This window comes from Humulus lupulus, chromosome 1, assembly GCF_963169125.1.
Source record: "Humulus lupulus chromosome 1, drHumLupu1.1, whole genome shotgun sequence".
NCBI classification, from domain to species: domain Eukaryota; kingdom Viridiplantae; phylum Streptophyta; class Magnoliopsida; order Rosales; family Cannabaceae; genus Humulus; species Humulus lupulus.
In genome coordinates, this window is record NC_084793.1 from 53,158,418 (window position 1) to 53,230,506 (window position 72,089).

Genomic DNA, 72,089 nt, shown 5'->3' on the forward strand with positions numbered 1-72,089 from the left:
TCGTGAACGGAGAAGATGAGAGCAATGGAAATTAGGGTTTTTGTTCTTCGGAAGGTCAAAGAGAAAAGAAGGAAATTTGAGAGGTTTTGAATGGTAAGGTGGCCCGTGCGTGGGATGACCACCCCTTTTTATACATGGGAAGGATCACGTGTAAAAGGCCCTTGGGAGACCCTCCACTCGAAATGTGAAACGACGGCTGGACAGTAGGCTAGGCCATTTAATGCGGTTCTCGTAGAGTGTACCGTCGCCACCCACGGCGTTCCACGTATTAGACGCCTGCGAAAAGCATGGAATGCGAAGGGTTGTGGGAGAAGTCTAAAAGCCCCTACTGAGGTCTCCCATATCTGACGTCATGGACCACGAGCAGGAGCTTGGGGGGCAGATGTACGCCCTGGTTTTCCCACGGGCTGTTTAGCAGGACGAGCCTCGGACTAAACATGATTTAGTCCGAGGCTCCCACAGGCCAGAGGCTCTATTTCCAGGACGGGCCCTTTCTAGCTCGAGGGGGTCCTGTTTCCAGCTCGCTCTTGTCGCACCAGGAGCTGGGAATAACATCCGGCGACCACTGACGGATAAGCTCGGGTTATGGATTGCTCCGGTAGCGAGCTTCTCAGGAAGCTCTGACCCTATGGGAAGTCAACACGCAAGATAAACGTGCATATTCCTGCCATCACGTGTCCGATATCCCCCTGACTTCTCGGACACGCAGCAGGAACGTGCGTATTCAGACACCCACGGACGAGTTGGGCCGTGCGGCCCATTATCTCCTTCCATACTGATTAGACCACACTTGTGTGTCAGGTTTAGGAATTAATCATGAATATCACAGACTTGATATGACAAATGGTAAGGTCACGGGATGACCTCCCTACCAACTTCCAGGTGCCTTCTCCTATAAATATGGAGACCCTGGGAGTTGATAGGGGTTGGAAAAATAGTCTTTTAAGAATTATATACTTTGTAAACCAATTACCCAGAGAATATCAATAATATTGACTAGTGGAGTAGAAGGATTTTAACCTTCGAACCACTTAAAAACGTGTCTCAAGTCACCTAGTTCTTCCCCCAAAGATTTCATATCTGTGACGGTTCTACTTTTAGTACTAATCTCTTTCTCTTCTTCTCTTAATTATCTGTTGCCGAAGAACCGCGTCAACAGTAATTAATTACGAAATTCATAATTATAAAAGAGTCTGTGTTCTATAATTAATGTGATCTAAATAATTACCCATTACATTAATCTAACTTTACTAAAACGTTTTTTTTTACATAAAGTTGGTTATCTTAAAGGACTATAAAATCTATTGTCTTTATTATAGTGTGAGTTACCAAGTTTTAACTAATTTAATACTTAGTAGTTTACATGCATTTGGTTTCTCCAAAACAATTCATATAAACAAATAGGACAATCCTAGATAATCATGTTTCTAAAATATGTGATTAATGAGAAAGAGTGAGATTTCATGAACGGCACGTAATTGACTAATGCATGATTATGTTATCAATCAAACATCAATGAACATTCATTTAAATAAATAAATAAACAATAAATGATGAACTGAGTACTAATAGGTATTTCTAAGATTTACAACCTTTTGAAAAAATCAGAAATAAAATTGCAATCTTAGCATATGTAGTTTTCAAGACTCTTCAAGAATGCACTTCCTCTCCTTTAGGCTTTCTTGCTAATCTTTAGAAACTTTTGTTATGCTCAACTTATTAATTAGAAACAAAACTTTATAATTAATTTATTGAATTAAAACTAATTTTTAATTAAATAACTATTTTTGTCATCTTTTCAATTTAGTTGAATTTAAATATTTAAAGAATCAAATTCAAATAATTATTTAAACTTAAGATATTAAAATATCTTAATCAACTAAAATATATTTTATTTTCTAATAAAATAAAATAAGATAATTAAATTTTTAAATTCAAATAATTTAAAATTAATTAAATAAAAGATATTTACAAAAAAAAAAATAGGAATTAGGGTTTGGGCACCAAGATGGTGCCCTAGGGCTGGCGACACAAGGTGCCAAGCTCGGGATGGGCAGCTGGGCATGTAGGCGCATCAAGCGTGGCACACATGGGCGCGCACAGGGGGCCAAGCAGGGGTGCACAGGCAGGCTAGGCGTGGCTTTGCGTAGGTGGCCGAGAGGGCTCGGGCTGCTGCCATGGCTAGTGGCTCGGGTCCTCCACTTGTGTACAAATTTTTACAATACATATTTCATAAATAGAAATTTACAAAAATCTTATGCCCTTAATGGCTTACACAAGATCTAAAAAAACAATAAAATTTCTAACTCAATAGCACCATATAATTAATGATCCATCATTTAACCATACATTCAAAAAACATATTCATCCATTCAATATACATATCAACATACATATAAAAAATGCAAGAAACCCACACAATATTTAATATATATATACACGTGTATAGACTGCTCAGGTACCAATTGTTGATATTAAATGATCAAATCAGAGGTGCGCAACAAAATATATGGACCAATTTTAATAAATATATGCCATTCAGGATCATACACATATAAATATTAAATCACATACAAACAAATCAACCCTTATTTACAGCCTTATCTTGAATGCCTTTGTCTCACCTGAGAAAAAGAGGATTGATTTTTTATTTTTTATTTTTATTCATGAGTTCGAATTTGCCTTGTCGTATTGAGAAGTGTAAATATCTTGACTATATTACTTGATGTGTAGATACACTAATAATTACTTTTCGAGTAATGATATGTGCACCCAAAATATACACTCAGACATTACACACAGTGACGTGGCAGTTTAGCCTAGTCAATCACATTTATTAAAATTGGAACCCACTGTTTTAAAAAAAATAGTAACACGTCACAATGTATAATGTTTGTGTGCATATTTTGAGTGCACATATCATTACTACTCTTACTTTTCAACGAGACTCGGAAGAGCCATTCAAGAGAGGAATGCATGCACAAGCCACACAAAGAGGCGAAAAATATTACCTGCTTTTTATTGGGATGGTCAAAAAACTGACATTGACTTCGAAGAGTTAAGGTGCCGCAATCATTCTACAACTTAAAATATGAATCCATGACAATTTATTATCCTAACTAGTATAATACAAATACTAATAGCTTCAAATACCCTTTCATTAGCTTGATCTGTTAAAAAAACAATCAAGTAGACTGAATTAGGTATTACAATATTGTTTGATTAAGAATGTATTTAGAAGTTACTCCTTTAATAATTACATTTAATCAAAGCTCTTACATTTTTTTAAATAATTATAACGCGTAATTACACCAATTCTCATGTTCCTTAAGAATTGGAGTGTAATTGAACTTCTCAACTACTTCTAATTATATGATGATAATGTAATTGCTTAATTAAACATATACATGTAACCAGTTAGTTCCCACTAATTACATCTAAATCCAATTACCATATGATTTTCCAAATACACAAATAAACATTTTCTTCTTCATGATTATAAATGTAAAAGAAAGAAAAAACATACAGAAGCACCATGAATTATTAATTAAAAATAAAAACAAAAACACATCAAGTTAAAATATACTCAGTTTTGGCACTCCCCTATATGTAAGTTGACGGATTCAAACCGGCAAAAGGCAAATAAAGAGTAGTACTAAGTAACATGTTATGGATGAAAAAGCTGGACTGTATATTTTGGTATATTTTGGTTCTTTCATTCTACAGAATCTGTTCTATGCCTAGTTTCTTATTCTAAACAGAAAAGAAAAGAATTAAAGAAAATCACAACATGGCAACCAGCCCTTAAAACGCCGCCCATTCAGACCCCTATAAAAATCTTGCACCAAATTAAGTTCATTTCACCTAAACTTGGATTCAGAATAAGGAGAACTCACTCTTGATCTTCGGTTTGCATTGTCTTAAGCTTCTTTTTGGTACTAGCACTCGCTGAGCTCTTCTTAGGGACAATATCATCAGGAATTGTGTCTTCCATTATCTTTGGTACTGTAAAGGAAAATTCTTCAGGAGAAACAGTACCTTCATAATCAGGGTTCGCCTTGAGAAAGGCCGCTACTTCGTTTCGAGTTCTCACTTTCTTCCCCAAAGGAGTGATGTAGTAAACATCAATTTTGGAGTAGTCTCTTCTAAGCACTAAACTTCTCTTGAATCCAGTTGGTGTTTTTGGAAGGTTAGGCTTGTCAATGACCCAGGTTCTTGTGGCATCATACTCTATATCAGCAAGGTCATCACAAGTAACTTGGGGTTTTCTGCTGCAAGTAAATGGTTCCTCATTGAGTTTGCTTCTGATTTCTTCAAACTCTTCTTGTGAGCTAACCACCCTCCATTTGCGGCAATTGTCACACTGCGCAGCATATACACTTACTGAGCTTTGAAACGCCGGCCGTGATCTCTGCTATGAGAATTTATCAGATGGAGGAGTGAGTTTCAGAGTCCTCATGTTAAAAAACAAAAGCAAAACAATTTCATGACTAAGTATTAACTCAAATGAGATAACCATCAACGCAACAGCATATGCATCTAACCTTAAAATAATCTATGATCCTCAGCTCGGTTAAATTTTCATCCCGAGCTGAGGTGTTTGCTTTGGATTGTATATTGATCAGACTGAATGATGTACCGATCTGTCAGAGCAACATATAATAAAAATAAACATATGTCCGTGTTGCTACAAGTTATCGCGACGAGGAGCAATGCTCGTTTTTTAGTCCTCATGTACACGAGGGTAGAGATAGGGTGTTAAGTCCCGTGGTTTGTTCCACTCAAATTGGAATTGGATTTGGGGTTTAATTTTTTTTTGCAAGAATATAACAAGATTCCTAATGTTTGGGAGAACATAGCATTGGGAAGAAAAGAAAAGAAAAAAAAACACCAAATCTTTATTTCGTCATCAACCAACCTTATCAAACCTTTGATGTGCTTTCATAGTAATAATTTACAGTAAGATTAGTTTGTCTTATGAATCATATATTAACAATCCACAGAACCAAAGATATCAATTCTTAATAAGGGCCAAAAGGGTTTTAATACAATGTTTCAAAGCAATGTCAGCTCTAATTATCAGCGAACCCAGAGAAAAATAATAAACAAATTTTCAGTAATCAATCTTTCTAGATAACCCAAATGAAAAAAAAAATGACGACAGTTAAACCAAATCGTATGAAGCAGTTGCAAAGAGCTCAAATCTGAAGAAAACTACTATATCAGAAAGAAAATTGAAATTGGAAAGTGGGAAAAGATCTCAGAAATGGAACCAGATCTAACTATGTTTTGTTCGTACCTTTGAGGATGTTTTAGGGGTATCTTGTACATCCATTGCCTTTCTTTGTTTTGTTATGTTCTCTTCTCATACGGCTCAGCCAGAGAGAGAGAGAGCGTCAAAACATATCGTAAGAGAATCATCCCTATAAATAGTCAAAGTTTGGAGCTTCACACGTGTAAAGAAGTATAAGTTTCTATTTTTTTTTATATGTGTATATATAGCTCCTTAAGTAGCAACATTATTTTGCCAAAAACTTAGGTGGGTTTTATAATTTCGGTATTTATAACTAATTTTTTTACGTGATAACCTTCGTAATAGTTATAATAAGTATTCTGTCATAATTTTAGGAAATTTCGAATAATAATTATAGTAGACATAGTTATAGTGGATTCAAAAATAATTTTATTATTTTCAGAACTTAAAAAATAAAAACTCTCAATGAAAACTTAATTGGTACATTTATTTTAAAAAATAAAAAAAATCATTTTTGAAAACTGAACCAAAATTCTTCAATAAAAGAGAAAATGATAATTTGTTGTTTTCTTTCTATTTCAAAACTTTTAAATTTAAAAAACACCAAACCATTCAAGATTTCAAAAACTTATTATTTATTTTTAAATTCAATATTTTCAAATCATTTGATTTGAAAATAATTTTCTAAAATTATATTTTTGAATTAACTACCAATCAGCTACTTACAGTTCTGAAATCAAAATTCAAATAGTGTGTTTTACAACCGTATAAAAAAATCATGCACGCATACAACTGACTATTTGAAAACTGATTTCAATACTATAAATTATTCAAAATTTCTCAAAAATTGGCGGGATGCCTTATATAACTATAATATACGTCAACATGTAAAAAAAATATTATAATTTTTCCAAGTGCCAAAAATAAAAAATGTTCCTCTAATAGAGACAAAAGTGATGTTCATACCTAAAAAAATTCTTATATTTATATATATGCTAGACACAAGCAACATGCAATATGCACGTTTACTTAGTTTTATTTATAGAATTTATTAATTATTTTTATTAAATTTATATTAATGTTATATGAATTTTGAAATAAATATCTTATTTTAATTAAATAATTTATTTATTTTGTTTAAGTTTATGTTTGTTCTAGTTTATGAATTTGAGAGTGACAACAAGAGATTATATATTATATGTTTAATGTAATATTAAATATTATAAGTGGATTTTAAATTTAAGTTTCTTTCTAGTTTTTTTTTTTAAAAAAAAAAAAATTGTTGCTAATTTGCAGTAGATTATATTATATGTTTAATATAATATTATTCTAATAAGTGAGTTTAAGTTTAATTAAATGTTTATTTAAGTTTAAAACTTATGATTTTATTATTTTTAAATAATTATCATTGTAAAACATCTCAAAAATATCATATTTTAATTTGTTTAATTATTTATTATTTAAAAATAATTATCATTATAAAATATCTAAAAAATATCTTTTTTTTTAATTTTTTTTAATTATTAATTATTTTTAAATAATTATCATTGTAAAATATCTCAAAAATATCATATTTTAATTTTTTTAATTATTTATTTTATTTTATTTAAGTTTAAGGGTTTAGAAACTCCTGTTAAATATAAGAATATTCCGTTAAATATAAGAATATTCCGTTAAAGTTAACCTTAAAAAAAATAAAAAACCGTTAAAACCAAAAGTTTCCGTTATCTACACACTTATTATATAGAAGAGATATAATGTGGGTGAGTATTTAATGGTTACCTTAAATATATACACATCGATAGTCATGTTAATTATAGTAATTATTGTTATTGAATGGTTGTGATTAATTTAAAAATTAACTAAAAATATTTCATGAGTGACCTGTAACCTAATGCTATATTATTTATTTAAAATATTTTGTTTTCTTATAAAACACTAATTAAGATTTATTTTATTTTTAAAATAAATTTAATTATAATTAGTTTTAAAAAAAAATAGGTTTTTTAATCATAATTTTTTTTTACTAAAGTTCCTAGTATAAATTTTCTAACACAAATGAGTGATCAAAGTGTTATCTTTTTTATAAATAGAAAGTTAAAAAATCATCAATATTAAGACGGAAGAAGAACATGCTCACTTAATGAGACACTAGGTTGTAAAGCAACTACAAACCAAGTCGATTGGCCAAGCTGCAATACCAATTTTTTTTTTTAAATAAATTTATGAGCACTCTTAAAAAAAAGTAATTACTTTGATCTCAAGCTTCCAAAGTTCACAATTGAAACATATTGTAATAATGCAATCAAACTGATAAAGAAGAAGTGCACCACATGTAGTGATTATGACAACTTTTTTTCTCTTTTCTACTCTGTCCGATTGTACTACAGTTTTAGGTTTGAGTTTTTACATAGAGGCACTATTATGAATAGTTGCTCATATTAGCTAAGGCTGCCTTAGATTGTAAGGCAGATGCTTCTTGGATTGGGGATATCCCATGTTGCACATTCAGCTCTTCGTACTGATATACAACTCAAATTTTTTACAAAATCATAAGAAGAAAAAAATAATCCCAGATTTTTAATGAACACTCACAGCCAAATTAATTTGAAAATATTCATTCATTTTTCTTCAAGTAGCAATAATCCAAGAAAATAGATGCAGGTCAAAGCAAATGAAGGACAAAATAAAATAAACTTTGGGGAACACATAAATTTAACTTGGTTAACTTGGCCCCGTGACCAAGAATACAATTATAATAATATAGATTTTTTTATTTTTAATAGAGAAATTAGTATTTATTTTATAGTGTAAGAGTTAAATATTTAAAATAAAACAATAAGAATTTAAATAGGACTAAAATATAAATATAAAATAATTGACGATTCTTATTTTGTTGACGTCATTTTTCGTCAACTTAATGAATAGCACTAAACAACTTTACAGAAAAAACATAAGAAATTACAAGTTTTTTACGTAATTCAACAGTTAAAATCTGCCTAGTCCACTAGTCAATAATATTGATCTTAATACTCTCTCAAAGTTTTTTCAGAAAGCAATTTGGCAGAGTATTCTCAGTACAATTTGTGTGCGAGTACAAATGAAATTCCTCAGGCTATTTATAGACCTAGTTGACAGAATATCTTCCCATTATTTTGGGAAGTTACAATCAATCATTCTAATTTGAAATAAATGCAAATAAATACATTAATTACATAATATCCTATAATAATTAGGATTTAATATCTGATAACATCAAATCCCTGAGGAATATGGATTTCCTAATAGTTGTCGCGTGCAAAATTTGTCGTTGAGCTCGATTGTAAGGCTGATGCACTTTTCGAGATTGGTCCAAACTTCGAGCTCGTCACTCTAGTCAACCTCCTTCTCATCTAGCAACTTTGTTGGCCTCACTCTTCGGAGAAGACTCGTGCCTTCGAGCCTGTAACGCCCTGGTTAGCCAAGACTGTCACACTGTGTATTTAAAATAGTGCTTAACCAGCTAAACGGGTCTTTAGGCCATAAACGTGCATCTAAATGTAATTAATGGGCCAGGGTTAAAATCTCGGTCAAAAGGAATTAATATTTTATTAAAAACGTTAAATTGTAATCAACTACACCGCCAAATACCATTATTTCCCATAAAATACTTCATTCATCAACTAATCCCGAAATATGTAAAATTACCAAAATACCCTTTGGCTCACCCCGAGCCGGGTATTTGTCCCTGGTGTGACTTTTCTGCTAAATTGCTCGAAATGATCGACTCATGCCGAATATAATGAATACCAACATTATAATGTGGTCCTAGGCACACAACACTTTAAAATTATAATTATACCCTCAACGGGTCAAAATTACAAAAAAATGCTCATTTTTAACAAAAACGAGTCTTTGAGCACATTTAATACACATAAACATGCACAAACTGTCATATCATAATATAACTCATATAATTCACATAATCACATATATTTCATTATAGTTACATGATTTCAAAATAATTCTAATTATGCCCTCCCAGCACACTAATCAACATACTAATCCTTATTAGGAGTTTTGGGACGCTACAACTATCACACCTAATAGAAATTTCGTCCTCAAAATTTACCTGAACAACTCGGGATACTGATCCTGCATTTCTGACTCTAGCTCCCAAGTCGCTGCATTGACCTTGTTGTTCCTCCATAATACATTAACCAACGGAATAATCTTGTTTCACAAGACTTTATTTTTCTTATCCAGAATTTTAACCGGTTTCTAAGACAAATCTGTTTGTAAATTCAGGTCATCATAACTCATCATGTGTGTAGTATCTGATATATATCTCTGAAGCATCGATACATGAAACATGTTATGTGCTCCTAAAAAAGCTGGGGGCAGAGCCAGTCTGTAGGCTACCTGCGCAATCCTTGCAAGGATCTCAAAAGAGCCTACAAACCTGGGGCTCAACTTGCCCTTTTTTGCAAATCGTTTCACTCATTTCAATGATGAAACTCGAAGAAAAATGTGTTCCCCAACTTGAAACTCCACATTCCTACGCTTAGGATCAGTGTAGCTTCTCTGTCTATTTTGTGAGGCGAGCATTCGAGCTCTAGTCTTCTCAATGGCCTCACAAGTCCTCTGCTCCACTTCGGGACCCAAGTATTTCCTCTCACCCATTTCATCCCAATGAATGGGTGATCTACACTTCCTACCATACAACATTTCGACACTGTAAATTATTCAGAATTTTCACAAAATTTGCAGGATACTTTAAATATCTACAACATACACTGCCATAAAAAATTCGCGCTGAAAACTATTCACGGTTCGGGAATACATAAGAGCCCCACCGGCGTGGCTTTTTTTGGAGCCCCTACAACAGATTCTCTCTCTATATATATATACGAAGCTTTTACGGTAGGGGCATTATTTTTGCTGCTACCATAGGGGTGTTTTCTATTCTCAGTACTTGGAGAAATTATAACCCAATTTTTTTGCATGAATGCATATGTGATAGTTATAGTAGGTATCCCGCCAATTTTCGAGAAATTATAAATAATAGTGTCGAAATCAGAGTTCAAATAGTTTGTTTTTTACGCGTATAAAAAAAATTAAGCACGCGTCAGTTTGGACTTTAATTTCGAGACCGTAAGTTATTCAAAATTTCTCAAAAATTGGTGGGATGCCTATTATAACTATAATGTACACCATCATGCAAAAAAAAATTGGGTTATAATATCTCCAGGTGCCAAAAATTAAAAAAATGCTCCTACGATAAGGGAAAAAGTGATGCTTCTACCTAAAAAAATTCATATATATATATATCGAAGAGTTTTCAATGGTTACATAACCATGATGGTTACATTTTTACTTACCTACTATAATAGGTTGTAACAAGTTATCAATTAAACAGTTTCTATTTTGAGAATTAAATTATATATTTATTAATATAATAATTATGTAATTAATATTTAATTAATTTTTTTTTACAAGTTGTTACACCCAAATTTCGAGAATGAATAAACAACCTCGAAATGTTGGCTCGAAAAGAGTAAGCTCAAAAATAACAAGTGTTGGCTATACACTTGTATAAATTGACAGGAATCCAGGCTTGATTAGTTATTAACACTCGAGCATGGGTGACCTTTTTCAAACTTAGGTTGCAGGCTCGAAGGCACTAGTCTTCTCCGAAGAGTAAGGTCGGAAAAGTCGCTAGATGAGAAGGAGGTTGACTAGAGTGACGAGCTCGAAGTCTGGACCGGTCTTAAAAAGTGCATCGGCCTTACAATCGAGCTCAGCGACGCGTTTTGCACCCGACAACTGTTAGGAAATCCCTATTCCTTAGGGATTTGATGTTATGGGATATTATGTAATTAATGTATTTATTTGGATTTATTTCAAATTAGAATGATTGATTTTTACTTCCCAAAATAAGGGGAAGATATTCTGACAACCAGGTTTATAAATAACCTGGGGAATTTCATTTGTACTCACACAAAAATTGTATTGAGAATACTCTGCAAAATTTCTTTCTAAAAAGTTTTGAGAGAGTATTAAGATCAATAATATTGACTCGTGGACTAGGCAAATTTTAACTGCTGAACCACGTAAAAAGCCAATGGTTTCTTATGTTTTTTTCTATAACGTTGTTTAGTGCTCTTCATAATTAAGTTGACAAAAAATGACGTTAACAGTTTGGTGCTTTCATTGAGAGAATTAAGCAAATCTCTTTATTGTTTAATCAGAAACCTTCTGCATTACTTCAATGGCCGCCACGAACAATCCAAGAACTGGTGGACGGCCATTGCCACAGAACCCTGAGGAACGAACTCCTCAGAATAAGAGCTACCTGCGAAGGCCTGGGAAGAAACCTATGGCAAATCAGGGCTGGGATGAAGGAAGCGCATCATCCGACTCTAGAGGGCCACCTGCTCCAACCCCCAGGCCCGATGAGGATCTTCATTATAATCCCGAGAGGTACGTGTCCATTGTGGAATTAGAGAATCGCCAACTACACCAATAGCTGGCCAAAGCCACACGGCGTAATGAGGAATTGGCTAGGCAAGCCGCCGAGGCACAAGCACCTCCTCGGAGGACCAGAGGGTGTCTTCATGGGAGTACGGCCGCTAGAAGGGCCGAATAAAGGGCCCAGCAGGCCCAGCTAAGGCCTGGGGTTAATACCGGCAACGGTCGACCTGAGAGAAATACTCAAAATGTTGTTGCTGGAAATCCTACGGTGAGTGTAACTACTGGAATGGGGAATAACCAAGCTCCCTCTGTAGCTCGGAACAATAACCCCGAGCCTGTTAAGAATAACCTAGAGCCAGTCTGAGACCTTCCAGGCCCAACAACAGAAGGCCCCCGCCATCACCAATAAAGCTTCCTCCATCACCAATAAGACACCCATCTCTAGTTCGGGAGGCACCCCAGCCAGCTTCTAATGGGAACCAGACGGGGGAATGAGCGCCTCAAATATCATCTCGGAGTGGTAGCCGAGACAGGAACCACAGGGCTCGACCTAGACATGGGGGTGAACGAGAAGCTCCCCGAGGATATAGGGCATCTCAGCCAGCAGGAAGTCACATGTCGAGGTCACAAACGACTGGAGCGAGGAGGCCAGTAAAAGATCCACCTCAAAACCATCAAGCCACACAACCAGAGAGAAATGTTAGTTTCATGAATGGAAGTTTGAACCTCAGTAGGTCGGTGAGTGTATATAATATTGAGCCCAAGAATACTGGGAATTACGAGAACAAACCTGATCTTCGAGATCATTTGAATCAAAATTGGGGGCAGGCTAACCCTTCAAACCTGGATTTACGGGCACATTTGAATAGCCGAAAAGAGCCCATATAGCCAGTATATGGGAATCAGTATCACCATATACTGGGGCAGGGAGCTGGATTTTTCACAAACAATAACCAGCTGCCTCAAGTGCAAGCTCAACCTTCGGTGAACTTGGTCCAAGAAGGAATTAACTAGCTTGAAGGAGCATTCAGACTCCTTCAAGATGAAAGGAATAAGGACAAGGCGGATGAATTCGATGAGGAGCTTTAGCCTTTTGCTCTGCACATTTCAAACACTCTGTTTCCTTACAGATTTAAGATACCCCGTATGGCTCCTTTTGACGGGAATTCAGACCCGTACAATAACACAATAATGCATGCTAGCAACGTCGGTTACGATCTCAAGCGCATGATATTCCCAACCACGTTGATGGAACCAGCAAAAAAATGGTTTGACAATTTCCGAAGGCATTTGATCTTGTCTCGGGAACAGTTAGCTAAAGAGTTCAAGAAACAATTCAAATTCATGGTAGGCGTCTGACCCGAAGTCTCGACCTTGACTAATGTTAGACAGCAACCGGGAGAGTCATTAAAGAGTTACCTGGCAAGGTTTAACATAGAGGTGGCACGGGCCCGTAATGTCGATGACAATGGTCATGTTATGGTAGTTCGAGTTGGGATATTGCCAGGAAGTCCCCTTTGTGATGATATGCAAAGGAAACCTATAAGGACAATGACTGAGTTCAATAAAAGAGCAAAGAGGTTCTTCAATGTAGAAGAAGCGAGGTCAGCATTAAAACTGACCCCTCAGCCTGTTATAACTACAACGACGAATGTCAAGTTAGCCTCGACCTCGGCTACCCCCTCAACATCGCAGTCCTCAGGAGACAACCCTTCAAAAAGAAAGAAAAATGAAGCGAACAACTCAGAGGTGGACGGGGGGAAGAAGAAAAAAGGGGATAAATATTTCTCCATTTACACGGTTTATACTGAGCTTGCGAAAACTCAGGAAAATATCTTTATCGTAAACGAAAATCAGGTACCGTTTAAACGACTTGACCCAATGCGAAATCATAAATAACAAAGAGACACCAATAAGTACTGCAGATTCCATGGAGACATCGGGCATGCCACCGATGAGTGCAGAAAAATGAAGAACGAGATCGAAAGTCTGATCTCAAGAGGATATTTTGGGCAATACATAAGAAACAGAAATCCGACCCAAGTGTCGGCTAGACAGAGGACAGCTCCTGTACAGCCTGCCCAGCAATATGTAGCCTTGCGAGCGAGGGAAGATGATTTATTCAACTTTACGATTTGGCTTTGAAGCGTCAAATAACGATGTTGAGTATGAAGCACTATTAACAGTTCTCTGGATAGCTTCCGAGCTCAAGTGTAATGCCCCAAAATCCCTAATAAGGTTTAGGACCTTGATTAGGAGGCCGGGAGGGCCATAATTGATTTATTATGCCATTAAATGATTATATGCATGTTTATGTGAATTATATTATTATATGATGATAAATGCATGCATATGGGTCCACATTTTATTATAAGAGCATTTTGGTAATTTGGCCTGTTAAGAGCGTAATTGTATATTTTCATGCATGTTGGTGAATTATGAATAATACCGCATTATAATGTGGATTTGTTCGTGCCATTCGGCATGAGACAATCTTTGAATGCAAGTTATCGGTCTGGTCATAACGGGGTTAATTTCGGGGCTTGGGGTGATTCTCGGGGTAATTTGAGGATTAGAACATTACGGGAATTAAAGGGTAATGGGATATGATTTATTAGCATGTGAGAATATTGGAAATAACTGGAATAGGAGGGTGTTAATTATGATTAACGAGATAGGCAGGAAAGGATGATTTTGCCCTTGGTGGCCTTAAGAGGATTTTAAATTACCTAGGGGAATTTTAGTCTTTTGACCCTAAAGGATATATATCAGCCATGAAAGTTGTAGAAGGCTGTAGAAAATAGAGCATCTCCTTCACCTTCTCCCGATCATCATTTCCCTTCATTTCTCTTTGAATTTTGAAGCACCTTTTGAGGAGCCAAGCTAGGGAATCAAGTCTTGATAAGCTAGGTTACATTCTACCATTGAAGAGGGTGTGATTCTGAGATTGAGGTGAGTTTTTAGCCATTAAAACTCAAGTTCTTGCCCTGTTTTTCATTTGAGTTTCAATTGGGTTTTCAAGCTTGATAATGAGAATTGATGGGAGTTTTTGACAAGGGTTGCTTTGGCTATGATGCCTAGGACTTGTGTATATGGTTTTTGGGTTCATTTAGGAGTTTAATTGAGGTTTGGAAGCTTATTTTGAAGGTTGGAAATGGAGGAATCGAATGAGGGAAAAACCATGGCTGATCAGCCTGGTCCTAGCGCTACAGCGCTAGCCAGGGGGCCTTCAACTCTGCCAATAGCACTGGGGTGCTAGGGGGTAGCGCTGTAGCGCTACCTTGATTTTCCAAATTCCTGTTTTAGGCACTTTTGAGGGTTTTTGGCTTGGGGTTTCAATTCCTAAGGCTCGAGATCGAATCTACTCACTGTTTGGGTACGATTCGGGTTTCCGAAAGTGAGGTTTAGGTCAAGAACCTTTCATTGCTCATTTTCATTAATTGGAAGTTATATTTGGTTATGACTAGGTGACCGCTAAGGGATTAAAGGAACGATCGTTCTCAAGGGTCGTTCAATTGTTAGTTCTCGCTCGAGCCAGAGGTAAGAAAACTGTACCCCATTTGTGACATGCAAGGTTATTATTGAGGCATGTTGAGCGTCTAAGTGTGGACATTGATTGCATATCAAATTCTTAGGAAATCTTGCTCACTTGTGAATGGCACTAACTTATTAGTTAGAATCGGCAATGGTGTCAGTATTAACTGTGAAGCTATGACTTACTAGTCAAGTTCGGCAGTAGTATCGAGCACTGGTCGTATGGTATTGGCTTATGAGTCAAGAACGGTCTTAGCGTGTTTAACGCAAGCTGATAAAGATTAGATCTAATCGACATAAGCATTGAATGACTCATCATGAGCATTAGTGCCTGATCGACCTTAAGTTCGATGAAAACCAAAAACACTTGTCTAATCTAAAGGCTAGTTACTTAGAGCCAGAGCCGGAAAGGCTAAGGTGACCTACACGTCACATGGCTAGGAGGGTATAGGACCTCGGAGATAGACTTATCAGTTATCTACACAGAGATGGACTTATCAGTCACCTAATCGAGATAGGCTTATCAGTCATCTGACTGAGATAGACTAATCAGTCATCTAATCGAGATAGACTTATCAGTTATCAGACCGAGATAGACTTATCAGTCATCTGACCGAGATAGATTTATCAGTCATCTGACCGAGATAGACTTATCAGTCATCTGACCGAGATAGACTTATCAGTCATCTGACTGAGATAGACTTATTAATCATCTGACCGAGAAAGACTTATCAGTCATTTGACCAAGACAGAATTATTAGTCATCTGACCGAGATAGACTTATCAGTCATCTATTTAGAGAGTGACTTATTAGTCAATTGTTCAAAGAATGACTTATTAGTCATCTACTTCAGAGAGACTTATTAGTCATCTACCTCAAAGCAAGAGACTTATTAGTCATCTACTCAGAGCGCAGGACTCCACAAACATTTATTTGTACCTGCTTGCATGCATGAGTAGGGTTATTACTACTAGGCATGCCTATTATGACTTAGTAACACATTGTTACTTGTTCATGAGCATATTAAGTTTTCTTGCTGGGCTTCGGCTCACGAGTGCTATGTGGTGCAGGTAAAGGCAAAAGAAAGCTGGGCCATCCTTGAGTTAGAGAACTTAGGTGACGATGTGTACATATGCAGCTGCTCGACTGCTACGGCCGAGGGTTAAAAGAGGAACTAGGGTTAAACCCTATTTTGCAGCTTAGGTCGGCTGGTTGTAAATATTTTTGTTGTAATTAACCTTTAAATTATATTTTTGGGATCCCAGTGTATATGGTAAACGTTTTAGTGAAATGTTATATCTTAACCAAAAAATTTAACCCTAAACCGCTAATCATACTTAGTTACACGATTATGGCCAAATGACTCGATTAGCGGGTTTAGCACTGTTTAAAATGCTCACCGTAACAGTCCCTGGAGTTTAGGGCGTTACATCAAGGAAAAGGCCATTCACTGCTATAGTGATTCCCAATTGGTCGTTAACCATGTCCCAGGAAAATATCAGGCTCGTGGCATTAAAATGGCAGCCTATTTGGAGAAAGCTAAAGCGACGTTTGGGAAATTTGAATTCTATGCCATAGAACAAGTTCCGCGAAAGCAAAACTCAAATGCAGACACATTGACTAGGCTCGCCACGACAAAAGAGGCTGACACACTCAACGTGGTGCCAATTGAGTTCTTACCGATCCCAAGTATAACCGAGCCAGAGGAAGAAGATGTCAACATGATTGACTCACAACCTACCTGAATGACCCACATAATTGACTACCTTGAAACCGGAAGTCTCCCAGCAAACCAGAACGAGGCTAGAAAACTTATGTACAAAATACCAAGATACACCATCTTAGAATGAAGGTTGTACAGAAGAGGGTATTCCATGCCACTATTAAGGTGTGTAACTCTGCCCGAGGCAAGGTAGATTTTAGAAGAAATCCATGAAGGATTTTGTGGAGACCACATTGAGGGGCATAGTCTGTCGAAAAGAGTGATTAGGCAAGGATACTTCTGGCCTATAGTTAAAGCAAGCTCGTTCGAATATGTTAAGCGTTGTGACAAATTTCAACGGTTCACTTCGATACCGCAAGCTCTACCCACCAAGCTTACCATGATGAGCTCTCCATGGCCATTCGCGGTATGGGGAATTGGCCTCATAGGCTCCTTGCCAGCTAGAAAATGAGGAGTAAAATATGGTGTAGACATAGTTGATTATTTCACAAAGTGGACCGAAGCTGAACCTCTAGCTACTATCACCTCAAAAAAAAGTTCTGGATTTCGTAGTGAAGAATATAATCTGTAGGTACGGGATGCCCAAGAAGATCGTATCAGATAACGGGACCCAATTTGACAGCGAACTGTTCACACATTTCTGTGAAAAGAATAGGATAATTAAAAAAATTTCCTCTGCGGCCCTTCCATAGGAAAATGGCCAAGTCAAAGCAGTGAATAAAACTCTAAAGAGTTTTATTAAGAAAAGGCTAGAAGAAGCTAAAGGAAGATAGCCAGAGGAACTACCATAAGTCCTATGGGTGTACAAAACAATAGCACGGACCTCAATGGGACATACCCCATTCTCTCTGGCTTATGGTTGCGAGGATATGTTACCTATTGAGGTCACAATCCCAACAATAAGACGCGAGGCATACGACTAGACCTCAAACCAATACCAACTCAAAGAAATTTTAAACCTAATTGAAGAAAGAAGAGATAAAGCCCAGCTAAGAAATGCTGCATACCAGCAGAGGGCTACAAGATATTTAAACAAGAGGATTTAAGACAAGAAATTTTGATTGGGAGAGCTGGTGCTCAGACGCGTGTTTTTGGCCACACGAGACCCATCTGCAGGGGTGCTCGGGCCTAATTTAGAAGGGCCTTACCAAATCGAGTCCATCATTCGACCAAGTGTTTATAAACTAGCGAGGTTGAATGGAGATTTGGTCCAGCGAGCTTGGAATGGTGAACATCTATGACCTTATTATCAGTAATGTAGGAACAATGTCTATTCTTTAACCCAATAAAGCACTGGATTTTATTCAAATTTTGTATTTTTATTGTTATACTTTTTGCAAGCTCCCAAAATTCAATAACCTTAGATTACAATCATAGGATATTAAGGGGGCATAAGTGGTATACAATCGTACCATGAGCTCGAAAACATACCATCAGAAAAAATAAACTCAAATATCAGTGTATGGATTATTAATCCAACACGGATTAAACAAGTCTGGAACAAACCAGCAAACCCTAATCGACACAATCAAAAGTTGGAATTCTAGATAAACCAACAAAAATCATAAGTCGAGACAGGGCTGAAATTTTTTTGCAAATAAGTTTCAATCTCGCAACCTTGAGACCATACTTGAGGATGAGGAAAAGTTACTATGGAAGAACAAAATATAACTAAACTAACGAGGTCACACACCACTAAGTATTTTTTAATTAAAATATGTGGTACAAGTAATATTCAACCTTGACAATAACGAAGTCGGAAAAAGGGCAATTGAATGAACTATGCATGAATACATCGAAATTCGAGCTTAAACCCAACAAGTATTTGTATAGATAAACAAATTCAAACTTTATGCACAATATGCGTAAATGTTTCGAGCAAGAAATGTAAGCATGTGATAAGGTAAAACGCATCCATGGTAGACAATATGTGTAAATACTTCGAGCAAGGAATGTAAGCACAAAAATAAAAACTACCATTGATATATAAGCAAGAACTATAAGTAAATGTTTCAATTGTCTTTGCCCAAAGGGCATAAAAATAATTACAAAAAATAGTAAGGGACACAACCCTATTCAAAACAGTTCATTGTTGGTCAACTGATGGAGATTTGGCCTCCTCGCCTTTCTCATCCTTGCCTCCGCCATCCATGATTGTAGACGTGACGTCCTCCTCGGCCAATCGAGCCTTCCACTTGGAGAAGAACTCTTCTTCCTTATCATGGAGGAACGAGGTGTCCATCTTGGGGTTCAGAGGCCACATTGTAATGCCCCGAATTCTTCGATGTGGTTTAATGGCGAGATTTGTAGGCGGGGAAGGCCATACTTGTTTAATTATGCCATTAAATGATATTATGCATGTGTGCGTGAATTATATTATTATATGATGTTAAATGTATGCATGTGGATCCACATTTTTAATTACAGGGGTGTGATGGTAATTTGGCCCGTTGAGGGTAAAATTGTATATTTGTATGCATGTTGGTGATATATGTTGAGACCACATTATAAAGTGCGTTTGTTCGAGCCATTCGACATGAGACGATCTTGGAATGTTGATTAGCAGTTTAGTCACAACAGGTTTAAGATCGGGGCTCGGGTTGAGTCTCGGGGTGATTTTAATGATTAGAGCGTTACCGGGTATTAGAGGGTAACGGGATGTGAATTATTGGTGTTTGAGATTATCGAGAGTAGCGGGAATTGGAGAGCATTAATTATGATTAACGAGATAGGTGGAAAATGCCAGATATGCCCTTGGGAGCCTTTATAAACTTTAAATTGACCTAGGGGTAAAATGGTCATTTCACCCCTAGGATAGATATAAGCCATTTTTGGCTGAGGTTGAGGTAGAAAAACAGAGCACGTTTGAGAGCTTTCCCGTACTATCCTCCTCTTAGTTTTCTTTGTGATTTTTGAATCAATCTTGAGGATTCAAGCTAGGGAAGCAAGCCTTGGGAGTTTGGGAGTGTGTTCCTCCATTGAAGGGCTTCATAAGCTGAGCTTTGGGTAAGGTTCTAACCATAGAATTCCCTGGTTTGCTCTATTCTAGCTTTGTGTTTGCAGCTGTGATTTCTAGGTTGAGACTTTGGTTTTGATGGGAGTTTTGGCTAGGGTTCCTATGGTTGGGATGTTTGGGATATGTTAGGATGGTTTTTGGGTTCGTTTGGCATCAAAAATGGGTTTTGGAAGCTTTGGAATCAGGTGGGAATCGAAGGAGATGAAGAAGGGCGTTTCAGGGCATTTCAGGGCTGGAGGTAGCGCTATAGCGCCCACCTTAGGGCACTACAGTGCTACTCAAGAGGCAGATGGGCATGTTGGGGGTTCTAAGTATAGCGCTGGGGTGCTAGGGGTTGAGCGCTGTAGCGCTACTTTGTTCCTTCAAAGTCTCGTTTTGAGTGTTTTTAAGGGTTTTTGACTTGGGGTTTCAATCCTTAAGGCCCGGGATCAAATCTACTCACCGTGTGGGCATGTTTCGAGGTCCCGAGAGTGGTGCTTAGGTTAAGACCCTATCATTATTGATTCTCATTAATTGAGGTTATAATTGGTTGTGATTAGGTGACTGCTAAGGAAGCAAAGGTCGATCGTTCTCAGGAGTCGTTCTTATTATTATTTCTCGCTCGAACCAGAGGTAAGAGAACTGCACCCCATATGTGACATGCATGATGATTATTGAGGCATGTTGATTGTGTAAATGTGGACATGGATTGATTATCGAATGCTTAGGAAATCTTGCTCACTTGTGTATGGTACTGACTCATTAGTCAGATTTGGCAAAGGTGATAGTATCAACTGTGAAGCTGCGACTTATTAGTCAGGTTCGGCAATGGTACTGGGCACTGGTCACATAGTGCTGACTCATTAGTCAGGGCGGCCTTAGCGTGTTCCACGCAAGCCAACAAAGATTAGATCTAATCGACTTTCTTCATTGAATGACTCAAAGAGCATTAATGCCGGACCGACCTCAAGTTTGATGAATATAATAAACGCTTGTGTGGCTTACCCATCAGTCACTCATCTGTTAAGTTAGAGACTTACCCATCAGTCTCTCATCTGTTCAAGGCTAGTGGCTTACCTAGCAGTCACTCTTCTGATTAAATTGGTGACTTGCTTGTCAGTCACTCAGTATGGTTTTCTAGAACCTCAAGTGATATTCACTCATCTGTTTAAGAGTTGTAAACTCTGTGTGATTATAATGATAATCATTTGATATTGTGTTATATACAACACTGTGTTTTCTTGCTGGGCTTTGGCTCATGGGTGCTATGTGGTGCAGGTAAAGGGAAAGAAAAGCTCACCCAGCCTTGAGTGGAGAGCTTAGGTGGTGATGTGTACATATGCGGCCGCTTGACCACCACGGTCAAGGAGTTCTCAGAGGAACTAGGGGGTTTACCCTATTTTTTCCGCTTAGGTTGGCGGGTTTGTAATTTTGGAACAGTAATGACCTTTTTGAGTTGTAAATAACTTGTAAATGTTCTTGTGGGCCCATGAACAGTTTTATGTATCAAATAAAACATATCCTTTCCTTTTTGTTGGTTTTCACCTTAACTTGTTAATGACACTTAGAACATGTTTTTGACCAAAGGACTCAGGTAGCCAGTCAAATTCCCGGTTCACCGTTCACCGTAACGGTTCTGGGGTAACCAGGGCGTTACAACATCATATACATGGCCCGGTCGGTAGCCCAATCCTTCTTGGCCTTGAACTCCTCGAGCATGCATTTCTTTTTTTATCCTCGAGAATCTCGAAGGCAGAGTTCTTTTCCTCTTTTAGGCGCTCAGTCTCTGCTTTGGCAGCACTAGACTCTGCCTTCAAGCGATCGATCTTGGCCTTAGCGGTGTCAAAATTGGTCGTCTTATTGTCAATCTTCACCTTTAAGTGGTTGACATTAGCCTCGAAAGAGGTGAGTTTGGCCTGGATAACTTTGAGGGCATTCTCGGACTTGGCTTGGGCCTCTCGAACCACTTGAAGTGAAGCCTCAGCTCGGGCTCGAGCCTCCTTGGTTTTGGCCTGGGCTCCCTTGGCCTCCTTCAAATCATCCTCAACATGGATTCGAGCCTGGTTTGTGTCATAAACTAGTGTCTCGGCCACCGCCATTTTTGAGGAGAAAAAAGAGCTTTGGCGTAGGATACCAAGAAGGGTCTGAAACACAAGGTTTTACAATAGTTATAAAATTAACAGGAAACCAAGAAAGTAAAAGTCCAATGAAACTGACTTACTGAAACCCTGAGCTCCATAGTTTGGTCAATGAGGCATGTGGGGTTTTCCCCCCTCAAAAATCGCCACACATTGGCGTCAAGGTTGCTACAAGATTGGCCTGCCTGAGACAACAAGTCCAAGAACATATAGCCCCAAGGGTCCCCGCCACATTTGCCAAAGGATATTCCTACACATGTGATGAGGCCACAAACTGTCAGATCACGGTTGAGGTAGGAGCACCCACAAGTTTGGGAGCCAAAGGAGCCACATCCTCTTTTCCTTTGTCTTCAGCAGGGACTAGGTGAGGGGGAGAAGGAGGATACTTATTCACTTGATGAGGTGGCAAGGTAGCTAGAGGATCGATGGTGATTGCCTTGGAGGTCACGAGAGTAGTGCCATCGGCCACATCCGTAGAGTCCAGAGCCTGGGGCTTGGTCTCGTCGTGGCAGCCATGTAGGTCAAACATGTACCCATCGCTCCACGCTCTCTGTAGTCATGGTTGGTCAACCTTTCCTTTTCCCTTACCTACACCATAGAGTACCCGTGAGCCGAAGCCCAACAAGAAAACTCAACATATAACATAACAATCCACAACACATAGAAAAACATCCAACGGACTAAACACATAGCGGCCTACGCGCTTTACCAGGCCCTGGGTTCACGATCTTCACCGAGCGGGTCGATTCAGCACCCTAGGATGGTCTCACCCTAGCGGCCTGCACTCAACATGCTCAACGCTGATCCCGAACCCTTGCCGTATTCGGCTTCTTGCCGTTCTCGGCCTTCGTCGTCCCCAACATTCGTCGTTCATTCACAAACATGCATAACATAGCATAATATTCACAGATATCCACAATTACATTAAGCATAAAAAATAGGTTCATGCCCTACTCTACGAGTACAACAGTTTTCTTACATGTGTCGGAAGCTGATAAGCCAATGCGATCCCGAGCACAGTCCCCTAATCTGAGCTTCGTTGAAAACCTAGTCACAACACATTCATAATAACCATCCATCATGCCTTAAACCAATTAATAACTAAGGAATATTAATCTAGCCTCCAGGACCTTGGATTCCACTAAACCGGGTAGTAGAATCCTTCCCAAGCCTAAACATTTGGATTCCCGAGCTTAAAATCCTTAAATAGCCAACATCTCACATTTGAGTCGCGGTCTAGCACCTTAAGGGTCACGGCGCACCCAAGCCAGAGGCAAAACCCACCTCTATTGAAGGACACGAGCCGCGGCACCCCAAACCCTGCACCGTGGTGCCTAGGCGATTTTCCGAGGCCCCCTGGCCTAAATGTTCAAGCGGGCCGCGGCGCCTGATAAACATGGTCACGACTCGAGCCTCAAAACCTAGAAATACAACCATTTTTAGACTTCTAAATCTCCTGCATATCAATCCAAACCTTTGATAATGCCAGAATTAAACCCCAAATCGCTTATACCATGCATAGAGCAGCACATAGCCTCAAAGAAATTGAACATAACCCCATTAAAACCCAAATCCAATCACCCAAGTTCCCAACCCCCAAAACTCTAACAAAAACAGAAAAATTTACAAGAAAGCTTATTCTAATCCTTCAGTTGCCACAAGCATTAAATTTCTCCAAGCTTCAGCCTTAAATTCAAAGCCTCAACCTCTAGAATTTCCAAAAATTGCTAAGTCCCCAAGAGAAGGAGAGGAAGAACCGAGAGAGAGAGAGAGAGCTAGAGGGATTAACTATTTTGCTTCCTTTTGGTTTCCAGAATGGTATAGTGGCTAAGTGTAACCCCAGCTGCCTAAGTCCCAAAATGCCTAAAATTCCCTTAAGCCTATCCCCAATCCTTTAATGCCACCAAGGGCAATCCCATCATTTGCCACATCCCGCTAAGTCCTCGAGTGTTCCTATAAATCCCCACTTAGCCCTGACATGCCCAAATAATTGCTAAATTACTACCAGTTACCTGATAATTCTCGAACACATATTATATTCCCAAAATACCCCTAGGCTCCTCCCGAGCCGGGTATTTGACCCCGTTGTGACTATTTAGCTAAACTGCTCCCTAGGACCATCTCGGATCGTGCATCACAAATATATCGCCACTCACTCGTGGTATCAATCACAATATACACATATATCACATTTATGCCCTCAACGGGCTAAAATTACAAATATGTCCCTAATAGCCAGATGGGGCCCACATGCATATTTAATTCACCTAACACGTGCATTTCTAATCACATAATCATTAAATTCGCATATTAGCATAATTAAATAAATTATTGCCCTCTTGGCACGCTAATCAAGGCCAAGATCGCCTTATTAGTAAATTTGGGACGCTACAAAAGTGGTCGCCAATCACTTCTTAAAGGCAGTCACCAATAAGATTGCCTCTTAAGGTAGTTGCCAATAGTCGGGACCAATGTGAAGACAAGCTGATTATAAAATATCATTTTTCTAAGATAGCCTATGAGGAATAATCGCCAATGTATATGTTCAAAGACTTCCCAAGTCGTTCATCAACGCTTAAAGCAATCGTCATTAGGGAGGATCCACTAAATCCCATTTCATAAAATCGTTGAAGGCGAGATTGTCATAAACGAGGAAAAATAGGTGAAGTCACCATAAACGGAGAAAAATAGGCGAGGTCGTTGTTAGGATTGGTAAGATACATCATGAGAATGGTTTTGCACAAAGTGGTACAAAACCCTAACGATTTCACATAATGAAGATGTGAAATTTGAAATTTTGTTGCAGTCGTTTAAAAATTATAATTTTGGGTCCAAAGGGATAGTTTGGGGTGTATAAGAGTGCCCAAAAAAAATTGAGAGCATTTAGAGGTGTTTAAGATCACTTTTGAGAAGTTTGACCTGTTTATCTAGCGTTGCATCGCCCCCTTGTAGGTGATGCATCATCTAGGACGTCCATGTGACATCCATACATGTGCGTTTTTTTTTTTTGGGAATTGATCACACTTTTCTTTTTAGCTGTAACCTCTCCCTCTCTCTAACTCTCTAAGATTACTAATTTTCTTGAAGAAATTCATCAAGATTTTCTTGACTTGTTGAATTTCTAGACTTGTAAATCTCATTCTCATTCTACCATTGTTGTAGCCTCAAGCAATTCATAAGGGAAGGCTAGGAATAGACTATTTGGATAACAATCTCAATTGTGCCAACCCTTTGGTTCTCAAATTTGATTTTATTAATTAAATTCATATTCTAAGGTTACATTTACTTCTCCACAAATTCTTCTTTAAGTTTTCTTCTTTGTTTGTTTATATTGTAATTAATTATTGCAATTACAATAATTTGTGAATTGTTTTAATCCTTCTCGACAATAAAAATCTCTAGTTCTCTTCTCCTAAGGTTTTCTATTTCTAATTTCCAAATCTTTGGGGTGTAAGTTTCAAAATCCTCACTATAATGGAAGAAAGCTCTTTAATTTTGGCACTCAAGCACATGTCTCAAGATTTCGTGAGGCTTGATAGATTTGATGACTTTAACTATGTTCGTTGGCAAGACAAAATCAAGTTCCTCCCCACCACAATGAAGGTCCCCTACATCTTGGATAAAGACTCGAAGGCTATGGATCCACCAACGGATGGTGACTCTCAAGACATCATCAAACAAATGAAGAAGCATGATGAAGATGAGCACATATGTCGTGGTCACATCCTCAACGCTCTCTTTGTTTGCCTCTACAGTGTCTACACCAACACCAAGTTGGCAAACGAAATTTGGGAAGCGCTTGGAAACAAGTATAAGGCCGAGGAAGAAGGTATAAAGAATTTCTCATAACTTAATACATAGAATTAAAAAAAATTATAAGAAACTCCCACTCCCTCAAGTGCATGAACTCCAAATCATCGTGAACAAGTTATCTACTTTGAAGATAACCTTGTTGGAACCTTTTTTATAGGTGTTATAATAAGCAATTGGCCTCCATCTTGAAGGGGCTATAGAAAGAAGATTTTCCATAAGAATGTGGAGATATATTTGGAGGAAATTTTAAAGCACCGTAGAATTGAGGAGGAGTCTCGTTCTAGAGACAAATGTGTGGAAGAATCCAATGAAAGAACCTCTAAGGCTAATGCCAATGAGAAACCTTCTCAACTGAAGGCGAAGAATCAAAAGAAGCCCCAATGGAAGAAGGACAACCATCTAAGCCCTAAGAAAAATGAAAGGCAATTCAAAAACACTAAGTGTAATGCCCCAAAATCCCTAATGAGGTTTACGGTTGATTAGTAGGCCGGGAGGGCCATAAATGATTTATTATGCCATTAAATAATTATATGCATGTTTATGTGGATTATATTATTATATGATGACAAATACATGCATGTGGGTCCACTTTTCATTATATGGGTATTCTGTTAATTTGGCCCGTTGAGGGCATAATTGTATATTTTCATGCATGTTGGTGAATTATTGATGAGGCCACATTATAATTTGGATTTGTTCAAGCTATTCGGCATGAGACGATCTTTGAGTACTAGTTAGCAGTTTGGTCATAACGGGGTTTATTTCGAGGCTCGGGGTGAGTCTCAGGGTAATTTGGTGATTAGTGCATTACCGAGAATTAAAGGGTAATGGGATATGCCTTATTATCATTTGAGAATATTGGGAATAACGGGAATTGGAGGACGTTAATTATGATTAGCGGGATTAGAGGAGAAAGGATGATTTTGCCCTTGGTGACAGTTTAGGGTTTACTTAAGCCTAGAGGTATTTTTGTCTTTTGACCTAAGGATATATATTAACCATAGAATTTGTAGGAAGCTTAAGCTAAATAGAGCTCTTCTTCTTCTTCTTCTTCTTCTTCTTCTTCTTCTTCTTCTTCTTCTTCTTCTTCTTATTCTTCTTCTTCTTCTTCTCCCGACCATTTTTTCTCCTTCTTTTCTCTTTGAATTTTTTAACTCCATTTAAGGAATCAAGCTAGGGAATCAAGTCTTGAGGGTTCAAACTTGGAAATTGAAGCCTGAGGTCCTAGGCTAGTGTTCAACCAGTGAAGGGGATTCAATTCTGAGTGGAGGTAAGAATCTCAACCATATTTTCTCTGGTTTTGCTCTGTTTTAGTTGGGTTTTTAATTGATATTTTGGGAGTGAATTTGATAAGGTTTTGAATGGTTTAAAGCTTAGGTTTTGCTGGATGTGTGATGGATAAGTTATGGTAATAATTGGGAACTTTGATTTGTGGAATTGGAAGTGTTTTAGTAGGTTTTTTATATGAGTTCGAAGAGGAAAAACAGGGGTTTTTGGCTGGGTTTTAGGTGGGGCTGCGACTCTGTTCTAGAGCGTCGTAGCCCGAGCTTGATGAAGAAGTAGGGGAGGTGTTGAATGGTCGTAGGGCCGCAACTGGGGAGAGGCTGGCCGTGGCGCGTGCTGAAGGCAGGGAGGCTGGCGTCTCTGTTTGGGAGGCGGGCCGCAGCATGGTGGAGTAGGGATGCGACTCTTAAGGGGCTATTTGGCCAGAATTGTGTTTTCATCATGGGAATCCAACCCTTAGGCCTCGGGATCGTTCCTACTACCCAGTTTAGTAGGATTCAACATCCCGGAGGCTAGGTCTTGGTCTGAGAATGTAACGCCCCACGTCACTATGGCTCCTTCCTGGAATGACGACTGTCTACAAACCAACACGAGTCTTTCCAGCGTGCTTTGTCCTCACTCGCACGCTTCCCAGGAAAACTTCCCAAGAGGTCACCCATCTTGAGATTACTCCAGGTCAAACACGCTTAACTTTGGAGTTCTCAAGTGATGAGCTACCGAAAATAAGATGCATCATGTTGATATAGGTAGTACCCATCAATCCATTTAAGCCATCTTCAACTGTGTAGTCCCATACCTACACAGTCTTAGAATCATCACACTTGACCTTCCCTAGACGATGTGGGATTGCACAGCTTTTTACCTGGTCTTTCCCCCTGCGGATCACAGGATTTTGACTGTCACAGAGAACCTTTTATTATTGATTTTATTGATGGAGTTCCATATTTGGTTATGACTAGGTGACCGCTAAGGATCTAAAAGACTGATCGTTCTCAAGGGTCGTTCTTTTATTAATCCACGCTCGAGCCAGAGGTAAGAAAAATGAACCCAGTATGTGACATGCATGGTTATTAATGAGGCATGTTGAGTGCTCTATATGTGGACATTGATTTCATATTAAATTCTTAGCAATCTTGCTTTTTTGTGAATGGTACAGACTCCATAGTTAGAATCGACAATGGTGTTAGTATTGACTGTGAAGTTGTGACTCATTAGTTAAGTTCGGCAATAGTACTGAACGTTGGTCGTATGGTATTGGCTTATGAGTCAAGAACGGTATTAGTGTGTTTAACGCAAGCCGAAAATATTATATCTAATCGACATAAGCATTGTCGTCATAAGCATGAAATGCTTGACCGACCTTAAGTTTGATGAAAACAAAAGCGCTTGTCTAGTCTAATGGCTAGTTACTTAGAGTCAGGGCCAGAAGGCCCAGGTGACTGCATCGTCACATGGCTAAGGGTGCGAAGCCCAAGTTCGTGACTCACTCATCAGTCGCTTATCTGATTTAAGTTTGTGACTCCATAGTCGCTCATCTGGTTTAAGTTTGTGACTTACTCATCAGTCACTCATATGATTAGGGCTACACGCCCCAGCATGATTATTAGAATCTTGATATTATCTGATTAGGGCTACAAGCCCCAACATGGTTACTAGAATCTTGAAGTGATATTCACTTATCTGTTCAGGGCTATAAGCCCAGTATGATTATCATAATCATCAATTGATATTGTATAGATGCAGTAATGAGTTTTCTTGCTGAGCCTTGGCTCACGGGTACTATGTGGTGCAAGTAAAGGGAAAGAAAAGCTCACCAAGCCTTGAGTGGAGAGCTTAGGTGGTGATGTGTACATATGCGGCCGCTTGACCACCGCGGTCAATGTGTTTCTCAGAGGAACTAGGGGTTAACCCTATATTTTGCCGCTTAGGTCGACGGGTTGTAATTTTTACATTGTAATGATCATTTTGGATTGTAAATAACTTGTAAACAATTTTATGGGCCCATGTAAAGTTTTATGTTTTAAATCAAATATATCATTTCCTTTTGATCGAGATTTTTCACCTTAGTCTATTAATAACACCTAGAAGCATGTTTATAACCAAATAACTCAGTTAGCGAGTTAAGCACAGTTTAAAGCTCACAGTAACGGTCTTTGAGTAATCAAGGTGTTACACTAAGGGTCGTTGGAAGGAACTTATCAGCCTATTCTGAACGGGGAGAACAAGCCATTCTGCAAGGAGATTATGAAATTGCAGAGGTTTGGTTCGACCAAGCTTCTGAGAAATTTCACATATTTTGACCAATTCAAGGTAAAAAAATATGGGTTTGTTCCCTCACCAAAACTAGGAGAAAGTTGAGCCAACAGATCACGATTCAAGATGAAATCATAAGGAAGTGGAATCTCTTTAGGATCTATCCCAAAATTTAGAAATTGACTAATAGGTAAAGATACATGTACTTGATGTCCCGCCCAAGAATGAGAATTAAGAAGCCCTTTTAACATCTCTTCATCTGCAAAGAATTCTTGATGTGAAAACACAAAGACAAAGGGCTGATCTTTGAATTGAAAAAAAAAATGGATTTGCAGGGTGGCAATGGTGGTCACTTGGCAAGGGAGGCAAATTCTGAAAATCCACTAGCTATGGACCAAAGGCCAATGCAACCGAAGACGAGTTGGTTGCAACCTTGAGTGAAGTGAATGTCATCCAATGAAAATTACAAGGGTGGTGATATGATATTTGTGTCACCATTCATGTGACTTATGATAGGTCTCCCTTCAACACCTTTGAGAAGTCCAAGAAAGGACATAAGATCCAAATGAGCAATGAGCATGGGTCCAAGGTAGAAGGCAAAGGCAATGTGGATATCTTCTTCAATTCTAGAAGAATAAAGTACTATTCACTAATGTCTTCTATGTGTCGGACATAAGTGGAAACCTTGTAAGTGGTAGCTTATTGAGTAAAGTGGGCATCAAAGTTTGGTAAACTCATTTTGTCCAAAGGGAACAATTTTGTTGGAAGGGATATATTTGTGATGGGATGATAAAATTGTGTATTCTTGATTTCAATGTCAATAATAATAATATTATATCTTCTTGTTATATGCTTGACTCAAATTCTATTACTTTATGTATAGGTTTTAGTACAATTAAAAAAAAAAAAGGAACAAAAGCAATATTTTCTCTTATTATTTTGAAATTTTGTATAAAAAAAAATCTTTCTATTATTATTTTGTAGTTTTGGATGAAAATATATAGAAAATAAAAAAAAATCATAAATATATATAAGAAAATAGTTTATTTTCCTTATTTATCATTTCTAGTTAATTGGATATTTATTCTTTAAAAAGTTTTTTGTAAATCCCAAAAGTTGTTTGTCATTTGAATTCCAATAATTTGATATGTATGTCTTGTGATCAATACTTGTTCAAATTGTTTGTTCTAAAAAGTTTATCTTCTCTCATTTGGGCATTAATTGTTATATTTCCAACTTCAGGAGTGTTGTCATTTTCATAAAAATATTTTCAATACCTGTGAGGAATTTGGAGTTGAAACATTTATACTTTTGATATTTGTTTATACTATATGTGTTATAACTTGTGGTAAAAAAATCAAAATTGATATAGTTCAGTGCACACACAACTTTGGAATTACATCTGAAGTAGTTTAGATGGTAATTTCTAACTTCTTGTTGATACTTTGAAAATACTTAGATGGTTTTTCTTAGTTTGACCTGATTATTCAACTTGATAATTTTCTTCTCTGCTTGATTAGTAGCTTAGATGGTAATTTCTGACTTCTTGTTGATACTTTGAAAATACTTAGATGGTTGTGATTAGTACTCAAAAATATTATTTTATTAATTTTATTAGTTTAAAATAAATTAAGTTTTAATTAATTTTTTTATTATTTATTGTGTATATATTTTATAATTGGTTTCTGTTCCATATTACATCAAGTTGTATTGTTCATCATCCCACATAACAAACGGAAAAACTTATAGAGAGAGAGACATTAATTTTCTATAAAGCTCTAAAATAAATGCTTTTCTTTTTCTTTCCATAAACTTGTCTTTAGTTTCATTAACTCTCATAATAATGATTTTTTGGTAAACCAGCTGCTTGAACACTCCTATTAGATTCTCAAATACAATAAAGGTAATAATTATTATAAATCTTTAGCAAAGATACGAACGTAAAGTCGATATGTCCGAGTGGTTAAGGAGACAGACTTGAAATCTGTTGGGCTTCGCCCGCGCAGGTTCGAACCCTGCTGTCGACGTTTTAATTTTCTTCTCACCTTTTCAAGACGAAAAAGAGAATTGTTGCTTTTCTAACTCCATACGAGAACAGGGCAGTATTATATAAAATATATAGGTAGCTAAGACTACCCTTTTTTTTTTTTTTTTAGCAATTTACACTTTGGCCTAGTTTGAATAATTTTTAACTAAATAACCTCTTTTATTAATGCATATTTTGTATTACCTATTTTACCATTAAAATAAAATAATAATAAATTAAAACAAAAACCCTACAAACTATCATCTTCTTCCTCTCACCCATCCACCCACACCCGTCCACAACCACCAACTCTCATCCCGCCGCCGCCGCCACCACCACCACCACCACCATCGGCAACCACTGCCCCTTGTCACCGCCACCGCCGGCGAACATTGCTCATCACCGGCTGCCACCAGCTCTCCACAAATTCGGCCACCACCCATTCAAAAGGTTGGTGTATATTTTTATGAAAAATGAGATTTTTGATATTGTTTTTGTATATTTAAAATGCAAAATGATTGGTTTAGTATATTGAAAGTATAAGTAAGGATTTAGGTTTATGTTTATCCAAAAAATAGTTGTTGATGACGTGGCAAGAATTTTCGACACATGGCAGAGATGCTGCTCGCCTATCGACCAGAGATATTTCTATATGTGGAGTTAAAGTTTTATATACGACCAGCCTGGTCGTTGTAAATGTGGAAAGTTTTCCTTTGTGAACTTTATTTCACCAGTGAAGCTCTATGCTACGAGGCATCCTACATGCTACTTAGTGCATGTACAAGGGGACGAGGATATCACACGGCGTTGAAGGAGTTGGGCTAAGAGAGCCACCCTCACTATGCGAGGGCCCTTGGCCACCCGCCAAATCAAACGCCACCCTCGCTATGCGAGAGTCCTCGGATGGCCATCAGCGTACTTTGAATCGAACCCCTCAGGCATCGGACCTCACCTCGCCTGCACGCGAGAGAAGAAGACCAGCCTCGCTATGCGAGGCACCCTCGCTATGCGAGGCACCCTCGCTATGCGAGGGTGTGTCCTTGTCGCGACGCCCATACCCCGAGCCATGCCCACACCCGAGGGAAGAAGGCCAGCCTCGCTACGCGAGGAACCCTCGCTATGCGAGGGTGTGGCCTTGTCGCGGCACCCGTACCCCGAGCCATGCCTACACCCGAGGGAAGAGGGCCAGCCTCGATACGCGAGGAACCCTCGCTATGCGAGGGTGTGGCTTTGTTGCGGGGTCCATGTTGCGAGCCTCGTGTCCATGTAACTGGCATAAGCTGGCCCCGACCCCTGGTGCCTTGACTTCTCAGAACACGCGTAGGTTGAAGCCTCCTTGACATAGGCACGGGATCACTTGGAGGAACATTGTTGATATGCCAAACGAACATGGAGCATTGAACGGGGATCGATGAGGACGACCGAGTACGGAACACATGCGCTGACACGGGGCGTACGGTTATGGAAAGAACAGAGGCACGACCCTATGATCTGCGTCTGAGGAGTAGTGGCGGTACGGACCTGTACGAAGAGTAGTGGTACCACTTGGAGACCCCCGACCATACGCCAGAGCCGACAGTACTATGTCCTAGGCCACGACTCTGACACCATCAGGGTAGACACCACTACGCCCTGAGCCACTACACTATCAGAGTACCTGTGTACGTCCCTGTGGTCTGGGACTTGTTTGTATCTGGGGCCAATAGAGCCCCCCCTATAAATAGGCTCCAACCCCTCAGGCTAAGGGGTTGGAAAACTGAATGTATGAAAGAGACTTAAGAAATATATGTTTCTGGTTTTCATTGTGACCTGAGTTTCCTTCTGTTGATTAGAGTTCTTCCTATCTAATTCAAAGCTTTCTATAGTATAGAGATTAAAGTTTTCTAACCATCAATCGTTGACGAGTTCTTACCGTCAACAGTCGTATACTCCGTTTATTTATGAATAAATATGTACAATTGTAATGATATCCGAGAATATCTCCTCATTATAACCTGAAGATCCGTTTATTAAGGAAAGATATGACTAATTGACTCATGTAACCCTCCTTGAGCCTATAAATATACAAGAAATAGCTCAAGGGGGGATCTTTTGATCTTTTTCCGAAGTACATTACTATTATCCATCGTTTGTATTGTTTTCTCCTTCTAAGGTGTGACGCCCCACGTCACTATGGCTGCTTTCTGGAATGACGTCTAGCCCTACAAACCAAGACAAGTCTTTCCAGCGTGCTTTGTCCTCACTCGCACACTTTCTGGGAAAACTTCCCAGGAGGTCACCCATCCCTAGATTACTCCAGGCCAAGCACGCTTAACCATGGAGTTCTCAAGTGATGGGCTACCGAAAAGAAGATGCACCTTCCTGATATAGGTAGTACCCATCAATCCATTTAAGCCCTCTTCAACTGTGTAGTCTCATACCTACACAGTCTTAGAATCATTACACTTGACCTTCCCCAGGCGGTGTGGGATTGCACAGCTTACCCGGTCTTTCCCCTTACGGATCACGGGATTTTGACTGTCACATAAGGTCTGTGAAACTCAGGAACCCTAGTTTTTTTATCACACCTTTGAAGCTCAATATCAAGTGGACGTAGGTCATTACCAATCACTGGGGCCAAACCACTATAATTCTTTGTGTCCCTTACTTTCCATTAGATTGTTTTCTCAAGCTTTGTACTATTTTTCTGTCATTTTCTTGACTCCGTGTTGTTGACCAAAACGAGGGTCAACATTCTGGTGCTATCATTGAGAGCCTGACAAAATGGCAAAAACTACCAAGAAGACTGGACAGGCTGCCGCTGCACCATCCCAGCCTCCTCCCCCAAATGTGGCTGAAGACAAACCTCATTTGGAGTTTGATGAGGAGGAGATGGATTCTGAGACCCTGAAGACAACACTTGGGGGTGTTGCAAGATGAGTTGGCTAATCTGAGAGCCAATCAAGAGAATGCTGCCGAGATAATGGCGTCGCAGCAAAGGGAGATAGAGCGTCAGCGCCAGGAGCTGAGCGAGCGGTAGGCGGAGATGGACCATCGGCAGAGGGATGCCATGGCAGCCCTTGAAGCAGCCATCCAGCTGACTAGGAACCAGGCTGTGCCAGCCTCCCAGCCAGATCAGCCACCAAACGGGCCACCTCAAAGGGGCCCCAATCCTAGTCCTCCGCTCCAACCAATAAGCCCTCAGAGGCCGGAGCAGCCACCTATGCCTCAGGATGATGTCCCACCTAGGGATCCTAAGACGCAGCCTCTGTCTCAGGCTGGTCGAGGCAATCCCCCGCGCCCGAGGCAGAATAGGGCCAGGCAACAGCCCCGCAGCCCTAGATGCCCAGGGGATGAAGAGTCGTATCCACCGAGCAGGGGGCAGCGTCCTTCTACCAACAAAAGGAACTCAGAGACAGGCTTTGCGGTCAGGGGCCCCCCACGGTATGACAATGCACGGGGACCCATCGACCAGCGCAGGCCTCCCCCTAACGCTTGGGAAATGCCAGCCCAAGGAGGCAATAGAGGGAATAGTCGGTCGCACCATAGCCAGCCACGGTTCAGAGATGGCCACGACTACAATGAAGCCGGCTCAGGCAGAGGAAGTGCTGGTCGGAGGAATGAAGAGAGAGGTGGAGGCAGGAGCCCCCCACCTAGAGAAGACCGACCAGCAGGTCATAACGCTGAGGGGCAGCCCAGTCAAAATAACATCTTTAGTCGGCTCAGAGCCAGCGAGCAGCGGCGAAGAGACGATGATTTGAGGGATGTACTCAACGACCGCCGAGAAAGGCACAATGAGTACATTCCCCCGACACTAGCAATCCCAGAAGTCGTTCAGGCTCAAATCGATGCCCTGAACCAGGCTGTGCAGCAACTGGTCGGGGGGCGGACATCACACATTGAGTACGATCGGAGGAGATGCACCCCTTTCGTACAGAGGATTGCTGTGGCAGAAACCCCCAGTAAGTTCAAGATGCTGACACTGCCAAATTTCGACGGGTATGGAGACCCAGTATCTCATGTCAACAAGTTTGAGATACAAATGGACATTCAGAAAGTCTCTGAAGATGCTCGCTGCAGGATCTTCCCAGCGACACTTTCTGATGCCGCTCAAGAGTGGTTCTTTAAGTTCCCTCCTGCAAGTATAGTATTCTGGGAGATGTTCGTGAAGGAGTTTTACGGACAGTTCTATGCGGGTCGAGTGCACCCCACTGAGGCGAACCAACTAGTCGAGATATGCCAGAAAGAGGGAGAGCCCTTGAAGGAATACGTTCAGCGCTTCATGCGAGCTGGAGCTAGAGCTGGAGCCAAGACTGTGGGTGATGAAGGCAAGATGATGGCCCTAACTGCTAGGGTTTGGCGTCATTCTCCCCTCTGGAGTTGCCTCAGAAAGCATGGGGTTAAAAGTACCCAGGAGTTTTTAGATCGAGCTGATCGTTACATCAAGCTCGAGGACGTGATTACCAATGAAGGGAAATCGCCAGCAAAATACAAGGGGACCAAGGAAGAACCCGCCAAAGCCGCCAACGGGTCGAAGCCCAATGGCAACGACAAAGGCAATGGGAATGGCAAGGGTAAGAATGGTGGAAAGCGGGCGAGCAACGAACCCTCGTCCTCCGAGAGTAAGTGCCCCAAAGGTAATCGGTATGAACCGAGATTCACCAATTACATTGCCCTTGTTGAAAGCCGAGCCGAGGTCTACCAGGCGACCAACTCGAGTGTGCCATACAAACAACCCGCACCCATAAGAAAAGATATCTCCAAGAGAGATTCAATAAAGTTCTGTCATTTTCATAACGACTACGGGCACGACACTAATGAGTGTAACCAGTTGAAGGACGAAATTGAGTTCCTGATAAGACAGGGCCATTTAAGAAGATATGTACGAACCGCGGGAGGTTCTCAGCGAGAGGCTCAAGGTGGCAACGAGTCGGCACCTGCACGCCAACACTCGCCACCTTTACAGCCAGCTCTCGTGGCAGGTACCCTACTCACCATCTGCGGAGGCCCACATCTTGCAGGAGATAGTGGGAAAGCGAGGGAACAATATGCTCGAACCCTACGCCACGACCAGGACATCGAGATGATGAGTGCCGAGGATCGAGCACCAAAAAAGGCTCAAACAGAGGAGGAACTGATCACCTTCTCTGACGACGACGCCCAGCACGTGTGATTCCCACACTCCGATCCGCTGGTCGTGGACGTACAGATCGCGAACATGATGGTGAAAAGGGTGTTGGTCGATACAGGAAGTTTGGTCAACATCCTATATAAGTCCTCGCTGGAAAGGATGAAGTTTTCCGTGAAAGACCTGGAGCCATGCAACCAAACCATTTATGGTTTTTTCGGAGAGGGCTCACCCCAGTAAGGTCGATTAGACTCCCAGTCACAACAGGCACTGCACCTGCTAACAGGACATTACTCACTACTTTTATAGTAGTTGATTATCCTTCAGCGTACAACGCTGTGATAGGGAGACCAATTCTGGTCGACCTGCGAGCCGTCACTTCTATATGGCACCTCGCAATGAAATTCCCAATGGACGCAGGGGTAGGATGCGTGTTGGGAAACCAGAGGGAAGCGAGGGAGTGCTAAAACGCATCGATCACCAAGGCAAAGAAGGGTGTATCGAGAAATGCCACTGGAAATGAGTTGCAAATGGAAATTGATGTTCAAGCCTGCTCAAATGATAATCTCACCAAATAGGGTGTTGCCCAAAGTGAGGATAGAGACTTAAATCCTCACTTTGGGGATTTTGAAGAAGAAGTGGGACCCATCGAGGACCTTGAAGATGTCCAACTCGATGTGGAAAATTCGACCAGAGTTGTGAAAGTCGGTAAACACTTTGAGACAACAACAAAACAAGCACTGGTGGAGTTCTTAAGGAGGAACCAGGATGTCTTTGCCTGGTCGCACAAAGACATGGTCGGGATAGATCCTGCAGTCATCAGCCATGTCCTGAACATCGACAAAAGCTTTCCACCAGTGCAACAAAAAAGAAGGTTGCTCGACAAAGATAGATCAAAGGCCTTGAAGGAGGAAATTGAGAAGCTGAAGGAGAATGGGTTCATCAGGGTGGCGTTTCATCCATCGTGGGTCTCTAATCCCGTACTAGTGCCCAAGACGAATGGCAAGTGGTGTACGTGTGTAGATTTTACAGACCTAAATAAAGCCTGCCCCAAAGACTGTTTACCACTCCCGAGGATCAACCAGCTGGTCGATGCCACTGCAGGGCATGAGATCCTCTCATTCATGGATGCATACTCCAGGTATAATCAAATCAGTATACATTCCCCTGATGAGGATCACACTAGCTTTCGAACTGATACAGGGCTCTACTGTTACAAGGTGATACCCTTTGGTTTGAAAAACGCTGGTGCGACTTACCAGAGACTCGTCAACCACATGTTTAAGGAGCTGATCGGCACAAACATGGAGGTTTACGTCGACGACATGCTGGTTAAGTCGAAGAAAGCAGAAGGGCATGTAAGGGATTTGTAGGAATGCTTCAACATCCTGAATAAATATAGGATGAAGTTAAATCCCCTTAAATGCTCCTTCGGAGTAGGATCAGGGAATTTCTTGGGATTTATAGTTAACTCAAGAGGAATTGAAGCTAATCCCGAGAAAATAAAAGTCCTGATCAAGATGAAGTCACCAGTAAAGATTAAGGATGTCCAAAGCCTGACCGGGAGAATTGCTGCTCTCAGTAGATTCATTTTGAAATCGACGGACAAGTGCGTCCCATTTTTCAATCTACTCAAAGGCAATAAGAAATTTGAATGGAAAGATGAGTGCGAATAGGCCTTTCAAGCACTAAAAACGCATATGGTGCAACCACCCTGTTGGTTTTTATTGATCAAATCAGAGATTATGCGCAGCGGAACAACAATCAAATAGTTAGATTAATCCCATAAGATTTCTAGATCTACTTCTTCACACTCATATATATATTGAATTAAGGACAAGAATAGAAAAATTACCTCAGGTCCTTCCTTGCTGCTATCTTTTCGTATGGCTGAATCCTTGAGATCTCACACCAAGATCTTCCAAAATGTTCTCAGGCACACAAAGAACGAGTGTGGGCTCGCTATACAAATAATAAGCAATAACTATTTATCAGATGTTCTCAACACATGAGATCTGATAAAGTTTGGACCTAGGTTTTGTGAAGAACAATGACATTTGTTTTTGTCACTGTTCTCTTTTCTCTGAGAGAATCCTAGATATTTTTCTATCCCTGAAAAATTTTCGTTCTGTGAAAACTGATATCCCATATTTAATAATATCCAATATATTAAAATATTTGTTATTTTAAACAAATTCAAAATAATTGATCAGTTATCAGATTTTTGTTTAAATAATAATATTTTAATCATATTAAAATATCTCATTATTTATTTAATATTTAAATAACTAAAATTTTTGAATCAAGAGACTAAGTCCATCTCTTATGCGTGTAGCACAATGCCTGTGCACTGTGCCACACGTGTACCACATGCCTGTGATGGCATGTGATTTTTTCCAATTTTTATTATTATTTAAATACCAAAAATCTCAAAAATAAATTAATTCAAAATTAATTATATTTTTGTTAAATCAAATAATTAATTAATTCTTAATTAATTAATTACACATAATTAAACAATAATTATGTTTGATATATAGAAAAATATTTTTACTTATCACATAAGTCATTTTTGCCCATTTTTTGTATTTGCCTTTGACAGTGATTGTTTGAGCCATTTTTTGGACCATGGACCTATAACATTAAGCTCCAATAAATTGAAACTAAATAATTAAACTCTTTAATTATAATAGTTAATTTATTAATTCTGATATTACTCGACTATAAATTCAGAATTGCACTCTTTATGTCATAGATATACTTTTACAGAAATCTTTTTCTTAAGTCGTCCATTGATATAACCATCTTACAATAGTTCAACCCTCTAATTAATTAGTTCATAAATTAGAATGGGAGAATTACCATTTAACCTTTCTAATTTACTTCTTATTCCTTAAGTACCATTAATTCACTAGTGAATAATTAATCTATAATCTAATTATAGATTTGAGCTCAAAATTATTCAGTTCCAGAATTAACCCTTAAGGGAACTAATATATGATCCGTTAAGAAAGATTAGATTCAGTATTGTTGATACATGTTCCCAGCCATCCATGATATTAAATCTCCAAAACAAAAGTCATTAGCCTCATTCTTTGAAGAGACCTTAATGAATGAATCAAAAGATTTAATAAACATGAACAGGAGTTCATGAACACTCAGGATTTAGGTTGATCTATAAATGATCATCAGTTATGATATGAATTACAAGTATTTATTGTTAAATGGTTTTTGGATAAAGACTTTAATTCATATCGGTCCATGTCATATATAATCATATTATATAAAACACCTTTACCGAGATGTCTTACCACATCAATAATCCGAATCTAGATTATTTGTATCATTATAATACTCAGTAAACCGTACTTACAACTCCAATTAAAGAATTTCATAACTTTAATTTGTTGTTGTTGACTATTTTTATTCATTCATGCGATCTTAATTCTCTCGTACTAATACAAGATCACATCCTCAATAATGAATATGGAATTTTTCTGATATTTACAAAATTATTCAAACAATAATTTAACAATCTAAATATGACAATAATAATAAACCATTGTATTTATTTATTCCTAGAAAAAACAAATGTCTTTACATGCTTTTAGGACACACTCCTAACACACCCATCATGTCAAAGCCGGTCGACAAGGAGACTTTGTTCATCTACCTAGCAATCACGGACTACACTGCTAGTGTTGTTCTAGTAAGAGAAGAAGAAGGTGTGCAAAAGGCTGTCTATTATGTAAGCAAAAGGTTGATCGGAGCAGAGTTGAGGTATCCCCCCATTGAAAAGTTAACCTATTGTTTGGTTTTGGCCTCTAGGAAGCTGGGGCCTTACTTCCAAGCCCATCCAATTACGGTATTGACCGACCAGCCTCTTCGACAAAGTCCTGCAAAAGCCAGAGGTTGCAGGAAGATTACTAAAGTGGGCAGTCGAACTAGGGCAGTTCGACATATCTTACTTGCCGTGAGCAGCGATAAAAGGACAAGCCTTGGCTGACTTCATCGCTGAATTCATAGAGCTCGCGGGTGGTGAGCAGACTAAAGAGCCCAGCAAGCCTGAGTGTCAAATCCAAGCACCCTCATGGAAATTGTTTACAGACGGTTCATCCAACTGTTGGTTTTTATTGATCAAATCAGAGATTATACGTAGCAGAACAACAATCAAACTGTTAGATTAATCCCATAAGATTTATAGATCTACTTGTTCACATGCATATATATATATATATTGAATCAATGACATGAATAGAAAAATTACCTCAGGTCCTTCCTTGCTGCTATCTTTTCGTATGGCTAAATCCTCGAGATCTCACACCAAGATCTTCCAAAATGTTCTCAGGCACACAAAGAACGAGTGTGGGCTCGCTATACAAATAATAGGCAATAAACTATTTATCAGATGTTCTCAACACATGAGATCTGATAAAGTTTTGGACCTAGGTTTTGTGAAGAACAATGACTTTTGTTTATGTCACTGTTCTCTTTCTCTGAGAGAGATTCCTAGATATTTTTCTATCCCTGAAAAGTTACGTTCTATGAAAAACTGATATCCTATATTTAATATATCTTATCTATTAAAATATTTGTTATTTTAAACAAATTTAAAATAACTGATCAGTTATCAGATTTTTGTTTAAATAAAAATATTTTAATCATATTAAAATATCTCATTATTTATTTAATATTTAATATTTAAATAACTAAAATTGTGGAATCAAGAGACTGCGTACACTCTCTTATGCGTGTAGCACAGTGCCTGTGCACTGTGCCACACGTGTACCACATGCCTGTGATGGCATGTGATTTTTCTCCAATTTTTATTATTATTTAAATACCAAAAATCCCAAAAATAAATTAATTCAAAATTAATTATATTTTTGTTAAATCAAATAATTAATTAATTCTTAATTAATTAATTACACATAATTAAACAATAATTATGTTTGATACATAGAAAAATATTTTACTTATCACATAAGTCCTTTTTGCCCATTTTTTGTGTTTACCTTTGTCAGTGTTTGTTTGAGCCATTTTGGGGACCATGGACCTATAATATTAAGCTCCAATAAATAAACTAAATAATTAAACTCTTTAATTATAATAGTTAATTTATTAATTATGATATTACTCCACTATAAATTCAGAATTGCACTCTTTATGTCATAGATATACTTTTACAGAAATCTTATCTTAAGTCGTTCATTGATATAACCATCTTACAATAGTTCAACCCTCTAATTAATTAGTTCATAAATTAGAATGGAAGAATTACCATTTAACCTTTCTAATTTACTTCTTATTCCTTAAGTACCATTAATTCACTAGTGAATAATTAATCTATAATCTAATTATAGATTTGAGCTCATAATCATTCAGTTCCAGAATTAACCCTTAAGGGAACTAATATACGATCTGTTAGGAAAGATTAGATTCTATATTGTTGATACATGTTTCCAGCCATCCATGATATTAAATCTCCAAAACAAAAGTCATTAGCCTCATTCTTTGAAGAGACCTTAAAGAATGAATCAAAAGATTTAATAAACATGAACAGGAGTTCATGAACACTCAGGATTTAGGTTGATCTATAAATGATCATCAGTTATGATATGAATTACAAGTATTTATTATTAAATGGTTTTTGGATAAAGACTTTAATTCATATCGGTCCATGTCATATATAATCATATTATATAAAGCACCTTTACCGAGATGTCTTTCCACATCAATAATCTGAATCTAGATTATTTGTATCATTATGATACTCAGTAAACCGTACTTACAACTCCAATTAAAGAATTCCATAACTTTAATTTGTTGTTGTTGACTATTTTTATTCATTCATGCGATCTTAATTCTCTCGTACTAATACAAGATCACATCCTCAATAATGAATATGGAATTTTTCTGATATTTACAAAATTATTCAAACAATAATTTAACAATCTAAATATGACAATAATAATAAAACATTGTATTTATTTATTCACAGAAAAACAAATTTCTTTACATGCTTTTAGGACACACTCCTAACAAAATACCACGCAGGAGCAGGAGTGATATTGATAACTCCGGAAGGGCATCGATTTTACTATGCATTCAGATTTGACTTCACTGCTTCTAACAATGAAGCTGAATATGAAGCACTACTCGTTGGATTGCGGTTAGCCAAGGATATGAACATAAAAGTGCTTGACATCTATAGTGATTCACAACTGGTGGTTAATCAAGTCTTGGGAGAGTACCAAATGCGAGGTTTGAAGATGGTCGCCTATCTGAATAAAGCAAAGGATCTGTTAGCCCAGTTCGACAGATACACTCTCCAGCAAGTACCTCGCGATCAGAATTCCAACGCGGACGCTTTGGAAAAGTTGGCAAGTGCAAAGGATGCTGATACTCTAAACATAGTGCCAGTCGAGCGCCTATGGGCACCAAGCATCCAAGCAGCAGAAACCACTTTGGTCATCCAGATGGAAGATACATGGATGGCACCATATGTAGAGTATCTATCAAGCGGCGTGCTACCAACGGACATAAACAAAGCCAAGACCCTACAGCGACAAGCTGCTTATATCCTGGTCGATGGGATCATGTACCGAAGGGGATACTCACTGCCACTTCTTAGATGTATTACCAAGGAAAAAGCCAAAGAATTGATGAAAGAGGTGCACGAAGGTTTTTGCGGGGACCACGCTGGGGGGCAAAGTCTGTCAAAAAAGATCCTAAGGTAGGGCTATTTCTGGCCAACCATGAATGAACACTCAATGGAGTTCGTGCGAAGATGTGACAAGTGTCTGAGATTTTTTAAAATCCCACGAGCAGCTCCCAACGAGTTAAAGCAGATGCAGAGTCTATGGCCCTTCGTAGTTTGGGGAATAGATCTAATCGGATCTTTGCCTACAGGAAAAGGTGGTGTAAAGTATGCAGTGGTTGCCGTCGACTACTTCACCAAATGGGTCGAGGCTGAGCCACTCGCAACCATAACGACCAAGAAAGTGCTTGACTGCGTAATCAAGAACATCATTTGTCGCTATGGATTACCAAGGAAGATAGTCTCGGATAACGGCACCCAGTTTGACAGTGATCTATTCACGGACTTCTGCAAACGGCATGATATTATCAAAAGCTTTTCTTCAGTCGCTCATCCCCAAGCGAATGGGAAAGTCAAAGCAGTTAACAAAATGCTGAAGGATACCCTGAAGAAAAGACTTGAAGAAGCTAAGGGAGCATGGCCAGAACAGTTGCCTGAAGTTCTTTGGTCGTATAGAACTTCCCACCGAACAGCAACATGTCATACCCCATTTTCCTTGGCATACGGGTATGAAGCTATGTTGCCTGTCGAGTTAGATCCACTCTCGCACCTCAGATTAGCATACGACCAAGACTCTAACAGCCAGCTATTGATGGAATCCCCGGACTCAATTGATCAGAAGTATGAACAAGCTCAGCTCCGAGTAGCTGCGTACCAGCAAAAGGTCGCCCGATATTTCAACTCTAAAGTGCGAGAAAGGAAATTCAGTGTTGGAGACCTTGTACTCCAAAGAGTTTTCCTAAACACCCGCGACCAAGCTGCTAGAGTACTCGGGCCTAATTGGGAAGGGCCATACCAGATTGATGAGGTCCTTCACCTAGGCACTTATAAACTTGCACGCTTAAACGAAGATCTCGTTCCTCGCTATTGGAATGGAGAATACCTGCGCAAGTATTACCAATGAACAATTCTTCTTAAAGAATTGGCTTGTATAAATTTTACTTTTTACAAGTTTTGAAAAAGTGTAAGATCTTATTGATCACTCGTACAGACATATTTAGTCCATTTATTACAAGAAATAAAAGGGAGTGTGCTCAGCCAGTCATTTCTTGCCAACTATTGTATTTATTACAAGTATTTTCTCATTACGTGTGTTGTTTTGCAGTATTATAATTCTAATCATATTGCTACGAGCAGTAATGTTCGAACAGGTTCTGGTCAAGGCAAGTGACCAAGGACCTAAAGCTCCTCGATCACTTGGGGGGCATATAAGGTACAAGTAAGCAAAGCATATCATTAAAAGGTATGTAAACACATGAGAAAAATAAGTGTAAGCATGCTAGGGCGCTTAGAGTATTTTTCAAAATTTTGTTATTTTGTTAAATCAAACCAAAGTGTTATGCTAAGTTCGGTCATGCGAATATATGTTATAATAATATGCCAATATATTATAATGTCAAAACGAATCCTTTTACACCACGAGCAGTCGCTGCTCGGATGTAATTGTTCAAATAAAAGTAAAAGCTACCCATGCAGCAACAAAAAATTATATTGTCCTTACATCACGACCCGTAGGTCGTGTAGTTAAAAAGATGAAATATAAGCAAAAAAGACTAAGGAGCTCAAGGATCTTGAGGAGCCGGAAGATCTTGGGGAGGGTTCTGATCGACGATGCCTGCAGCCTCGTTGTCTGCCCCATCCATCCCAGCAGCCAGCGAGATTTCGGGGGAAGCAGGAACCCTTGACCTTTCTTCCTCGGCCAGCTGAGCAGCGCAGCGAGCAAGCTCGGCATCTCTCGCATTCTCGGGAAGGTAGTCGAAGTTGGCACCCTGGTTATACTTCCAGAAATCATAGAAGCATCAAAGAGTGGCACTCTTGTACCTTTCCAAGTTGCTGGCGTTGGCTTTCTCCAACTCCTCAATTCAGCCCTCCAGGGTAGTGTTCTCCTGCCTGCTCGCAGCCAAGTCCACCTCGAGTTGTTGGGCCGCGTGGAAATTGAAGCGGTTAGACTCCTTAAATTGGTCCCTCTGCTCACGAGCTTTTTCCAGAGACCTCTGCTTCTCCTCCAAATCCTTAGCCAGTTTAGCCTTTTCCTCAAGCACCACTGCCAGTTGTTCAGCATATTTTGCCTCGGCAGCTTTAAGTTCATCCTCGTGCCGTTGCTCCAAAGTTTTGGCCTGCTCAGTGACAGCACCCAAGCGGATACGGCCGACAGTGAGGGTCAGCATGGCCTGCAGTCGGAGTAGAAGTTAGACTAACTATAAAATAAAGAAGACCCATTTCCGCAGAAAAATATGACTTACATTTGTGAACTTGTTCAGGGCGCGGTTCAGGATCAGGTCAACATCCATCGCCTCTGTCGCAGCCATTGCCTCTCGACAGCAGTCGTGCTTCACAATCTTAGCGACCCTCTCCTTGACCAATTTAAAGGTGTGACCAATTATGGTTGAAGCAGGATCGGCCTGCTAGGTTTGGTCGGTCGGGGCCGTGGGAGGTGGAGTCGATCCAGCTGGAGCAGGAGGAATCTGCTGCTCACGAGGAGAGGATGGAGTTGTGGTGGCGGAGGGCCTATCCTCTGGAGAGCCTGCATTGCGAGGCTTCTTCGCCTGAAGCGCTTTGTTGCTTTCCTTGTGGTGCCTCTTGCTTGTCTTCTTTTTGCTCGGGGGATCCGTGGCAGCCTCAGGAGTGTTGTAAATATCGAACACATTTACAGAGTCCATGTCTGAAAAAGAAGCAAAATATCGAACAATGAGATAGCATAAATGACTAAGTGTATAACATCAGGAAAAGAAATAAAGAAAGATTGCAAAGTCAAATACCCGAGCTATTATTACTGGTCGCTATCCTATAGACTCTACTAGTCTTATACTCACTCTCTGACAAGAAAAAGTTTGGGCCTAAATTTGGAGCATATTTAAAATTGCCGTCCCGATCGAATAGGTGACAGGGAATTGGCAAGCTATCTAAAAGCGAAATAACTGTACCATTATCATCTGAAGACTCGTCTGAGTGTTTGACAGGCTTGGTGGCCTTCTTTTGTCCTTTCCTCAAGGGGACGGAGGGCCTCTCTGCTGGAGGAGTGCCAACAGGTTCCTTGATCGTGACCCCGGTCGGCCTCCTTCGTGGAGGTGATGTTGGCGGTTGCTGCTCGGGTTCCTCCTCGGCTGTGGCACTCCCTGTAGTTGACTCCCTCATATCCTAATGAGGGGCCAAGAGGCCAACCAGCCTAATATTTTCCTCTGTGACCAGATGTTTGATGCTTTTTTCTATGTCAATCATGCTGGTCAAGAGGGTAGACCTCAACTCCATATCTGGAGTTGGGTCTGGTCGCAGCCATGGGCTTGGAAAGCATTAAAAGTTTAAGATATGGTGAAGGAGAACACTAAATAAAGGATAACAGCCAGTGGTACGAAAGTTTTACCTCCTTGAGCGAAGGCCAGGTTGTCTGCGTTCATGTCAGTTGTGAGGAAGTACTCCTGGTAGTACCTCCCCACATTTGATAAATGGGTGGTGTCAGTCAGGAAGGTGCGCCTGGTTTCCTGATGACAGAAGTGAAATAATGTCGTGCCTTCTTGGTTGGGGTTAGACTTGAGGTCGAACAAGTAGTTGACCTCATGAGGAGTCGGCACGGGCCATTTCTTGTGGATGTACAGGATATAGAGTGCAGCAAGCATCCTATATCCCTTTGGGGTTATTTGAAAAGGGGAAACTCCGAAATAGTTGGCCACCCCCTGAAAAAATGAGTGAAGAAGCAAGGTAGCCCCTGCCTCGATGTGAAACCTCGACCAGGCGCTGAAGGCGCCTCCAGGCAGGTTCGCCCTTTGGTCTTGGTTAGGTCTGACTAAGGTCACCCCCGTGAGACTGTACTTCCTGATATAATTGGCGATCATCCTGATCGTCACTCTGCTCTCAGGAACTAAATGTCACTCAACATCTGGTTGAATGGCATGTCGTGGTCGAGCGTGTCTTTGGATGTTGGGATTGGGAGCATTTTCAACTCGACCACTGGTCGAGGGAGTTTCAGCTCGAGGAGCAGGCTGATATGAAGGAGTGGGGGTTTTCTTTTTCTGAGCTTTGGTTTTGGCACGAGCCATACTTTGAACAGGGACAAGTGAAGTGTTTGGATTGACACGAGAGAATGGGATGTCAGGTATCAATGAAGATGGTTGCTCTTCGTCCTCAAGCAGTTGAGCCAATAGGTCGGCGTCCATAGGTCTTTCTCCTCCCCACGGATCTTGCATGTAAACTGCGAACAGAGAAAGGAGGAGATAAGACGCACAGCCTGGGAGCTTATGTTGAAAGTTGGAATAACGTTACTCGGGTCTACGACCAGCAACATTCTAACGGAAACACTAAGTTCTATGCGAGCAGTTTGAAAAACAGATCAAAAAGCGGAAATAAAAAGTTTTTGGAAAAAAAGCTTTTTCGACTCCGAAGGGGTGGGAAAAACCCAGTTTTTAAGCTAGCCTAAAGATTGAATTTTTACTTCAATTTTACGCCCTAAACTTACGATCTTGACTATCAAACTAACTCCTAACTCCTACAGATCAAAACTACACTACCCTATCAAGCATCAATCAACATTCCCACAATCCTCATGCATTTCTATCTAAGAACACAAAAAATTTCAGAACTCAAAACAGTCGTATAGTAGTATGCATGACATGTCAAAGGGATTAAAAGTTGAAGAAATTTACCTAGATGAAGGTTGGAGGTTCTAAAATGAAGCGACTTTGGACGTGCGAATGGAGGATCCTTAGAACAGTGACGGAAGATCTTCGAAACTTTTGAGCTCTGAGATGGAGTTCTTGAAGGTTCTTGGCAAGAAAATGGCTAGTAAAAAGTTAAAAGGTAAATTTGGGGATTATTTATAATGGCTGAGATATGTTGAAAAGGGGTAATCATGAGTTACATTTTTCAAGGCATGGGGGAGTGTAATAGCCGCCAGAGGGATTACTTGGAAACCGAAAAGGCATGATTGGACGTGATTAGATCACAGTTTTCGAGAACGCACGAGGGTCTCTGGCAGATTTCGTGTGGCATACGAAAAGTTAGTTTCCTAAGTTTACTTATTGATGGTCGCAATAAATAAACTTGGGGGCAAATGTTTATCCAAAAAATAGATGTTGATGACGTGGCAAGAATTTTCAACACGTGGCCGACACGTAGTAGAGATGCTGCTCGCCTATCGACCAGAGATATTTCCATATGTGGAGTTAAAGTTGTAGATACGACCAGCCTGGTCGTATACTCCGTTTATTTATGAATAAATCTATACAGTTGTAATGATATCCGAGAATATCTCCTCATTATAACCTGAAGATCCGTTTATTAAGGAAAGATATGACTAATTGACTCATGTAACCTTCCTTGAGCATATAAATATACAAGAAATAGCTCAAGGGGGGATCTTTTTCCGAAGTACATTACTATTATCCATCGTTTGTATTGTTTTCTCCTTCTAAGGTCTGTGAAACTCAGGAACCCTAGTTCTTTGATCATACCTTTGAAGCTCAATATTAATAATAGTATCAAGTGGACGTAGGTCATTACCAATCACTGGGGCCGAACCACTATAATTCTTTGTGTCCTTTACTTTCCATTAGATTGTTTTCTCAAGCTTTGTACTATTTTCCTGTCGTTTTCTTGACTCCGTGTCGTTGACCAAAACGAGGGTCAACAGTTTATTTTTGGAGTTTTATGGAGGTTAAAGCTTGAACATCTGAAAAACTTAATAGTGGTTTTGGCCATTTTCGAGATAGAGAAACCCATAATTTTTTGATAGCTTGACTAATTTTTTGACAAGGAGTCTGATAATTTAGACCAACGGTCTAAATTTTAGACCAGTAATAGTATTTTTTTGACCACCTGTCTAAATTTTAGACCATCTGTTGAATTTAGACAAGTAGTCTAATTTTTAGACAAACTGTCGTATATTTTCAACCACCTGTCAAATTTTTAGACAGGTTGTTGAATTATCAGACAAGTTGTCTAATTTGTATACAGGTTATCGAATTTCTAGATTTTTAACTTGATTTTCATTTTTTTATATAACTTTTCAATCAAAGTAATACCAATAATTTATATTTGTTTATTGTATTATTTTTTTTTCAGATGTCATTCAAAAATATTGTAATATTATGTGACGGATTGTGGAAAAGGAATGAAGACTCATGGAAATAGATTTCAAATGGCTCACAGTCAAGATCAAGTTTGGTACAAACTAATAACCTAACTTATGAGGAGTTAGTTGAACACATTTATGAAGTTACAGAAATCGATCGCAACCTCTTCGATATAAAATTAACTTACAAGATAACGACAATGGTGGAGATTGAACCAATTGTAATAAAAAAAATAGTAGAGACATTGTTAGTTTATTTACATGGAAATTGCAAGATAACGACAATGATCGCAACATTCTTGTACATGTTGAGAGTTTGCCATTGATAAGATTCCATGTGCTCACGGCGTCATTGCGGCAATGTATCGTGGAGTATATGTATATAGTCTATGCTCAAAATACACGACTAAATTTTGGAGGATGGCTTATGCATAATCTATTTACCCTTTACCACCTGAAATAGAACGATATCCTCCAAAAGAGGTTAAGTCTTAAGTTGTTATCAAACCAGTGAAGTTAATTCCCCCAGGGAGACCAAAGAATAAATGAATTCCTTCGAGATGAGAGTTTCCAAAGGAGAAGACTAATTCTGCACCTGAATCATCATCAAAGAAAGTAAAGGGTAAGGTTTCTAATGTTGATGGGGAAAAAAAGCAACGGAAGTGTTCCAACTGTGGATGTTATGGACAAAACAAAACCACATGCAGTAAATGATTATTTTCATATTTATTTTGGACTTGGTTTGATATGTAATGTTTTGATAATATTGTGTGATTTCATATTTTGGACTTGGTTTGATATGTAATGTTTTAACTTGGTTGTCTGAATATTGAAACTGGTTGTTGATAGTTTTAGACTACATATCGAAATTTTTAACTGGTGGTCGAAAATTTTAGACAGATTGTCGAAACATAACACAACCTGTCGAAATATACAAACAGGTGGTCAAAATTTTTAGATAGGTTGTTGAATTATAAGACAACATGTCGATATATATAGACAGCTGGTCAAAAATGTTTAGACAAGTTGTCGAAACTCACGACTAATTGTCAAAAATATATAATTAAGATCCAATTCTACCTAATAAAATTTTGCTCTAATACTATGAAGATAATCATCATATCAGTACCTCAATAGCATATCTACCACCCAATCATTGATCATCATAGTAGTTTGATTGAAATATGTACCACTCAATCTGTAATCATCAAAATCTCATAAAGATTAAGTTTTGTTTAACTTTATAAAATGTTAATTGGGATATTATAATTAATATTTATCATTATATAGTTATTGGAGCCTTTTTGTACATTTCAAACTTTTTGGACAACCTGTGAAAATGTTTAGACATGCTGTCGAAATTTGAGACAAGTTGTCAAAACTCACGACTAATTGTCAAAAAGGTATAATTAAGATCCAATTCTACATGATAAAGTGTTGTTCTAATACTATGAAGATAATCATCATAATATTACCTCAATATGATATCTATCACCCAATCCTTGATCATCATAGTAGTTTGAATGAAATTTGTACTACTCAATCTGTAATCATCATAATCTCATAAAGATTAAGTTTTGTTTAACTTTATAAAATTTTAATTAGGATATTATAATTAATATATATATATATATATCGTTATATAGTTATTGGAGCCTTTTTGTACATTTCAAACTTTTTGGACAATCTATGAAAATGTTTAGACATGTTGTCGAAATTTGAGATTACATGTCGAAATATTTAGACAGGTTGCCGAAACTCACGAATAATTTTCAGAAAGGTATAATTAAGATCCAATTCTACATGATAAAGTGTTGTTCTAATACTATAAAGATAATCATCATAGTAGTTGTAACACCCTACTACCTTAGAGCCGTTACTAAGTGAGTTTAAAATGATCAATTAACTCACTAAACGAGATTTTAAAATATAAGTGTGATTAAACGAAAGTCAAGGTTGTAATCTTTGAAAATACTCTATTTCATTGAAAATTTCAAGTGTCTTACATTTGGGATCCCAAAATATGGTTTATAAAATATTTACAATTCAAATAGATTTACAGATAATTAACCATCAAAATCACAGTTTAATACAACCATTTCTCAAAATGCCCCCAACCAAAGCAGTTGGGCAGGCCAAACATGTACGCACCGCTTCATGCTCTCCGTACTCATGGCTGGTTGACTTTTTCTTTGCCCTTACCTGCAACACAGAGCTCCCGTGAGCCGAAGCCCAGCAAGAAAACTCATACAGCACATAACATATGCATATTATATAATCAACATATCAGATAATCCACTGATAAACAGATAGTTCATCAGACTAAACAAATACGGCCATGCCGTTCCAGAAGTGTTACCAAAGCTTGGGGTCTCGGTTCTCACCATAAGGATATCCCATGTATCCATTGGGGTTTCACCCTAACAATAAGCACTCCACGTGCTACGTGTTATTCCCGGCCCCACTGCCGTTCTCGGCCTTCGCCATTCTCGTCCCTTTGCCGTTCTCGGCTCCTTGCCGTTCCCGGCTCCTTGCCGTTATTCTACTATAATCACATATAGCATAACTCAAACAACATTCAAGCATATAATAATTCAATCAAGGGCTACGCCCTAACATGTAAATCAATCTAGGGTCGTGCCCTGCAACAACACTATGGCCCATGCCCTGCTCTACGGGTACTACAGTTTTCTTACCTGTATCCCGAGCTTCACAATGCACCAAAGTCACGAGCACGGTCCTCTATCCCGAAGTTCTCCGAAAACCTAGTCACAACACATATAGAACACTCTTTAATACTAATCAATCCAAAACCACATCCCGGGACCAATCCTATACTCTCGGGACCTCCAATTTCCCAAAACAATGTAACAGAAACATCCCCCGAGCCCCCGGGGCAAAAGCCCAAAAATGCAACATTTCCCTGCTCAGAAAATAGCCTAGCACCGCGACACTACCCTTTGAGGGCCGCGGTGCCCAGAAACTTCCCTGCTCCTGATGCAATCGTGCGTTGCGGCGCCAAAGAACAGGGTCACGACGCTCCTACGCGAACACAGAATTCTGGGTTTTCCCCTGCATTTTCCCCGAGCCAAAACACCTCCAATTCAACCCAAACACATACCTAAACCCCAACACCAATTTAAAACCTCAAATGAACCATCTAACAACCTATAAACACCAACAACAAGCTCAAACACACAATCACACCCAAAATCCACACTTTGGTTTCAAACTTCAGAAACTTAAACCATAGCTTTTAAAACTTAAACCAAAGCTTGAAAAATGTAAACCATGCTTCCAAATTCTTAAACCACATCAGATACAAAAATTCAAAGATGTTTAAAACTCTTACCTCAATCAAGAATTCAACTTGGAGCTGCTTTCCCAATCAAATTCCAAGCTCAATCACAAACTCAAGTTGAACCTAACCTCAATTCATCCCAAGAATTCACCAAACAAAACACACAACTCAATTCTCAATTCCATGATATTCTTAACTGAATTCTACAACATATACATAGAATTTACTTACCTCAATATGTTGAATAATCCTCTGAGTTTCCTAGCTTTAATCCTCTTCTTGATCCCAAGAGACTTGCCCTTCCTCCCTTCCTTCTTGCCCTTAGTTTTCCCTTTTCTCCTCTAGGTTTTCTTCCAATTTCATCAAAATCAGAATAGGACTAGGTATAAAACATGAATGATCCCTTTTTCCCTTAGCTGAAGGTTTCTATATCCTGCCAAAAGACCATTTTACCCCTCCATGTAATTCCCTTCCTAACTAAACCTCAAGGGCATTTTTGACATCTCACTTTCCTTACAAATCTACCATTTTCTCATCTAAAATTGTTACTCTCAATAGTTACCAATGGTCACTCAAGTTACTCAATTACCATCAACCATTAACTCACAAACTCAAATTATAAAATTCCCAAAATACCCCTAGGCTCCTCCCGAGCCGGGTATTTAATCTCGTTGTGACTTTTAAACTAATTAGCTCCCTAGGACCGTCTCGGCTCATGCATCACAATAATATCACCACTCACACGTGGTATTAATCATATAATACAATTATCACACTTATGCCCTCAGCAAGCTAAGATTACCAATTTACCCCTAACAAGAAAACGGGGCCCACATGCATATTTATTCCACCTAAACATGCATTCTAATCACACATTCATTTAAATTCATATATTAACATGTTAATTCACTTATTGCCCTCCAGGCACACTAATCAAGGTCTTAAATCTTATTAGAAAATTGGGGATGTTACAGTAGTACCTCAATAGAATATCTACCACCCAATCCTTGATCATCATAATAGTTTGATAAAGATTAGAATCCATTAGATCCATTAATCATAATAGTTGATCATCATAGTAGTTTGAATGAAATATTTACCACTCATTAAGAGTAAGTTTTGTGTAAGTTTATAAAATGTTAATTAAGATATATGATGTTTTATTATGTTATTGGAGCCTTTTTGGACATTTCAAACATTTCAGACAACTTGCCGAAATTTCAGATAGCCTGTCAAAGTTTTAGACAGGTTGTCGAAATTTCAGACGAGGTGTCAAATGTTTTAGACGGATTTTCGAAATTTCAGACGAGGTTTCAAAATTTGTAGACAGGCTATCGATATTTCAAACGAGTTTGGTTTTGGGATTGAGTTTTCTTAGGAGCAAAAATGTATTTTTGGATTTGGGACTAAGTCGGGCTTTGGGCTAAACACTCTAGCAAATTCACATTCATCCCCTCTCACTCTCACTTTTGGTCACTCTAAAGAACACACTTAAGCAAATTCTTGAAGGTCTTTTGAAGTTAGTGGAATTTCTTGAGAGAAGGTGGGATTTGTTGATGTTAGGAGCTGCTGATGACACTCAATCATCTTATAGTTCGACGAGTTATTATTAATTTTGAGAGGTTCTGTATCATTTTCGACATACAATCTAAAATTTAGAATACTTGTATCAATATTTCAACAGGCTGTCCAAAATTTCGACTGCCTGTCTAATGATTTTGACAGGCAGCTTGATATTTAGACTGCCTATTTCAAAATTTCGACAGGTTGTCTGAAATTTCGACTGTCTGACTAATAATTTTGATTGACGGCCTAAAATTATGAAAATGTCCAAAAAAAAGTCCTATAATTAAAGCTGAATAAAGTGCATATTGTCATTATTGGATTATAATTAATATTTTTCAAATAAAATTTTGTTAATCAACCATCATTTGATAATTAAGGATTGAGTGGTGGATATCCTAGTAAAACTACAAAGAAATGTCATGATATAATTTCAACCATCCAAAGTAGTAGGTTTGACTATTTTAGGATTATTTTGAAGCATCAAAATCACATATGTACAAAATAAGATTGCATTGAACTGTAGAGCATTATATGAAAAATACAAATCTCTACTTTGGGACATTCATTGCATTAATCTTAGACCACATGTGCACTTACGTGCACTTAACCAGAGAAAGAAATATTTTTCAGTAATGAAATTGGATATGAGTAAGACATATGATCGAGTTGAATGGTCTTTCTTAGAGATGGTCATGCTCAAACTTGATTTTTCCACACCTTGGGTTAATTTGTTGATGAATTGTGTTCGTTTTGTTCCCTATTCACTTAATATTAATGGCGAGGTCAAGCATGTGTGCTTTCATATTCAACTCTTTCTTATCTACAAAATAGTGACTAACACAAAAAACTTCTTCAACAATACTTGTTGCATTTGAGCTTGGTGTACTACTAACATGACTTGTTTCATTACAATGATCATCATGACATACATAAGGAAGTGGACCATGGTTTTCTTCAACAGTGTGAGGTGCAGAACTAGAATAAGAAACATTACATATGTATGCACCATCAAAGTAATCATCAAAAGTTCTATTTTCATGACATGGGACATTCAAATTTACCTCAACAAGACCATCATCAATATTGTTTCTTTTCCCCCTCTTCTACATCACCGTATTTGTCATCATCGTCATCATCATCTAAATCAACATCGTTGTCATCGTTTAAACCAGCATCATCAAAATCATCATCACTAGAAAGGTCTGTAATAGAATAAATTGTTGCAGTAGCATCAATATTAGTAACAAGTTTATCCTTAGTGAGTGGACTTTCCATCTTCTTTATCAAACCCACACATAATGGAATCAGATCACGCTCTTGCCATTTAAAGAAACTAACAACGTCTCTACTATTCTTTAATGCAATCAGTTCAATTTCCACCATCGTCGTTACCTTGTAAGTTAATTCTACATCAAAGAGGTTGCAAATGATTTCTGTAACTTCATAAATATGTTCAACTAACTCCTCAAAAGTGAGGTTAGTTTGTACCAAACTTGATCTTGATCGTGAGCCATTTGAAATCCATTTCCATGAGTCTTTTCTCTTTTTCCATAATCCATCACATAATATTACAACATTTTTCGATGACATCTGAATAAAAAATATGACAAACAAACAAATATAAATGATTAGTATTACTTAAATTAAAATATTATATAAGAAAATAAAATCTGAAAATTCGACGCCCTGTCTGAAAATTCGACAGTCTGTCTAAAATTTCGGCAAGTGTTCGAAATAAATGACATGTCTAAAAATTCGACATGTGGTCTAAAATTTAGTCTGGTGGTCGAAAATATACTACGATTGTTCTGAAATTTATACAGCTAGTCTGAAATATCAGACAACCTGTCGAAAAATTAGACAAGTTGTCGAAAAATTCTGGGTTTCTCTATCCCTGAAAATTGCTGAAACTACCATTAATTTTTTTAGATTTTCAAGCTTTAAGCTCCATAAAACTCCAAAAATAAATCAAATTCCTTACTAATACTTTCAATCTACTAAAAAAATCACTTTACACTTTTAATCTACAAAAACAACATCAAACCTTATCAAAACTTATTTTTAATAAAAACTCATATAAACTAACTTTGTTGGCCAGATTTGTGGAGAGGCATGGTAGCGGCTGTGAAGGGCAGTGGTCCCGGCGACTATCCCAGGTGGTGGTGGTGGCGGTGGTGGCGGCGGGATGGGGGAGGGTGGTTGTGGGTGGGTGGGTGAGATGAGTGAGGAAGAAGAAGATAGTTTTAGAGTTTTTTTGTTTTAATTTAATATTATATTATTCTAAGGGCAAAAAAAATAATAATAAAGTTTCATTAATAAAAAATATCATTTAACTAAAAACTATATAAAGTAGATCACAGTGTAAAATGCATCATAAAAATAGCTCATTTCTACCAATTTCTTTTTTTCTTTTTAATCTGAAACTAGGTCATATATTACATATAGGTTGAACCCACAATTGAGATCATATGGGACTATCAATGATGTGATTTTGTGATTATAACAACATTTAAGTATTCAAATTACAAAGCTGCACATGTAACTGTTTTTATTTTATTTGAAATAATAATATTAATGTTTGATAGGCCACTGCCATGTGAATTGTGGCTTTATATATTATCTTATTCCACACATTAATTGAACAGCAACGACACATGATAATATCCAAGTAATGCCTCTATCAGCTGGTCCTATACTCTATTAAGAGTTTAGACCAGTATAGTCTTTATTAAATAATCTCATCTCATCAAATTAGGACCACTTTTCATAAATGTTTGATCATCTAATAACTACTATGAATGACGATGCCCGCAATTGGTGTTTGGTTTTGAATTGCCTTCATGGCTTCATCTTTCTTCCTTAATTTAAGTAGTGTCAAAAACTCATTTAGAGAAATTGATTGTCCTAGAAATATAACACAGGACATTATAACTGAGACAAAGTATCATAAATTTGAGAAAATGCAACAATAAAAAATTCAAATTCCTAAGCACTACTACAGCTCAGTGACACCCTATGAATTTGCATAATGGAGATTCCCTCATTCTCAGAACCAAACCCCTCTTAAACCAGTAGTTTCAAAGCCAGAAACCCATCAATCCAAGTCCAAGATGGTATTTTTTAATATATAGTTGGGGATCCCACCTAATTTTTTTTCTTTCTATGTATTAGTATTTTAAGACTTTGTAATAGATATATATATTCTGGCTCTAATCATCTCTGTCTCCACACTAGAATATGACCCCTGACCCTGAGTATATATATTGCCATCTTTTAATACCCATCTGTCTTTTTTCCTCTGTTCCATAAAAGAATACTATTTATATAGAAAAAAAAATATTTTGGTACCCCAGATGAACCATATTGAGTGAGATTGTGTGAACTGTGAGGAGAGAACCACTAAAACAGGAAAGAGAAGCTGTCATTTTACTGAGCTCAGAGAAATACCCCCTATCCTAAGTTTTAAACCAATGCTTTTGGCATCTTTCTTGATACATCAAATCCAGCTAGACCCACCCAAAATTAAATGGTATTATTCTCTACCTAATCATTTTACCTCTATTTATTATTAAAACAAAAGTTTAAGCACATATATACAAATTGTTTTTGTCAACTTTTTCATGTCTTAATTTCTTGGCCTTTTCTATAATTGTGTACATTTTTGCGTTTCTTTAATGTAGGCGCTGATTGCTTCTAGTAGCTTTGCTTGTATACATATTATATATATATATAAAAAGATATATTTATATTAAGATAAACAAATAAAACCTTATTCTTGTAAGATCTAGATCTTTATGAATTATGGGAATATAAACAATTTATAACATCTTATTGCCGTAAATGTGTAGATATAGAAGATTCATTTTTCCTTTAATTAGGATATTTTTGTGTTTTGTTTTGAGACTTTAAGGGACAAAAATATAGTATTAACTCTGATTAAAATACTAGTGTCAACGGGGATTTAAAAATATATTTCTTTTTCTTCACCAAACTCCCCTTATTATAAGCCTAGCCTCTCACAAACAATAATTTCATGAACTATAATCTCATGTGGGAATATGTTAATATTGGATTATACACTAATAATGAAAATAAGAGTGAAGTAAATAGAGTGAGTGAGATTATCATTTTATTATAAATAATAAATTATGAGAAGAAAATGGAAATTGTAATATAGATAAACAAAAATCTCAAATCCTATATATAATATAGATAGATAAAGGAGATTGAGAATGATAAACAAAAATCTCAAATATATACAAGGCTTATTAGGATTTTTTTCCCCAAATTATTACCAATCTAAATTGTGCCCTTTAATTTTAACTTATTAAAAATTATCTTTGAATTATTCACGTTACTAAAATGTGAGACTTCTGTCCAATTTCGCTAATGGAATAGTGATGTGGTTGTTTGGGCGCCGATGTGGTATTGTCGCATCAACGCCTCGTTTATAATTTAAATAATAAATAGGATTTTTGCCCCCGAACTATTACCATTACCAAATCGTACCCCCGAATTTTAAAATTTTAAAATTAAACAATCTTTTAAATATTAAAAAAGGAAAAATAATCATTAAACTAAAAATTAATTGAAATTAAAAAAAAAATTGATGATGACAAAAAATTAGATCAGGTGTTGGGCATGCATCTGAGTAATAAGCTTGAAGTTGATTGGGTAGAGACATCGTTGACAAGTTGGGCCCATGCGGGTTCCCCAGCGACATTCAGCTTTAGTGTCACCTGTGTTGTCCTTTAGCATCTCTCTCTTTCCATGTTCATCTCATATCTCTTCTCTCTCTCATTAGTTGAGTGTCCTACAGTATTTGGATGGTGTAAAAGTGTGAGAAAAATAATAGAAAATCTGAGTTTTTTGTTATGTTGTTACTATCATATTAAAATGTGTATGAATTTGAGATATTTAAATTTTGATTTTGTATATGTTGTGATTTTTTTTTTTTTTTTTTTTGAGTTTTTGTTGTGATAAATTGATGAGTGTTGTTTGGTTGGTGCAAATGGTACAAAGTGAGGGAAAGTGAAAGAAAGTAAGAAAAAGTGAAAGAAAATATGAGAAAATTTTAATGTTTAATATAATTTTGTTTTTATCTGTTTGATTTTTTAATTTTGTATGATTTAATTTAATTTAAATAGATTTTTAGTTTAATATTTTTTCTTTTTTCTTTTTAATATTCAAAACATTGTTTAAATTTTAAATATTTAAATTTGAAAGACATGATTTGGTAATGGTAGTAGTTTGGAGAAAATCTTATTTATTCTTTAAATTATACATGTGGCATCAGCACTCCAGTGTTGCCGAATCATTATTCTGTTAGTAAAATTGGATGGAAGTCCCACATTTCAGTAACATGAATAGTTCCGAAAATTTTTTTAACAGGCTAAAAAATTCAGGGGGCACGATTTAGTAGTAGTAATAGTTTAGGAGAAAACCTTTACATAATATTAATTTTTTAAAAACTAGTTGCGAGTAGAGATTCGCTTCCCTCCATAGGGCCCTCTTATGTGTTCCGGCTTCTCGTGAAGAAAACGATTATCCCTATAATCATAGAGAATACACTTTTTTTATTTATATTTTTTAAGTTTTACATGTATATTTCTTAATTTCTCAATTTTGACTCCACAAATATTCATTATGTTCAATAATATTTTTGTTATAGTTTATATTTTGTGCTCGTCAAAACATTTACTTCCAATTACAAATTTTTGCTTAGTTTGCCACTAGCTAGGTAAATTAATTAGCTGATATATATCTAACAAATTATATCTTTACATATAAATAGTGTATATTTAATAGATTCTTAGTTTAACAATTTTTTTCTTTTTGTCAACTTTATCATGATGTGTTAATTTTTACGGCTTCTTTAAATTTAAAAATAATAACTAAATAAAAAAAGAAACTACGGAATTACAAAATTTCATAAATCTATTTCAGTGTTTTAATCATAACTTTCAATCCTATAGTATATGATTTCAATGAATTAGATAATGTTGGAAGGAGAATTGAAACAAAAAAAACTTTGTATGAAATAATATTTTTCAAATTTGTAGCATGTAGGGGTCAAAAATTAGTTGTAAGTACAAAACTATGTCAGTGCATTAGTCACACTACAAAAAAAACGTTCTATACCGAGAACATTTTACCGAGTACACGTTCTCGGTATAGATAATTTAGACCCCCGCTTTTTTTACGCGGTTTTTTCATTTTAGTTTGTGTACCGAGGACCCTATACCGAGAACATGTTCTCGGTATAGGGTCTTTATAATCTTCATCTTCCCCAAACAGAGAGTTCATTCTCTCTGAAACGGCAAACGAAAACCTCCGTTTTCTCCGCCCCTTTTTCTTTTTTTTCTGGATTTCGGCCCCCACAAGCTCTGGTTTTGGTCAAATCTTCCCTTCCAAAGAAAATTTAGGTAGCTATAAGGTCTATTAAGGTATGCATTTACATATATTTCAGTTATATTTGTGTAGAAATTTATGAATTTTTTTTTCCTGTTTTGGTCTTCTATAATAGGATTTTTTTTATTTTTTTTCAGGTTTTGGATTATTTACAAGTGGTTTGACAGGTATTTCGCATTTTCTTTATAATTTTTTGTTTTTTTTTTTATATTTTTTGCATAAATATATTTGGGGTTTTATGTATAATTTGTTTAATATTGTTAATATTTTGTTGTTTGTCATATTATATATATAAATTCTGATTATGTATTTAAAATAGGTAAAAATAATAATTAGTAATGAAAATTAGTTAAAAATTTAGTGATATCCAATTTGGAGGAAATAATGTTGTGTAGTATTTTAGTAAAATACATATATAGTTTTAAGATTTAGTTAGTGTAATCATATGGATAAATAATTAATTTATTAGTATGAAAATTTATTAATTTGATAGTTTATTTTTTAGGTATATAATTTGACTTTTAGTTATAAAAAAATGTTTGTATGAAAATATAATATTTGAGTGTTTGTTTTTTAGATTGGGTTAAATAATTTTAGTGTTAGATTATTAGATTTGGTTAATAAATTTTGATTATTAGAGTGAGTTTTGTTTATTTAATTTGAATTTAGTTGTTGTTGTTAATTTTTTTATTCTTAGTATTGATGAATATTGATGCTTTATTTTTGTTGTTAATTTTTAGTAGAATTATGATATTTTAAATAGAAAATTGAATAATTAATAAAATTTAGAGTAATAATTATAAATTATATAGTCATTTACAATGTATTTGTATTGCTTTGTGTATGTTCTGCGACTGGATATTTTTTTATGTGTTATTTGCAGGTTTTTAAATTTTGGGATATATGAAAATACAGTCGTTATGTTGCCCAATTTTTAATAGAATTAAAAGTACTCAATAAAATTTCTAATTTAAGAAATAGTGAATTGATAAGTAGTATAATATATTTTTAATTATTATTAAATAAAATTAACAATAACATTATGCAACCAAATTTTAATAAAAATAAACATTAATCTTGAAATTTTATTTAAATAAGTAATAAATCTTAAAGTAATTATAACGATTTAAACAAATCTTAAAAAATTTGTGTAAATTTATAAAACTATTCAATAAAACATAAGTAAAATATGTTATTTAATAAATACTGAATTAATATGTAAAAATAAAATTAACAATTATATTACTAGAAAACCAATTTTAAACACAATGTTAATCATTATTAAAATTAAAATTAATATTTGAAGTTAGAAAAAAATAAGTCAAATTTAAATAATTTTAATAATATTTACACTGAAATATATTATAGTTAGATATCATAAAACAACATAATTAACTTCAAAGAGCATAAAACATTAAAAAAAACATATTTAATTTTATTTGCTTTTTTCTTTGGTAATAAGAAATTATTACCAAAGATATGATAGTATTATTATCACCTAGTGATAATATTATATTTTTTTAGTGTTCATCACAAGAAGCCTTAGACCCGTTCAGAGAGGGTGAGTCATTGAAGACTCTTACATTTGCCTCTCTCTGAATTAGGACACACACACAAATTGATTGTAAGTTTGATGATTAGTGTTCCGTGCAGTGCTACATTCATACAATGTCGATCGACAAGAGCTGGATTAATTTGACAGATCGATTATCCGATGAGTATGAGGCTGATGTGATGGATTTTCTCCAGAGAGCTCGGCAGTGCGTTGACTCAAGGGGATTGGTGAAATGTCCGTGTAGGAGGTGTGTCAACGTTGAATTTAAGACGATTGATGTATTAGAAAATCATCTCTTTGTAAATGGTTTTCTACGGAAATATACCAATTGGCATTGGCATGGAGAGGATGAAATAATACCAATGAGGAAAGTGATAGATCAAAATGATGAAGATGAAATGATGGATGTTCTCAATGATCTTATGCAAAATGACAATGACGAATATGAAGAGAATGAGCGCGATCAAGAGATACCTACAACAAACTACAGGGGTGGGCAACATTATAACGATTTGTTTGCTGAGATCGAGGCTCCATTATTCCCCGGGTGTCAAAATTACACATCATTGAATTTCCTAGTGAAGTTAATGCATTTCAAAGTGTTGGGCAAAATTCCCAACAAAATATTTGATGGAATGCTGGAGTTGTTACATGATGCATTTCCAGCCTCAAATAAGCTTCCAAAATCGCATTATGCAGCGAAAAGGTTGTTGCGGAAACTTGGATTGGGCTACGAGTCAATCCATGTCTGCAAGCATGATTGCGCACTGTTTTGGAAAGAACATGCTAGAAAAAGCAAATGTCCTGTTTGTGGGGAGGATCGATGGGTGGACAAGAACACCAAGGGAAAGAAAGTGCCTCATAAAGTGATGCGTTATTTTCCTTTAACCCCTAGGTTAATGCGAAAATATGCATCGAGGCATATTGCTCAACATATGAGATGGCATCACGAGCAATGTATAAAAGAAGATGGTGTATTGCGTCATCCTGCTGGTGTGCATGCATTCCTAGAGAAATCGATGAGTACAACTATTATTGAGTTATGCACTTTCTTGAAGCTCATTTGTGCGAGAACTCTAAAAGTCTCAGATTTAGAAAAAGTCAAAACTTCAATTGTTGAGATTGTTTGCAAGTTAGAAAATATTTTCCCACCTGCTTTTTTCGATATCATGGTCCATCTACTAATACATTTACCGGAAGAAGCAATACTTGGAGGACCGGTTCACATGAGGTGGATGTATCCTTTTGAAAGGTATATGAAAAAATTGAAGAATTATGTCCGTAATAAAGCACGTCCAAAGGGGTCAATAGCAGAAGGATATGTGGTTGATGAGGCATTAACATTTTGCTCCATGTACTTGAAAGGTGTTGAGACAAAGTTCAATCGTCCAGACCGAAATGTAGATGTTGGTCCATCACTTAAAAAGATGTCGGTCTTTCGATCTCAGGGTCGTCCAATTGGTAAGAAATCATTGACAATTTTGGAAGATGAAGTGAAGAAAATAGCGGATTTCTACATTGATAGTGATAATTAAGTGGTAATTTTATAATATGTTGAAGTAATTATTTTTAACAATAAATAATTTTATATAGTCATTTTTAACGGATAAATGTAATTTTAATATCAATTAATTTGACAGATATGGCTGATGTTATTGCTCGATCTCACAGGGGTGATGGTGGAGGATGCGATCCTCCACGTGGACCGTCAGATATCCCAGCTGATTGTGAACGAGGTAATACTTTACACATTGATATACTCCTTAAATTTTAACAATGAATTCATATTAATTTTAAAATATTGAATTTGCACACAATAGCGCATCCAAATAAACGTGGACGCCATAAAGGATTGAACACGCAGGAAAAAAGGAACAGTTGGGGCGTCCTCTCCCTCTCGAGTGGGATGTGCGGGGGAGAACATATAAAGAGATCGGAGAGTACAGCTCAAATTTCTCAAGAGAGCTCAGATTACTTGTTCGACAGTACACAGATCCGGACTGTCCTCAATGGTCAAAAGTATCAAATGCCTCGAAAGAAAGAATACTTGCACATTTGGAAGTAAGTAGTTTATGTATTTTTATGTTAATTCTCATTTTATGTTATATATCATATTTACTAATAAATGTTTGTAAATTAGGATGATTTGTTTGATATTGGGCGTACTAGATATGGAGAAGGGCATATGCCTGGGATCTTGAGAAGCATTGATACTTCGTGTGCTAAAAAGTATTATGACTGGAAGTACGATATTAAAGAGCATTTAACGATTAATGGGCCACAAAATCGTTATGGTGGTTTCACGGATACGCAGTGGCAAAAAGCCATTGAATTTTTCCGACGCCCAGAAATTACGGTATTAATTTCTTGCTAAACTTAACTATCTTAATTAAATATATTATTAACGATAACTTTTTGCAGAAACATTTTGTGGTCAACAAGGAAAATAGGAAGAAACTGAAAGAGCTTAGCTCTGGAGGTTCTCAGTCAATCCCAGCCCTGCGCTATAAAAAAGTTAGTTAATTAATTATTTTTTAGTTTGTTTTTCTTATTTACGTTTAATTATTAATTTTATAAAAATATATGTGCGTGACAGCGCAATTTAGAGACTGGGCAACTTGAGTCCATCCCGGATAGCTGGATGGATACTCACCATAAATCAGGCACAGGGTGGGTGACAGAGACAGCCAAAAATACTTGGGTACGTTAAGTTTTTTTAAACATTTTTCAAAATTTTAATTGTTTCAAAATTTTAATTACATTATACATTGTATCATAGGAGGAATTGCGTGCATATCGCGACACACAGCAGACACAGACAACTGATACTGAGAGTTCCACACCAGTTTTGAGTGCGCCTGAAGATGAAGACATATCTTTGGTACAAACTGTCTTCGGAAAACGACGGGGCCACCAGAAAGGATATGGACGTATCCTTAACATAAGGGACCGAACTCCATTTGATTTTCGTCCTTCACAAACTAGAGATGAAGAGTTTTCTGAGATGAGAGAGCGTCTTCGACAGTTAGAGGAGCATGTCCGGACTCATTGTATCACCCCAGGATCTCAATGTGCCCCACCACCACCCGATGATCCCGATGTTGGAGCACCGACTCAGTAGGACTTATGTATGAAATTTATTACAATGGACTATTACATTATCATGTTTAAGACAACTCTTTATTTTGATTCAGCGAACATACTCTTATGTTTTTATTTATATGTTTAATATAATTGTTTTAATTTTATTCTATTTTTTATATTTAATTCAAAATAAATAAATAAATAAGGGAATAAATATTACAAATATAAAAAAAAATTCTAGTTTAGTCTATACCGAGGACATTGTCCTCGGTATATACCAGTAAGATGACAAATTGGTGTTGGATGTACCGATGACATTTGTCACTCTATACCGAGGACAATGTCCTCGGTAAAACCTATACCGAGAACATTTTTAATGTCGTTGGTAGAAGTTTTGTTTTACCGACGCGGCTATACCGATAACTTTCTACTGACGACATTGTCTCGGTAGAGGCTATACCGAGAACATTTCGGCTTATACCGATGACATTTGTTCTCGGTATAGGCCTTGTTTTTTGTAGTGTCATAACTTTCGATTTAAGAGTTTGATTTTATGAATTAGATACTATTGGAAGATAATTGAAAATTTTATAACTTTGTGTAAAATAATATTTTTTAGATTCACATTATTTTGGGTCAAAAAATTGGTTGTAAGTTACAGGTGTGGTTAAATACTAAATTTCACATTTATTGAAAAAATTAATTATTTGATTTAATTTCATATTAAAATTATGTTTATTTGAAAATTTGATTGAGATATTTACACGTTTATGCATTAAAAGATATTAATTTATTTAGTGTACATTACCTATCCCAATTATATTATATTTTAATTTATTTTAAAATTATTCATATATAATAACTATAAATAATATTGACAATAACCATTATCTCTCTCACTCTCTTCTGGACTAGGCACCTTTTCTCCTCTTTCCATCTTTACGTATGTATTTTTTTTAATCATGCTTCATGGCTTTTCGCTTTAACTAAATATATATTAATTGTATCTTTTTGCTTTACATATGTCTTTTGTAATCATGTTTCATGGCTTTATGTTTTAATTATATTGGAGTAATGTTATGGGCATCCAAAATATACATATAAATATTACACACAAAGATGTGATAGTTTAGTCTAGTTAATCACATTTATTAAAATTAGGATAATCTATTTTAAAAAATAATATCACGTCATTGTGTATAATATTTGAGTACATATTTTGAATGTACATATCATTACTCTTGTATTTATATTGTAGAGCACTATTCTATGATTGAATTGTTTGGGTACTATATTCCCACGAGTCACTATCGTTGCTCTCTCTCAATCATACAATCACTCTGGATCTATCATTTGTCTACTTCTGTAAGAGTATTTTTTCTCCTCCTCCCTTAATTTATATGTCTCATTATGTATAAGTAAATAAATCATAATTTCTTTTTTCTCTAATATTTTGTCATCTATAATGATAATATTGTAGTCATAACGTTCAATCTAGGATTCTGATTTCAGTGTTTTAAATATCTTCTTTTATTATATATATATATATATGATATTATTTATTTATTTAAAATTTATATGATAATTAAAAAATAAAAATAAAATAATAATTTTTCAAATAAAACTATATGAATTATTGTTACATTATACCTTTTTTCACTTAATTAAATAGCTAAAAGGCAATAATATAATTATACACCATTGTTTCTAAATATATAACTATTATTAGGCTAAATAAGTTAAGAGAATAGTAGTAGATTATTAGGTAATTATACAAAGCTAGCTAATAGCCTACTAGCGTGGCACATCTCTAATAGAAGTGATAGCTAAAACCCACCTACCATGTCCGAGTGTATGCAAAATAAGAGAGCCCACTTAAATTAAATTTGTATTGAGATCGATTTTGAAGTTGTTTTGGGTGGAAAGATATTGTTGTTGTACATTGGTACATAATTAATGTTATATATGTTATTTATAAAAGATCAATAATACATGTGAATATTATTATTATTATTATCATCGATGGGAAGAGAGTGACCATTAATTTCAAAGCTCATGTAAATTTTCTCTTTAGTTGACACATCACAACTTGTAGTTATAAGTTGAACCCACGACCACTAATGTAACGTCCTACTAATTAGGGTTTGTTACCACGTGTGTTTAATTTGGTGTTGGATTCGCTAAACGAGTTATTTAGACTAAAACATGTGATTAAGCCACTAAGGATTCAAGTATTAAAAATTTTGGTCAAGAAATAAATATTTCCATTAAAATAAAACTATAGTCTTTACATGGAATCCAAAAATACAAGTTTAAAAGTTTGTTACAACCCAGCGATTAAGAAATAAGTCGGCCTAAGCGACAAAATAGAGTCCAGCCCTAGTTTCCCTGCGATAACTCGGCCATGGCAGTCGAGCGGACTGCATATGTACACATCACCTCTAATGCTCACCAACTCATGGCTGGCCAAGCTTCTCCTTACCCTTACCTGCACCACAAAGCACCTGTGAGCCAAAAGACTCAGCAAGAAAATATATTAACAGAATCAGATAGTCAACAACATATAACAGCATGCTTAATAATAACTGAAACCAAGCATACGCCATGTACAAGTAAGTGACCATAGGGTCACACAAGTGTGTGTCGCACTCCCATTTATTAAAGTGGCAAGCCATTCAAGTGCATGGTGCAATCCCAGGGTGGCCTAGCCATAACGGCCTGCGCTCAACGTGCATAATGCCGACCACGGCTTATAAGTTAAGCCTTGCAAACCCTCAACTCATAAATCAAGCCTTGTAAACCATCGACTTATAAGTCGAGCCTTTTAATTCATCGGCTTATGAGCCGAGCTCCTTTTCAATCAAATATACCCTCGACTAGTAGGCTGAGCTTTTGGTTAGGTGCAGCAGACAGACCCCCGAATTATAAGCCGAGACTCCCATCTAGGAACAGACATACATATAATACAATCATCACACACAGATACAACATATTATAATGTAATTACACAGATATACACATGCACAATTATAATCATGCTCATTAGTTGGGCTCGAGCCCTAATCAGGTTTACATTTAACAGATGGGCCAAGCCCCAATCATATTACATTAATAGCCAGGCCAAGCCCCAATCATGCATCAGGTGAAATTTTCTTACCTCGATCTGCGTGCAACTAGTAGAACGACCCTGAGCGCTAATTTTGACCCGAGCCTGGCGGAAAGCCTAGTCACAACAAGTATACGTTCATCAAGACTTAACCCTAGACCCTAAGTTCCAAACCGAACTCTAACTCTTAAAACCATGGTTCCCAGTTAACGGGGCGCTAAAAATGTCCCCCTGAGTCCTCAAGCCCAAGTCAGATTCCCCAAGCCCCCGGGCCTAGCCCTAAAAATCAGAAAACTAGCATTTTGGGGCCCCTGGCAAGATCGCGCCTGCTCTTGGCGCAGTCGCGCCCACATAAAATTTGGGGCTTCTGGACCATTGACGCGGTCGCACCCCTCGACTCAAGCCCCAAAATTGAATTCCAATTCCCCTTTTTCTGGGACATTAGCGCGGTCGTGCTAGGTCGCCAGAAACTGAAAATATGCCCAGAACATGGTGTTTCTTCCCAAATTGTAAACTTACGATTTCCATCCAATTTCAAACCCTAAATTCAATTATACCCGATGTTTTTAGCAGGATTCCAGCTACAAGAATCTACCACTAGGCCTAGGCAATAAAACCCACCAATCCAAACCATCACAAACACATCAAAAACTAATTTATAGAATTCACCACCCAAAGAGCTCAAGAACACTATTACTACAGAAAACTCATAACAAATCACTAGGAAATGGCTGCTTACCTCATATCTGTGATTCACAATCCTCTTCACCAAACACAACCCCTAGCAACTGCCATTTCCTTTGCTTGTCACTACTTCCTCAATTCTCAAAGAAAAATGCAATTGGTGTCTTGAAATCCTTGAGAGCTTTTGAGAGTTAACCAAAATGAGAGAACAGAGAGTTTGAAACATGAGCGACCCAAAACCTTAAGCTAAGGTTACCCTTCACTCTAGATATAGGGTAATTGACCAATTTACCCCTAGCCAAATCAATGCCCCTTAACCAAGACCAATGGTATTCTAGTCTTTTGGCATAATTCCCACTAATCTCAAATAGGTCTCACACAATCCCAAATAATCCATCAATCCAATAACCATCAACTAATTCTCGTTACTCTATAATTCATGGTAATTTACCAAATGACCAAAATACTCCTAAGCTCACCCGGAGCTGGGTATTTTACCCCATTGTGACTTTTCCGCTAACTAGCTCCCTAGGATCACCTCGTGTCGGGTAACTCAAATATATCCACATAATATTGTGGTCGCAATCACATATCACATATATTTACAATTATACCATCAACGAGTCAAAATTACAAAAATGTCCTTCAAATAAGAAACGAGCTCACACGCATATTTAATACACATAAACATGCAAGTGTAATCATATCATAACATAATTCACATAATAACATGCTCATAACACATACGCATTCCATTAATTCAATTATTACCTCCCGCCCCCCTAATCTAGGCACTAAGCCATATTAGGAAATTTGGGGCGTTGCAACTAATTTTAAACACAAATAATATATATACATTGGTAAATTCTTAGGAAATGGCATCATTTTTGCTCATACGCGTAGAGACATTTTTGTTTTTGGCACACGGAAAAATTATAACTCAATTTTTTTTGTATATATGACGGTGTACATTGTAGGTATAGCATGCATCCTACCAGTTTCCTTGAAATTTAGAATAATTTATAGTGTCGTAATCAGGGTTCACATAGTCAGTTTCAAGCTTGCCTGCTTTTTTTTTTTTTTATATGTGTGTAAAATTGACTATTTGAACCCTGATTTTATGAAAATTGGTGGGATGCCTACTATCTATCATGTAGTTGTCATATAAAAAAAATTAGGTTATAATTTCTCTAGGTATCGAAAATAGAAAACATCCCTACCAAAAGTGACGTTCCTACCTAAGAAGCTCCCTACATGCATATATGATAGAGAAAATACTAGTTTGGTTCTTGTGTTTTTCACAAATACGCGATTGGTCCCTATGTTTTGTTAAATGACAATTCAAACTTTTTATTTAATAAAATAGATTAAAGTAGTACCTAAACTCAATTTTGATCTAAATATTTTCAAATATAATATTTATTTCTTAGCTTCTTGACAACATTTTCTGCTTCTCTGAACACATCACATCACCAACAATCCAATAAATGATCTTATAATTGAAAATATTTTGACTAAAATTAGGTATGCAATACTATTTTGATATATTTTGTAATATAAAGGGTCTGAATTTTCATTTTACAAACTATAGAGGCCAATTGCGTATTCGAAAAAAATACAGGGTCAGACTATAATATTTTCCTATGTGATATATATGAGTTTTTTATTAGGAATATCAACACAATGAATAAGACATAAAAGACTTCCTTTTGTAGCTATGTTGTTAGAGAAATACTAAAGGGCACCATTGGTGCCCAACACTACAAGGAGGTGATATATCGCTATTGGTGCAATCCAATATCGGGTCTCAAACATTTGGATTTAATAAATATTATGAGGTATCGCTAACTAATCATATGTTGTTACCTCATGTAGTGTTGAATACCTTAAGGTGCCAAATAGCAACACTTATTTTGTTATAAAGAATTTGCTTCATGTCTATTTCATGATAAAAAACCACGTTTCAAAATTTATGCTATAGGAATAAATTGCATTGTGGACCCGAAAGTTTCAAATGGAACTTTTTTATGAAAGTTTTCCTGGAGTTCTTTCTTTTTCCCATACATTAAAAAGATATAGTGCAATATTAAAAGAAAATTACAGAACAAGAAATATATCTCTTCTGTATAAAAAGTATGTAGATAACATAAATTTTTTATTTTAACAGTTTATTTTGTTAACTTTAATGGAATATTCTAAATATTTAATGAAATATACATTTAAAACTAACTTAAAAATAGATATTTATCAATTATATTAATATAAATTTAAATATTATAAAATATCATTATTATAATAATATTTAATATAATACTACATATATAATAATTATATTAATATAAATTCAAATTCAAATATTATAAAATATAATTAGGGTAAGTACTCAATGGTTACGTCAATATATATTCAATGATAGTTACATTAATTTTAGTCATTGAATGATTGTGAATAATTTTACATATAACTAAAAATATTTAATAAGCATTAATTAGTGACCTATAACTTGATACTAACTTGATTATACAGTATTTATTTAAAATATTTTTATTTCCTTAAAAAGATAACGATTAAGATTTATCTTATTTTTCTAGAAAAATTATTTATTATAATCTTCCCAAAAATCAAAAAAATTTCATCAAAATAATAGATAAGATTTTTTTACAATTAAAATTTATAACTGTTTCATCAACATACAGAAGTTCCTAATCTAATATTTTTAGCATTTGAATATTTTACCGAAAAAATTAAAAGTAGGATTACTAATCCCAATATTCAATTTTGTCAAAAAAATAAAATAAAATTAGGAATCTAGTTTAAAAAACCATTTTTCATGCCACCGTTGTCCATTATAGAACGTGTCATGCATGGCATATTAATTAAATTTACAACACAAACTTAATAATTAATCTCACAACCA

General features: G+C 37.0%; 2 protein-coding genes and 1 non-coding gene across 6 annotated transcripts; 1 reads left to right on the top strand and 2 right to left on the bottom strand.

Annotated features, from left to right (window-relative positions):
• Positions 1 to 3,523: 3,523 nt before the first annotated feature.
• Positions 3,524 to 5,437, bottom strand: LOC133792463 (methyl-CpG-binding domain-containing protein 4-like). 4 transcript variants are annotated; one of them, XM_062230376.1, is made up of 3 exons: positions 5,300 to 5,399; positions 4,545 to 4,643; positions 3,524 to 4,411 (listed from the first exon to the last, which is right to left on the bottom strand). In XM_062230376.1, the coding sequence occupies exons 1-3, from the start codon at positions 5,333 to 5,335 to the stop codon at positions 3,893 to 3,895; spliced, it is 654 nt and encodes a 217-aa protein (XP_062086360.1). In that variant the 5' UTR covers positions 5,336 to 5,399; the 3' UTR covers positions 3,524 to 3,892. The 4 variants fall into 4 exon arrangements, with proteins under 4 accessions (XP_062086360.1, XP_062086356.1, XP_062086367.1 ...); XM_062230372.1 differs by having other exon boundaries at positions 3,524 to 4,414; XM_062230383.1 differs by lacking the exon at positions 4,545 to 4,643 and having other exon boundaries at positions 5,300 to 5,437.
• A 25,956-nt stretch (positions 5,438 to 31,393) lies between these two features.
• Positions 31,394 to 31,475, top strand: TRNAS-UGA (transfer RNA serine (anticodon UGA)). The gene has a single exon. It is a non-coding gene; the product is annotated as a tRNA-Ser (tRNA).
• A 14,331-nt stretch (positions 31,476 to 45,806) lies between these two features.
• On the bottom strand, positions 45,807 to 46,536 carry LOC133814769 (extensin-like). Its single transcript, XM_062247691.1, has 2 exons — positions 46,326 to 46,536; positions 45,807 to 46,063 (listed from the first exon to the last, which is right to left on the bottom strand). Exons 1-2 carry the CDS (start codon positions 46,534 to 46,536, stop codon positions 45,807 to 45,809), a joined length of 468 nt encoding a protein of 155 aa, XP_062103675.1.
• Between the last annotated feature and the right edge of the window lie 25,553 nt (positions 46,537 to 72,089).

What these genes read in the sequence shown, in the direction of transcription:
- LOC133792463 (XM_062230372.1), bottom strand. Translation starts at nt 5,335, where the DNA reads ATGGATGTACAAGATACCCCTAAAACATCCTCAAAG. An exon ending in CCCCTAAAACATCCTCAAAG is followed by an intron (nt 4,644 to 5,299) that starts GTACGAACAAAA and finishes TTGCTCTGACAG; the next exon opens with ATCGGTACATCATTCAGTCT. An exon ending in GGATCATAGATTATTTTAAG is followed by an intron (nt 4,415 to 4,544) that starts GTTAGATGCATA and finishes AAATTCTCATAG; the next exon opens with CAGAGATCACGGCCGGCGTT.
- LOC133814769 (XM_062247691.1), bottom strand. Translation starts at nt 46,536, where the DNA reads ATGAGGGAGTCAACTACAGGGAGTGCCACAGCCGAGGAGGAACCCGAG. An exon ending in CGAGTCTTCAGATGATAATG is followed by an intron (nt 46,064 to 46,325) that starts GTACAGTTATTT and finishes CTTCTTTTTCAG; the next exon opens with ACATGGACTCTGTAAATGTG.